The sequence below is a fragment of the Panthera onca genome, chromosome B1, assembly GCF_046562875.1.
Source record: "Panthera onca isolate mPanOnc1 chromosome B1, mPanOnc1 haplotype 2, whole genome shotgun sequence".
Lineage (NCBI taxonomy): Eukaryota > Metazoa > Chordata > Mammalia > Carnivora > Felidae > Panthera > Panthera onca.
Genome location: NC_138342.1, coordinates 83,533,844 through 83,605,932, shown reverse-complemented (window position 1 = coordinate 83,605,932; position 72,089 = coordinate 83,533,844). Strand labels below are relative to the sequence as shown.

General features: G+C 39.8%; 1 protein-coding gene and 1 long non-coding RNA gene across 3 annotated transcripts; one reads left to right on the top strand and one right to left on the bottom strand.

Annotated features, from left to right (window-relative positions):
- Nucleotides 1-12,850: 12,850 nt before the first annotated feature.
- Nucleotides 12,851-16,029, bottom strand: LOC132692272 (uncharacterized). 2 transcript variants are annotated; one of them, XR_009616271.3, is made up of 2 exons: nt 14,774-16,029; nt 12,851-13,381 (listed from the first exon to the last, which is right to left on the bottom strand). It is a non-coding gene; the product is annotated as an uncharacterized LOC132692272 (long non-coding RNA). The 2 variants fall into 2 exon arrangements; XR_009616270.2 differs by having other exon boundaries at nt 15,656-16,029.
- A 37,069-nt stretch (nt 16,030-53,098) lies between these two features.
- On the top strand, nt 53,099-58,837 carry DDIT4L (DNA damage inducible transcript 4 like). The gene is made up of 3 exons (XM_060654560.3): nt 53,099-54,327; nt 54,633-54,772; nt 56,618-58,837. Exons 2-3 carry the CDS (start codon nt 54,682-54,684, stop codon nt 57,106-57,108), a joined length of 582 nt encoding a protein of 193 aa, XP_060510543.1. The 5' UTR covers nt 53,099-54,327; nt 54,633-54,681; the 3' UTR covers nt 57,109-58,837.
- The last annotated feature ends 13,252 nt before the right edge of the window (nt 58,838-72,089 follow it).

The following is a 72,089-nucleotide window of genomic DNA, read 5'->3' as shown; positions in this document are numbered from 1 at the left end:
TGACGATTACCAAAGTTAGCAGACAACCTGCAAAATCAGATATTAGTATCATCAATGCCATAGGAATTTGATAACTGTATCACGAGGAACGATGCCAGGCCCAGAGCAAGCACTGTTAACTGCTAATGGCTCCGTTGTTGTTAGTATTAATTCAAATAAGAGAACTAGCGTTTCAAAGTAAACTTTCCTGCTGTGTTTAAGGCAATGTGGTCACATCCATGCCCGTACCTTCGAATATCGCCTTCATGCTAGATAAAATCCAAATCCACGTGAGAACCCCAACTTCTCTCTTAATGTATATGCTCACATCGTAACTCCCTGATACCTCACTAACATCTCAAGCCCTAGTAAGTTAAAATCAAAATCACATTTTTAAAATTCAGTTCTTTTCCTCATAAACACAGGCATCTATCTGGTTAGGGATCATGGAGATATTCATAGTAGTTGGAGAAGGATGGGGAGGAGTGAAAAGTAGGGAAAGAGAAAAAAGATTGAGAGAAGAAAAGGAGGAAAAGGAAGACAAATGTGAAGCAGGGAAAAGAGAAATGATAAATTCCTTGACAATGTCTAAAATCTTCAAACCAAACCAGTGTCCTAACCCAGTAAAATATAACGTCTTTTGCTACTTTTCACTGGGAATAGTCAAACTTTCTCAACTGACTGACCGATCCACTTATTCATCTATTCAGCAAATATTTTTGACAAACGCTTATGAGGATAGTCATGGAGGTATCGCCAGAAAGCAAGTCACTACTAGCTTCTCTAAGAAGAAGAGAGAAGTTGTCCCCCAAAATCACCAAAGTTCAAACTACAGAGTGACATTCCCGGATTTCTTGGTGGTTCACAAGGTAAGTGGAGATGCTATTGAGCAACTTACACTTTGAGTTTCTTCTTGAAGAACTCTGAACAGACGGGCACCCAACGAATGTTTATTGAAAACAGCAATGACTGCAGTGCGGTGGCTCAGTCCTTCCACAAACTCTCCTTTTTCCACTTCTTTGTATTCACGATGTAGATTGCATGTACATCCTGTCCTTCTGAGAGCACTTTTGAGCTCTGCTAAATAAATTACATCCCTTAGGAAAACAAACTCAGAGTAACACCTTCATTTTCCCTTCCCTCTCCTCACTCTAACATCAATGGAACCTGTTCGAAGTTTGAGATTATCACAACAGCTTACAGCTTACATTGTTTGATTACTTAATTAGAGGCATGTCACACTTTTCCTCAGTTGGGAAAAAATGTAATCCAAAACATAAGGCAATAACCTTCCTTTAAAATAAACCCTAGAAACCAAACAAAAACAGAGTAAAATCAAGTTATGTTTCATACGCATAGTTTATGTATTGGATTTTGAAAGAATCTGACCACTAACAGTGCAAGGAACTGAACTATCTTACTATGTTAGGTGCAGGGTAGCATAATGTATTGGATTATGTAAGAGTGAAGATTTGGAAATCAAGATTGTCTACTTTCAAATCCCAGCTCTACCTCTCTTGCCATGTGACCTTGAAAATACGTAACCTTCTTTGCTTTGGCTTTATCATCTTTAAAGTGAGAACAAAATTGGGGCACCTGGGTGGCTCAGTTGGTTGAGCTTCCAACTTCAGCTCAGGTCATGATCTCACGGTTTGTGAGTTCGAGCCTGGCGTCGGGCTCTGTGCTGACAGCTCAGAGCCTGGAGCCTGCTTCCGATTCTGTCTCCTTCTCTCTCTCTGCCCCTCCCTACTTGTGCTCTGTCTCTCAAAAATTACTAAATGTTAAAAAAATTTTTTAATGGGAACAAAATAGTTATCTTGTAGGAGTATTTAAAGTGGTCTGCACATCACAAGTTCTCATTAAATATTAGTTATATGGACAGAATTCCTCTTCCCACAAAGCTCACAGCCAGTGAGCTTTCAATCCAGTAGGATTGAAAAGTGTGCCATGTATGGTCCTAAGCAGCACTGTCGGTGAATGCGTGCTGTACCCTGGGAGCCAACAAGAGCGAATGAGTAATTCTACACAGAGCACTCGAAAACAGTTTCAGAGAAGAGGTGATATTTGATTCTTCTACTCAGGCTGTGTCCATTATTCAGATGGAATGACCCAGACACATGATTTCATATGAATAATACTTATTTAATGTTCACACAATGTCTTATAATATTTAGTTACTGTATGATTATAAACATATGATCAATTCCATCAAAATGGCTACAACTTCTGGTTTTAAGGACAGAAATCTGATGTGCCTTGGATAGTTTCTCGTCCCTCTAGTGGGTCTTACTCCTCCCTGCCCCTTCTTTCCCTCTTCTCTCTGTTCTTGTGTCCCTTTTTTCCCTCCTACCCTTTTCCTCCTCCACAGGAAACTTACCAGCCTAGAACCTTCAGCATGGCTCTAGGGTTGTATTCAAGATGTTTCTCACAAGACAAGTATGATAAGCTATTGCAGTAGATAGTTGTCATTGCTTGTCTGGCTTCTGTGTTTCTTCCTGGGAAGACAGGAGATAGAATGGGAAGTGAAATATTTCCAATGGGCCAAGTTTTATGAAAGTCTTTCCTACCACTGTGCCAGTCAAATCTGGCCTTTCTCATCACTTGAGAATTCTAGGGGTGGTAGGCTGAAAATATGCCCCCCAAAAGATATCCATGCCTAATCCTCAAATCTCTGACCCTGAAACATATTACCTTACGTGATACTTAATGTAGGTTTAAGGGGGCGGTGTCCTTGCCGATGACTAAATCAAGGATTTTGAAATGGGGAGGTTATCCTGGATTATCTGGGTAGGCCCTAAATGTAATCACATGTATCTTTGTAAAAGAGAGCTAAAGGGAGACTTTACACACACAGAGGAGTGTGACCCCAGCAGAGATTAGTGATAGAGCCACAAGCCAAAGAGAGACAGCAGCCACCAGAAGCCACCCTGAGCCTCCACAAGAAGTATGGCCCGACTGAAACCTTCATTTCAGCCCAGTGAAACTGATTTCAATTTGTGGCATTCAGAGTTGTGAGAGAATAAAGTTCTGTTTCAAACCACCCACCAGGTTTATGCTAATTTGTTAGAGCAGCCACAGGAAACTAATACACTGGGTTTGTAAGTGGCTCTTGCCCTGTCCCATAACATGTTTTTAAACCTCCAGGCTTTCACCTTTGGAGGTTGCCAGTGCTCATAAAAAAAATGGGCATTTAGCAAAAATGTTTTTGCTGACTTTTAATCCTGAATTGCTTGCCCTTACCAACTTTATGTGGTGCAGATATTCCTACTTCTAGCATTACCATTCCTTCTCCTATTTGCAGCACCCCATCTGTACATCTGTATAATCCCTGTTGGGTGTCATTTGGATTTCCCCTCGCCTATTTTGACTTTGGCCTTAGTATGTAGTTAGCCCAGCCCCTCATGCCCAACATATGCGGGGTGCATGCAACCCTAGGAGCAGGACCAGGCTTCTTTCGGATACTTTTGAATGATCTCCTGTCACCTGCTTTTTCTGATCTGGCTTAAAATCGAAACATGTTTAGATGTCAGTGTCTCTAGATCTTAACTTCCGAATCATTTTCAATTCTTCTGAAAATTTCCTTGGGCTTCAGTATCTCCAAATAGAATCACGGCTTGTGAATTTCCAAATTAAATAAGGCCTATGGCCCGTCGAAAGTTTATATGGCATCATATTTTCCTAACCTTCTAACTTGAAACAAAGTGAATGAAAAACCGAAGCCTTTGTGCAATCTGTAAAGCACCTATGGTAAGCTATCCAGAATAACAATCAGCGAACCCAGCTGCAAGAATTGTATGGAATTGGGGTGCCTGGGTGGCTCAGTCCGTTAAGCGACCGACTTTGGCTCAGGTCACGATCTCACAGTTCATGGGTTCGAGCCCTGTGTCAGGCTCTGTGCTGACAGCTCAGAGTCTGGAGCCTGCTTCGGATTCTGTGTCTCCCCCTCTCTCTCTGCCCCTCCCCCACTCACGCTCTCTCTCTCTCTCTCTCTCTCTCTCAAAAATAAATAAACGTTAATTTTTTTAAATTGTATGGAATTACCTGGTTCTTTAAGGACTAGGTGGGCTCAGAGTAGCCACTTCGTAACTTGTTGAATGAAGGGATCAACCAATGAATAGCTAAATTTTAACCAAATGATTTACATCACTGGAGTAAGTTTTTATCATCCAGATTGGGTTTTTATTAAAATTTACCGTGAAAAATGACCCTTGTGATTTCTGCAAGGGACCACTTGAGTTCTTCAAAGATCAATATCAAGAATGAAAGGAGACCTTTTATCTCTCACTAAAATTCTAAAGGCAGGTGTTAAAAGCAGAGAGGAAAAACGCTTTGTGCAAGAAAAGGTAGGACGGCTCTGAAAGGTTCAAACCATCTAATCCCATCCCCCTCTCCCCTTTACCCCACCACACATAAGTACAGTGTAGCTAAGAGGTGCTGTTGGCCTTTAATAGTCTGGGTCCTAGTAACAAATGGACCACACTGAAGAAATAACCACCTGGTTCTGTCTATATTCAGTGAACTGAAGGTAACTATTCTGCTGGTTTGGAATTTGCAGAACAACCAGCTGTTTGATTATACTCTTCATTAGCAGACAGTGAATCTAGAGTCGTATAAACACATCCTGAGGCCACATCCAATGAGGTCATTACCTAAGGCAAGATGGCCATCCAGAGGTGAAAACAGTAATAAATCAGGCTTAGGATTTGGATCGAATTTCCGAATTAATTTTTTTATTGAAATTTAATAACTCCATACAGATGAGAAAACACCAGAGGGAAAAAAAATGTTCTAACTATTAAAATTATTTTGGAAAACAAAGGTGAGGAATTAAATAGGCAGGAGGAAAATTCCTTACTTAGTGGACTGTTACTCCACATTTCACTGTAAATCAAGATGGAAAAGCATGGTATGTTACCCACAGCAATAAATGCTAGCTAATTGCCATTTCCCCCAACAGTAAGGTCCTCTCAGTAAATACCAACTGTCCAAAGTTAAGTTCTTTTCTTTTTTTTTTTAACGTTTATTTTTGAGACAGACAGAGAGAGAGAGAGAGAGAGAGAGAGAGACAGGGAGAGGCAGAGTGAGAGGCGGACAGAAGACCGAAGCAGGTCTGTGCCAATAGCTTAGAGCTCACTGCAGGGCTCAAACTCACGAACCATGAGATCATGACCTGAGCCAAAGTCGGACCCTTAACCAACTGAGCCACCCAGACACCCCAAAAGTTAAGTTCTTTTGAATGAGCATTTGTTTTGCTACCAACGGCACACTAATTATAAAGAACCCAAAGTGTAGTGGCTCAGTACAGCCCTCCGTATAGACATGTCCTTATACGTGTTCGACACCAGAATTATGAAGCTCTAGGCCAGGGTGACAGGCTCGCAGCCTCCGAACGTAAATTCTGTGGTCTTCACGATCCCAGCTTCTAAGAAGAAATAGTCACCTACTTCTTATCTCCCTTGCATTCTAAGTACAAATTCTGGCCTTCCTTAAAGTGAATTTCCAAAGCTGATAGTGGTGTTGGAAGGACGCAAAGCCCGGCAATGGACATGTTGTCAACCGGCTTCTAACACAGCAAGACTTCAGAGCAAAGAAAAAACCCTCCATCTGGTGTTTTCCTTCACGTTCCAAAACCTGCAGATCTGAGGGTCATATGTGCAAATATTGCCTTTGACTACTTTCCATCAAAGTCCCTAATTTTTCTCTCCAGTCACAGTGGTTCTGTGTCGTTCCCTTAACAGAATTAATATTAACAACATCCAAAATGCCTGAGGACGTCTTCAGTGATCATTTTAATTGGGCTCCCTCCTCTTAGAGATGAATTACTAGTCTCAGGTCATCTAGTGAGTTTGTTGGTGGCACAGTCATAACCAGAGCTGGGATGCCCTTGAGTGATTCTGACCATCCCTCCCAGGTCTTTCAAAAAGCATAATTTGTCCTTACCCATGTGCCAGAAGCATAAGAGCCACTGAGGGAATGAACACTCCATCTCCGGAATCCGTCCAGCCCAGGTCAGCTGGCAGTCTCCCTCAGCCTCTTTAACATGGCATTTCTCCTTCCCTCGCCTCCCCTGTTTCCTAAAAATGCTCTCTCGTCAGATCTTTTGCATCTCTTCCAGAATGTGATTTCTCAATTTTTCCCTTTCTGGTCCATCACATACAGTGCCTCAGTGTTCCGCAGCCACCCCCCCACCAGCGCCTCAACAGGCTCTGAACCCAAAGAAAGAGCTTCTTCAACACAGGAGCCTTCCCCTGCGACCTCCATCTTGTCTTACTTTCTCTTGGTTTTTTGTGAAAATATTTGCAACTGAATACAGCCAAGTATGAGGCCTTAGTTTTACCACACAGTTTCAACAAAAATATTGGGCACACTTGAGATGTTGATATCAGAAATTTCAAACTACTAGCCACTGTGTTCAATACCCTAGACTTTGCAGATACTTCACCTGTAAAAGAGGAATGTTGTTCGCTTCTTGCTTCTTGCGTTTGAATTAAATGCCAGTGAGGTCACGATATAAGTCAGAGAGGGCTTTTAGAAACGAACACCACTGCATCAATGATACCATTGCTGAAGGGAGCGGGGGAAATTACACAAAATCCAATAAAAAATAACACAGAAGGACTGTCATGTCTCTAAAGAAGAATTCCTCAGGGGAAGAATAACCACACAAACAACCCAGGTTTAATTAAAGTTCATTCTTTGTCAGCATTGCGTCTGTAAAGTTTTCACTTCAAATACAGCAGAATGACCCAAAATGTCTTTTCTCATTTTCATGTAATTTTCTCTCAGCTATTCTGTCGATAAGCAAACTGGGTCTTCAATCTGTTTACCCTCCCACAGTCTGACCAAGTGAAGGCTAAAAAAAAAAAACCCACAGCATGTTTTTATCACTTCCACCCCTACCATTTTACTGCTTTGTGCAATGAACCTCATACTGGTTCTTGTCTTGATAAATGTCCCTCTCCATCCTACACATCAACCTTTAAAACAATTTAGTCATTCTGTTCTGTAGGTGTCCTAAATTATCCGCACTCTGTTCATTTCTAAGTGATTCCCAAGCACATCTCTGCTCTTCGCCAAACTAACAACTCAAGCTATTTCTTTTACAAATATACACAAATGGTTTTGCCATATGTGACAGGCCACTCTGCCTGGCCCTGGAAGGAACAACCATGTTGATCTAGAGATCTAGAATAGAAAATTATAACGTGTGAGTTAGATAGCCTTTATTTAGTGACTACAGTAAATATTATTAATAACAGAATAATTTAAATGGCTCTAGGAATTTTTTTATCTATAAAGGTTATTATAAATTACAATATGCTTTTAGTTGTACTCAGTTAAAACACCATCTATTATAGAGGATTCCTCAAACAAAATATTAAAACCATATTAAAAACACAGAACAGTGTGGCAAATGAACAGTTGCCATTTATTTCGCCTCTGCTACGTATAAAAACCAACCGATGTAAATGTCGACTTTTTCCTGGACATTCGTCCTGTAAAGCAAGTGTTATTGGCTGCAGTTTATAAGATTTAGGTAGATTAAGAGGTGGCCAAAGGCCACAAAGCTGGTAAATGACAGGGTGGAGATGTGAATTATATACTCTCAGATGCTAAAACTCAGACTCCTTTAACTAAGCTCCTTACTTCCTAAAGGTACCTAGCATCTTTGAATGAAAGAGAAGGAAGTTTGGGCAAAGAAATGACATTAGAATGTCTACTTCTTCCTAATAAACAGCATGTAACCCTATGTCAAAACCCTGCAAACTTAAATCTCACACATTTTACAAATTCAAACATGATGTACTCTATGTGTTCGATCCTGCTTTCTTAATTCAAAGATGCGTAAATATTTAGTGGATATTTCTGCCAAACTCAAATGTAGGTTGTTGCATGGCTTAAAAAAGTCATTCTCCTTCGACTACAGTAACTATAAACGATTGATACGGATCTCAACCCATTTAGTCTAGTGGAGGAAATTAGTATATCTCAACTAAAGCCCAAGATGTTTCAATTCTACAGAGCCCGTTTTCTTGACTGTATGTAGGTATTTTGGGCTGAGAAAGATGTACATATTTATCAAGTTTATAGAACAAATGCTTGTTCTATAAAACACGCATGGGGCATTTTGGGGGATGCGCTGGATGAATGGATGGAAGGAAAATCAGGTAATGAAAATGTGAAGCTAACCCGTGTGGAGAGTTGACACTTTATGTATAATACCAATTTCTATGAGGTAGACCGAAGAAAGTCTTGTCTAATAGACAGTTTCTAACCTAATAGACCATGAAGAAGAGCTGAATTGTTTCTCTTGGGAGCTCGGTGCTTTTCGTTGACTTATCTGGCACTCTGAGCATTTAGACCACTGAATTTAAAAGACTAATTTTGTCTTCAGTCTCAGAGAGATAACTATGGTGGCATTTTTTTTTTCTCCTCAAATTCTCACTCTGCATTTAGAAGCATAAATGTTACCATAAATGTTCTTACAATAATGCCTCATCAGGAGAAAACAAAAACATGTTTATGCAGCCACTTTCTCTGGATCTTAAAAAACAAAAGGTGGTTTGACACTAAAGGGACACTGAACATCTTTAGTAAGAATTGGAATTTCTCTCATGAAATTACTTACCATTTTCTTAATTGGCTGCATTTACCCTAATATGTCAAGCCCTGTATTTGAATGTTTCCTGTGACTCTTCGGAGGGACACTCTAGTAACGAGACCTATGTGTGTTGCTTTATATTTGGTGAGAGAATTGTTCTTGCTCTAATTATATTGTAAAGGCAACGGCTTCATTAACCAAAGTGGCAGAAATAACAAAAGCATCTAATACTTATTCCACCTGGACATTCCACAAAGCTGAATGACTGTTTTCTATTCAAAAACGCCTCTCTGGTGCATTTATTAAAATGAGCTTTCAACAGAACCATTGACTGAAGAGAGAAGGTAGCTTCAGTGGTGCTAAAGCCTGATTTCCTCTGAGCGCCGAATAGCCTCGTATTTCAGTACAGAGAGAGCAGGGGAAGAGCATTTTGAAATCAGGAAGTATAGCAGTGTCTATGGATTTAGTAATAGCCACAAATGACTCACATCAGTTCAGACTCAGAGAGCACTTACTGTGTGCTAGGCTATTGTCAATGCTAGTGATACAAACAAGGGGAAGGAAAAAAAACTTCGAAGAGTCCATGAGGCTCCTGGATGCAATAAACATGAATAACACTTTAAGGATACAGTGGTAATAAATAAATAAACTAGGAAAGGTTATAGCTTCACCATGGTTATATGGCTTTAATTCCTCATTTGACTGACAAAGAAACTATAATCCAAATTCATACCTTTAATGAGGAGAACAGGTAAAATCTGTTCATTGTAAGGCAAAGTCAAGCAAGTAGAGATGGACAATCGCTGGTTGCTAGCCTATTCTTGAGGAACCACCCACTAGTCCCCACAGAGGCATAAATAGGAGAGGAGAGTTAAATAGCTAGCCATGAATTTGAGTTCTTAGCATCAGAATCCATTTTGCACCCTTTTTCAGCTCCATCATTGGAAAAACTACCCATAAGGCATGGTTCTTTCTTTTCTTTGTTTCTCTCTCTCTTTCTCTTTTTTTTACCTTTCTTTCTTTCTTTCCTTCCTTTCTTTCTTCCTTTCTTCCTTCCTTCCTTCCTTCTTTCTGATAGAAATATTTGTTAACATTTATTGATTTCTAGATGCTTGCGTGCATATAGTTCTGAGCACTTCATGGATATTTAATATTTAAACCTCATAGAAATTCTACAAATACTTTTTCTTTTTTTCAACTTTATTGATGTCTAATTGACAAATAAAGGTGTATGCAACATGATGCATTGTGAAAGGATTCTCTCCATTGAGTTAATCCACATCCATCACCTCCCATATTTACTTTTTTTCTTTTTTCTTTTGTGTGTGTGTGTGTGTGTGTGTGTGTGTGAGAGAGAGAGAGAGAGAGAGAGAGAGAGAGAGAGAGAATACTTAGTTCCTACTCTCAACAAATTTCAAGTATACAATACAGTATTATCAACTAGAGTCACCAAGTTATAATGGGATCCTCAGATCTTATGCATCTTACAACTGAAAGTTTGTACCTCTTTACCAACCTCTCTCCATTTTTCCCACCCACCCCAATCTCTGGCACTCATCCTTCTATTCTGTTTCTATGAGTTCAACTTTTCAAACTTTTTTGGATTCCACATATAAATGACACCATGTGGTGTTGGTCCTTCTCTGTCTGGCTTATTTCACTCAGCATAATACTCTCCAGTTTCTTCCATGTTGTTGCAAATGACAAGATTTCCTTCTTTTTAAGGGCTGAGTTATAGTCCATTGTATACATATGCCCTATTTTCTTTATCCATTCATCCATCAACTGATACTTGATGTTCCCATCGCTTCTCGGCCTTTTGGCTAAGATCAAGTGCAGGTTGTTTCCATAACTTCATTATTATAAATAATGCTTCAATAAACATGGGACTACATATATCTATCAAAATGCTGATTTTATTTCTTTTGGATTCATACTCAGAAGTAAGATTCCTGTATCATATGTAGTTCTATTTTTAACTGCTTGAGGAAACCCCATATTGTTTTCTGTAATGGTATACCAGTTTACATTCCCACTAACAGTATACAGGGTTCCCTTTTCTCCACATCCTCACCAGCTTTTGTTATGCCTTGGCTTTTTGATAATAGATATCCTAACCGATGTGAGGTGGCATCTCATTGTGTTTTTGTTTTTTGTTGTTGTTTTCGTTTTTTTTTTTTTTTTTTTGATGTTTACTTATTTATTTGGAGAGAGAGCTCATGTGAATCAGGGGAGGGGTACAGAGAGAGACAGAGAGAGAGGGAAGGAGAAACTCTCAAGCAGGCTCCACACTATCAGCGCAGAGCCCAACTCAGGGCTAGAACCCACCAACCATGAGATCATGACCTGAGCTGAAATCAAGACTGACTGAGCCACCTAAACACCCCTCATCGTGGTTTTGATTTGCATTTACCTGATAATTAGCAATGTCAAACACCTTTCCCTGTACCTCTTGGCTATTTGTATGTCTTCTATGGGAAAATGTTTATTCAGGTCCTTTGCCCTTTTTTAAATTGGGTTATTTGTGAGGGAATTTGCTATTGAGCTGTATGAGATTTCATGTATTTTGGATGCTAATACCATATCAGATATGTGATTTGCAAATATTTTCTCCCATTTCACAGGTTGAATTTTCGTTTTGTTAATGGTTTTCTTTGCTGTGCAGAAGCTTTTTAATTTGATTTAGTCCCACTTGTTTTCCAAAAAAATCATTGCCAATACCAATGTCAAGCAGCTTACCTTCTATGTTTTCTTCTAGGACATTTACCTTTTCAGATCTTATGTTCATGTATTTAATACATTTTAATTAGATTTTTTGTGTATGGTGTAAGGCAGGGGACAGTTTCATTCTTTTTCATGTGAATAACCAATTTTTGCAACACTGTTAATTGACGACTATCCTTTCCCTATTGCATAGTCTTGACTCCTTTGTCATAAATAAATTAACCATATACACAGGGGTTTATTTCTGTGCTCTCTATTCTGTTCCACTGATCCGTGTGTCTGTTTTTATGGCAACACTACACTGTTTTGATTGCTATAGTTTTGTAATACAGTTTGAAATCAAGAAGTATGATGCCTTCAGCTTTGTTCTTTCTTATTTTGGCAATTTGGGGTCTTTTGTGGTTGTGTATGAATTTCAGATTGTTTTTTTCTATTTTGGTGAAAAAGCCATTTTGAGTTTTAATAGGGGTTGCATTGAATCTTTAAATGTATGAACATTTTAACAATGTTAATTCTTCCAGTCCATGAACACAGAATACCTTTCCATTTATTTTTGGCTTCTTCGATTTATTTCAACGATGTTTTATAGTTTTCCATGTAGAGATGTTTCACCCTCGTGATTACATTTTTCCCTTTGTATTTTATTCTTTTTGATGGCATAGAAAATGGGATTATTTTCTTAATTTCTCTTTCTAGTAATTTGTTATTAGTGTATAGAAATGCAACTGATTTTTAGGGCTTTCCTTGTTTGCTGTAGTCCCGTGGGACTTGTGAACACAAACTCCACTGGCTTTCAGAGTTAGGGGACCTAATATGAGGGCCTGTCCCTTAGGCAGCAGCCTTAAAAGTTGGGGCACTAAATGTATAGTCCAAGCCTTTTATACCTCAAGGAGAAGATAGGAGTTGGGGGTTCCCTCCCAACTGTATGGTGTTGTGCTGGGGGTGAGGTTTATGGCATGTCTCAGCCTTTCCTATTTCAATGTGGGTCTTTCCCCAGTTGTCTGATGTGTAGGAGTGACTCAGCTGGTTTTTGGATTTCTCTCAAAAGAAGTTGCTTCATGTGTAGCTGTATATTTGGTGCGTCAGTGGGAGGAGGAAAATTCAGAAACCTCCTATGTTGTCATCCTGACACTATGAATATCTAAGGTAGATACTATTATTATCCCCATGTTATAGAGGAGAAAACTAAGGCTCAGAAAAATTATATAAATTGCCTATGGCCACTCATACAGTAAGTAAGCCAGAATTTGAATCCAAGCATTCTAATCCAGAATCCTTCATGATAACCCCTACCCTAGTGGTTCTCAACTTGGGGTGATTTTATCCCCAAAGGATATTTGGCGATGTTGGAAGATAATTCTCACTGTCACGACTAGAGGGAGAGAACACTACAGTAGAAGTCAGTAGAAGCCAGGGATATTGCTAAACGTCGTGTCATGCATAAAACATTCCTTCACAAGAAAGAATTATTCAGCCCAAAATGTCAACAGAGTGGAAGTTGAAAAACCAGAGAGATAGAGCACAAACAGGGGAAGGGGCAGAGAGAGAAGGAGATGGAATCCGAAGCAGGCTCCAGGCTCTGAGCTGTCAGCACAGAGCCCGACTCAAGGCTGGAATCCAAAAACCATGAGATCATGACCTGAGCTGAAGTCAGAGGCTTAACCAACTGAGCCACCCAGGCGCCCCAAATCTGCATTTTAATAAGAGTCTCAGGTGACTCCTCTGCACGTTGACATTTGAGAGGCAGTGAACTATACTTTTAGCTCTACCACGCTAAGTCTTAAGTAAAACAAATCCCGTACACTTGTCTGTTCTCCATGCACAGACACAAAGAAGCAATGTGAGAAAGGTAGTGGTGGGCAGTGGGGAAGAACATGGACAGCTCCAGCAGTGATGTAATATTAGGGACTGGAATTCTCTTCAGCAGATGGTTCTTAATAGATGACTTCCCCATGATGATGAGAGCTTGCAAACAATTGTGCCAGCATACCAAAAAGATGAGTGGTCCAGAAAAAAGAAACGCATAGCTTCTGGACTGTGCTTTTCCTTGGTGTGTGCCAACGTTACAGAACGGATCTACGTAAAAACAAAAACATCCCATTAAAGTCATTAACAGCTAACTTGTTTAAAATTGTTGAAAATAATAGAAGGAAAAGAGACTGAATTTTTTTTTTAATTTTTAATTGCTAATTTTGGTGTCACGTAAACTTAGTTTCAAAACCAATCGAACCCTCACTGCCACTTCTGGGCATACAAAATGCATTGACGTGTCCTACAACCATCAAAGATCCCATTGGCATTTGATGTTACACAGAGATCTTGTCTGATTAAAGCACTGTAAGCACAGATCCAGGTGCTCTCAGATTCAAATTCCCGTTCTGTGATGCATGTTAAACCGTTCACTAGAAACCACAGTCCCTTTATTTATAATAGGGATTTGCTTAATATTGACTTTGTATTTCTATATTGTTTTTTATTATCCACACTTTTGTGTTTTTTTTTTAATTTTTTTTAATGTTTATTTATTTTTGAGAGAGAGAGGGAGAGGGAGAGAGAGAGAAAGAGAGAGAGAGCACAAGTGGGGGAAGGCAGCGAGAGAAGGAGACACAGAATCCAAAGCAGGCTCCAGGCTCCAAGCTGTCAGCACAGAGCCCCATACGGGACTGGAACCCACGAACTGCGAGATCATGACCTGAGCCTAAGTCAGACGCTTAACCAACTGAGCCACCCAGATGCCCCTCCACACTTTTGTGCCCCCCAGCTGCCCCCCAAAAGTGTGATCAGCTGAAGCAGAAATGCACTCATGCTTTAAGGCTCCCAAATAACCCGTATCTGGAGACAAAAGATAGAAAACCATCTATGTTTTCCATACACACTATGTAAAATTAACACTTCTGATTTTAAACATCTCTTATAAAAATATCCTTAGCAAAAGAAATATATACACTTTATTTTTCTTATGCTTACACACCCTGTCTACGATAGGCATCAAAAACAAGAAAAATATATAAACACACACACATGCACACACACACACGCCTACGTTTATGGTCAATTATATTGCAGAATATATGCATCAACACCTAAAGTTAAAGAACCTCCTCTTTACCCTAAAGATATGTATCTAAACTTGGTTTTCAGTGAAACTATTTGTTCTATGATTGTGTGTCCTCCAGGATCCACCTGAGTTTATCCCGCAATCTTCAATCTTAGTCTATCCAACACGTTTGGCCAAAAAATGCCTGTTCCACCTTTCCTCATGCAAGTGATAAGTATCTGCTTCCGTCGTGCACTGCTTGAAGCTTTGCTTCTGGAAGAAGAGCCTTGCAGCTCTCCTTTTATCTAACTCATCCTGGGGATAACCCCCTAGGAAGGGCCTGGATGGCTTGAGTGAGCTATGGAAAACTAAAATCCTATGCTCTGTTAACTGAGTGTAGCTTCAACCTTATTGTTGGAAGTGAGCCTTACCCGACATTTGATATTAATCATCGACACTAGACAAATAGCTCAGGGAGAAGAATTGTCATCTGTGGCCAACCAAGTCTCACTGGACACAACCCACTGCTCAGTGTTACTTTAACTTGTTGTGCTGAGATGTCACAGCTGTCAGCCAGCTCACACATCTTTCCAAAGACTTGCTAGGTCTAGTGTTCTCCTTGTCCATAAATGCAACATATGTTAGCAACATTCATTGACAGATTTCAGCAGTCTTTTTCCCCTCGTCGAGCTGTTAGTTTAGTTGTCAAACACGAGAATCTCTCTTTAGTCCTTAAAGAATTCAGAGCCACAATCAGAGCTAGGGGGAAATAGCAAAGGAGACTGACAGCATGCCCATCAAGATTTTCCAGCAGCTGCTGAGCTGTTTACATACACTGCCTGCCCTCCCTCTGTCTTTCCAGCCAGTGGAATACTGAAGAAATGTACCTGGACTTTATAGATACAGACAACTGAAAGACACCGATACAGATGAAGTAGAGGTCAAATGAAAGTTAATTTTAAGTTGTCTAGTTAATTGGGGTTAGTCATTTTTTATCGTTCATACATAGCCTCTTCAGGGACCCCCACGTTATGTCTGGGCTCTGCCCAAGAGGCCAGAAAGGTTGGGTAGTGAGCAGAGGCTCCATAAAGCACAAGGACCATGGAGCTGGAGGCATTCCCAAAAGGCCTTCGTCAAATTACTAAAGACATGTAGGAAAATGCAAGCAATAGTAAATAAAACTATGCTGATGGGAAGGCATAAAAGAGGAAAGTTGGAGAGGTTAGTATTCTAGAAAATGGTGAGAATGGAGTGAGGAATTTGGGGCAGGGCAAAACGAGGTTGTCAAGCATTTAAAGCCAAGCGTGCTGGACCTGAAGCTGAATATTCTTCTTAAGTGGTTCCTGAGGCATCTCTTTGAAACAATATCTTCAAACAACTTAGATATATATGGTGTTCAAAACGAATTCCAGCTTTTCAGGACTCCAGCAGGAATATATCCAAGAGGGACAATTTTTATTTTACATAGAAGATTGTAAGCTCCTTGCTAAAGAGGCATTTCTCTATTTATGAGAAAATGAGGTCATGCTTGGGGTCTGGTGAAGCCAAGGTCTGTCATGCACCCAGAGCAGTCCTGAGCTCTGTCAAACTTGACCCTCAGGCTTTGCTCCAGGCTTCCCACTGCAGTTGCATCAATTCTTACTCTTTTCTAAAAACGTCACTGATCTTGAACATGGCCATATGAGATCCCACCTGTGGGATCAAGAACAGGAGAAAGATTTAAAACTTTTCTCTCCAACTCAAGCAAGCCAGAAATGCTGACTTCATTCGGAATATCAGCTCACGTCCTGGCATATGGCAGATTTATTCACAAAGTAAAAAACTGGGAGTTTTTAAATATTCTTTTCATTAAAATTTAAGTTAAAAGAAGATGAGTTTAATGAAAAGCAATTGTTTATATAAGCTACCATTTTATTTTATTTACTTGGCAGGTAAAACCAAGGGATGAAAATCTTGACTCTCCATCATTTGTAAAGAAAACCGTCCTTGGGGCACCTGGGTGGCTCAGTGGGTTAAGCGGCCGACTTCGGCTCAGGTCGTGATCTCGCGGTCCGTGAGTTCGAGCCCCGCATCGGGCTCTGTGCTGACAGCTTGGAGCCTGGAGCCTGTTTCAGATTCTGTGTCTCCCTCTCTCTGACCCTCTCCTGTTCATGCTCTGTCTCTCCCTGTCTCAAAAATAAATAAAACGTTAAAAAAAAATTTAAAGAAAACCGTCCTTGATCCCTGTAGCTGACAAAAAATTGGACGTGAATTACATTATGCTAGGTCCTTCGAGGAGTATAGTAACTTAATAAATCTTTGTGGGAGCCCTTGCCTCATGTTCTTTGTATAGAATGTTGTACCCTCATCTACTATTAACACCTACCTGAAATAGAAGGAGTAAAGTTGATCTCTGGGTGAATGATTGCGTTGGTCCAAATTCCCTAGGATCCTGTATCTGGCCACTCCCCGAGGCCACATGCCCTGAGCCTGTTCATATCTGGCAGGCTAATCGAGTATGTTTCCTTCACGCAGGGCATTGCTGCAAACCCTCAAGGACAGCATGCCCATTGCGATTTCACCCTTACCTCTAAAATGTATCTCTCATGGGAGTACGAAAGGTAGCATGACTGATGGTGATTAAGAGGCCACATGGCTTGATGGAAAAAGAGCAGGACTTGGAATCAGAAGGCAAGTGTTCTTGTTCCAGTTCTAACCCTTATTAGCGACATGACTTCAGGCAAATCTCTTCAAATCCTTGTCCTCAGTTTCTCATCTGTAAATGTGGGGAAGGATAACATTCCATTGCAGATTGTTTTTAAATAAAATAATATGTGAAAGCACTTTGTAAATAATGAAACAATATACACAGGTAAGAAATTAAGTGTAATTAGTGTTCAAAACTTAATATTTTGTGATCACAGAATGTCAACTAATGAGCTTACTCCCATAGAGTTACATGAACTTATTTTCCAAAAGAGGTCAATTAAACAAAGACCCTGGTTTCCTTGGTCAAAGTGCTTGAGCAGAATGTTTATTCTTGCAGCATGGTTGTAATTGTCTTGAAACTCCAGCATACACTTGAGCCAAGTAATACTGTCAAGACTTTGCATCTACATTGATTTATCCATATTCACATGTTTCTCATGGCCTAGCTAGAAGAATGAATAATGAGAAAAATAAATGTTGCTCCCTTGACAGTTTCTGGTTTCAGAAGCCGCTTTCAGCCACATTTCATCGTGAGCAATGAATCTCAGGAAAAGAAACTTCACCTCAACCTTCCCTCAGAAAACAGATGGGGAAAATTGATAGTAAGTCTCAAATATTACCTTGGCTGAAGCTTATGTGGGAAGACTCCCAGGTAAGGAGTCAGAAAACCAATGCTCTGGACCCAGCTATGGTGGAAACGCATGTTACATCAACTTGACATCTAACTTTTATGGAATCTGCTTCTCCATCTACTAAATGGAGGAAAGAGGGGATTAGAATTCAATTGTTCTCAACTTTTTTGCGTGTCATAGTTGTCTTTAAATATGAAAAATCACAGCCACCATACGAGGAACTATTAACATTGTCTCCACCTTATTATTAGGTCACTGAAGCTTAGCCTATGTAAGTAACACAAAATAAAATTTGCATGCCCGTTCAGGGAGTTCAAGGACCCACACAGATGATCTATAGAAGACTTCAGGTGAAGAGTCCCAGAATTAGAGCATATAATATTTCTGTCTGTGCTTCACTTTTCTAAAAGTGTGAGTACATACTCTATTTTGGTCACACACAAAAGCATGGTCTGGTAAGGCCCATTTCCTTCTAATAGCATATGGAAAGTGACCTGCCAGTGGGTATGCAACACTACTACCCAGTGAGATAACAACACACCATCATCTTTTCAAGTAAAGCCAATATCTCTAAGTAATAAAAATGAATTCACTTTGTCCTGGTACGACCCAGAGAAGCTATTGTCAGTAGACCCTGAATTTGCCCTTAGGCCACTCTCTTCCTAAATGCAAACTAGATTGGATAGTATTGTCAGGGGCCAGAGATTCCTACCATTTGAGTTCTCTGCTATAGATAGAGAATACAACTTTTTCAAATACAAATCAAGATCAATCAAACATTAGACTGGAATAAACACATTTTCAGACATCCAACTCTCCAAAGAGGTTGCTTCCCTGAACCTCTTTTTTTTTTTTTTTTTTTTAAGGAGATTGTTGGAGTTTGTGTTCCATCAAAACAAAGAATTAAATCCAAAAGATCAAGACATGAAATGCAATCTAGCTGTAACACTAGAGTACATCTCTTTGAATGACAGCAGAGTCCCAGGACTGTAGCTTAGGAGGAAGGAAAGGTGTGTAGAAATGGACTGAAAGTTATTTTACAGAGCTGTTAGAGGATATAGGAAACCTTAACCAGAAACTTGAAGAAAGATGAGCAAAAGACAAAAAAAAAAAAAAAAAAAAGAGCCAATAAATTCACAATAAATACTAAAGTTTGCACCAGAAGTACCCTTAGCAGTGAATATTTACAAGGACAAAATAATGAAAACCCTGACAATGGACTTTACCATAATGCTATTTTACAAGTTTTCAGAAAGAACAAATATGTCTGTGTATGAAGGGTATAAGAAAGCAAAATCTTTATCTTCTACAGTCAACAAGTAGCATCTAAAACATAAAATCGGATAAAGTAGTAGAGTAGTAGCAGAAACACGCTATTAGAAATTACAGGTAATTGCTGGAAGGAAGAGCTGAAAGAGTTGAAAATGATCACACCTTGGGAGTGGGAAATGAGATGGTGAGAAGATAAAGCAAACCTTGTAATATCATTTGACTTTTAAAGTTGCGTACAATAAATACTTTGATGAAAATAAAAAGTAAACATTGACAGAATAATAAAGGAGACTATGAAATAGACAAGTCATATCCACCCCACTCTGGGAGGAGTTACGCTGCCTCTGCTCCTCCCTTCAGATTCTGAGGACATTCCACCTGTACCAGAGATCATCATTGCATAACCCTTTTCACGTCCCCATGGAACATTCCAGACAGTTTTGGAACTAAAAGTGCTTCAGGGTCTCTGATTATTAGTCTTGAGCTATGATTAAGAAGTAGCATGGGAGGAAAAAAAAAAAAAAAAAAGGAAAAAGAAGTAACATGGTGAAAGGGCGGGCCTACGCCGGCCGACTCCATGTTGTTCTGTGTTCTCCACCTTGAGTGACTACGTCCCCGACATGACCCCTTTTCCGGGAAAATCACAGAAACCTCAGACCGCGCCTCCTCCCCTTGAGTAACCTCCCGCTCACCCGTTCAAACTTCCTGATCAAAACACGCCCAGCGACCTGCATAACAGGACTCCGACCCTTCCCCAGCCAATCGGCTGAGGCCACAGCCATTACCTCACCAACTGCCCCTAGACCCCTATAAAACCTTTGTGCTTTTGAAACTCGCTCTCTCTCCCTGGTATCTCACTGCTGCGTCGGTGCAGGTAGGGGATTGAGCTCGAGCTAGCTCGAATAAAGGTTCTTTTGCTTTTGCATCGGACTCGGCTCCCTAGTGGTCTTTGGGGATCACGAATTCTGGGCATAACAATGGAAGTTTTTGGGGAAACGATACCATCGTTGTGTTTCAAGTAATTGTTTTGAGTAAATACTCTTGAGTAAAGATCAGTTGTGGGAAGCCCAGCTTTTGTCTTCTCAGGTTCAACATGGTCAGTGCTTTCAAAAGCCATCATTCATTACACTGCTATGTTGCCTGGTAAGCAGTTTGAACAACTTCTGAATTTATGCGTTCTAAACTAAAAGCAAAATGGCATACAAATTAGGAAATACTCAAGGCTTGAATGTATTCTTTTCACCTTTGCCAATGTGATGGGTTATTTCCACCTCAGAAAGGATAATGAAGAGCAAGCGTTCAGAGTGGGTCTCTTAGAGGAAACACAGTTTTTGTCCACTCTGTCCATCTAGCAGCTACAAAATTACGAGACTTGGGCGTGTAATCAATGAAACCAGAGTAACAGACTTTCTTTTAGAAGGAATCGTTCAGCTTTCTCCAACCACAGACAACAACCACGTGGCAAACATCCCCTAAGTTCACTAAGAACACTCAGGAAACTGAACTAGACAGTGCATATAGTTTACTCTCATTATTACCAGGAAAACAACTCTAAGTACAAATCCTATTAAAATGCATGAGTTTTCAGATCAATGTTCTCTAGCCCACAAAGTGTGTTTAGACACATATTTCACTGTTGAAAGGCATTTTTAAAGATACCCCACCACACATCTAATGTACATTTCCGACTCTCTCTCTGCCAATTAGGCAACACATCTAGAGACAGGAATCTCATTTTTCCAAAAGGAACCCTATTCTGTACACATCTGAGAGTTAGCAAAATCTTTCTTTGATCTATGTCTCAGTGACAAGAATCCTTTTATTTCCTGTGGAGTCATTAAAAAAAAAAAAAATCTAACCTCTCTTCCACATTACAGCCCTTTAAATGCTTGATGACAGCTTCTATTCCCTCCACGAGTTTCCTTTTCTCTCCACTCTTCCCTGACATGCCCCTTAACAGTTTTTCAGCGTTTTCTCCTATGTCCTGATTCCTCTCGTTGGGCAGGATGCAGTGAGGGGTAATGCCCCTTTGAGCAAGAGTATCAAAGTCATAAAAACCAGGGTTTTACTCTTATCTCCAACCTTGATGTATGACTCTCATCAAGCAAAGTCTCTGAGCTTGTCTCCTAATCTATAAAAAATGGCAATAACAATACTTATCTCTTAATGATATAATATGGGTAAAGACTACTGATGGTGAAGAAAATGCTAGAGGCGCCTGGGTGGCTCAGTCAGTTAAGCGTCCAACTTCAGCTCAGGTCATGGTCTCATGGTTCATGAGTTTGAGCCTCACATCGGGCTCCGTGTCGACAGCTTGGAGCCTGGAGTCTGCTTCGGATTCTGTGTGTGTGTCTCTCTCTCTCTGTCTCTCTCTCTCTCAAATAAATAACATTAAAAGAAAAAAACATTTTTTTAAAGAAAATGCTACATTGATGCTGTGGTAGTCCAGCATGAATGTGTGGTGCTTTGTCTATTCCCTGTAAAAGATGTGCTCCAGTCTCAAGATACTATTCTGAGCACGATGTGACCACCACTGAGCAGTATCATAATCTTAGACCACTGGGCAGAGCTTTCATGATTGGCATGTTTCTGTCACTTATTTACTGACCCCTCCATCTTACAGAAGATATTAATTTCTACTAAGACAATGGAACCACATCATCCTCTGCAACTATCCTGCTCTGACACTGGGCAAAAATACAAATAAAGGAAACACTGAAATTTACTTTTAATTCCAAAGGATCTCTCTTTATAGCCCAAAAGAGAAGATGACAGTCTCCCTGTCATAAAAGTAGAAGGAAAAAGGAATAATGAAAACTGTCAGACTCTCTTTTCTGGTCCATTTCCAGCAATTTAGAACACATTAAATGCCAAAACAACCCTGAAAATAAGAATTTGGATTTCCAAGATGGAGGACTTACCGATTACACAGCAATGTGGACAAAAACTGGACTCTACATTCATTTGATGTCAGTATTCAGATCTCAGAAGAAATCCGTTAAAGGAAGAACTCCTGCCAATCTTTGGAAAAATAACCAATTTGAATTGAATTCAGTTTAATTTTTTTAAAAAGTGTCCGTAATAGCAGGTGACCAACAACCAAATGAATGAACGTGTCCACAGGTTCTTTTTTGCATTCTTTGGGTGTAACCTCTCCGGGGAGAGAAATTCACAAGGTATCTGAGTTGGTGGAATAAGAAACCACAGTAAAAGACAGCAAGGCTGAAAGCATGACTATTTGATTAAGACAGATATTAAAATTGCATAAATTATGTGAAATGAATGCATTGTGTTTTTTTAACATAGAATGGAGACTACTGAATTTTAAATATAATAGTTTTTGTTTGTTTTGAGGGGAGGGGGGAGAAAAATTAGAAAACAGAGAGGCAGAAGGAACATGAAAATCTCCCATAATTCTACCACCAGAGATAATCACTATTTAAAAAATTCTGAGTACATAAGGCATTTTTTACAACATTTTCAAAAGGGGTATTTTGAAAAATTGTGTTTCATAAGGCTAGCCTATTTCCAACCATCACTGACAAAGTTCAGAAATAGTAGAACGTTATCTCTGGAATCTGGGAGCCAGAACACTAAACATGCATTCTTATACCTTTCTATTTAATTTCTCCTAATAACTGCATCATGCCAATCATCCAGAAAAAAAGGAGGAGGGGGGGGCGGGGGAGAAGAGGAGAAAAAGACATTTTTTTCTAGGTGTTTCCAGACACAACTAGAGTAAGTATGCTTTATAGAAATCAGGCAAACCATTTTAGCCCGTTCTTTGCGTTTACACAGAAGCATCGTAATGTCAACCCGAGAGTAAAATTCTAATTACTGAGTAGTGTGTGGGTTCTGGAGAAAGAAAAAAGGGATGTGTCCAATGAAACCAGTTTGTTGCAAAGGAAGCTTCCTGGTAAACAAATTTTTTACATGATGAAAGCAAAGATGTACACTCAATGAAAAATACAATTAAAATGTAATAGAACTAAAGCAATGCCAGAAAAGCTAAACTTTCAGAGTCAAAAGAGGTAAATGTAATAAAAGATACCTTTTAAGTTAGATTTAAACCAAGTAGAATTGGAAAGGTAAAATATCCCTGATTGTAGAAGGTGGTGTTAACAGATGTTTAAATAAAGATAGAAGTCTTTCTTTGGCACTCATCTTCCCCAAGAAAAGAGAGTGCGGTCTTTATATTAGAAAGCATAAATGATCATTCACATTCTCTCCAACTCAAACAGGAGGGATTCTAAGGATGTTTCACTTTTCAGCAGATTGCTGGCGTTTGGGGTAAATACCACCAGACGTGTGATTTCAAATCCAAAAAAAACTTCCTGGAAGTTTTGTAACTAAGAGGCAACTTTTCACAGAATGGTGTATTTGACATCAAAAGATGGAAAACATTATATTAGTGTTAACTTTAAACAGTGCAAAGAGCAATTTTATTTAAGTAGAAAAACAATGTTATTCAGGAAGAGCAGAGGGATTGCAATTTGGGACAAGCAAGCTATGGCAAACCATAGACACGTCTGAAGAGACAAAGGGCAGGGCAGCTTTTATTAGGTTTCAGGGGGAAATTGGGGAGGGCTGTTCTGAGCAAAAGTTGATTGGAGAACAAGTTTGAGGTTGTGGCAGTTCCTCATTGGCTGCCAGCTGTGGTTAGTGCTTTGTTGCTGGGGCAGGCAGGGATCTTCCTTCCTTTTCTTAAAAGCAGGAGATAAAACTCGTATGTGATAAATGTTCTCCCTTACCAAAATAATTCCCACCTTCTTTCTTTCTGCTGGTTTCGCAGGCTGCAGCGAGTGGTATGTGCCTGAGAGCGCCCCCTTCAGGGCTTCCAACTCCATTTTAAATAGTTTTCCTTTATTTCCAAATTAGAAGTATGGATATGTGTACCCATAATATGACAAATGTAAGCAAAGAATTACATTGCAACCTACAACTGAAAATAATACCTTATATCAGAAGGCCAATATTAAGGAGTATAACCTTGAGCATTTCAACAGCAGTCATTTTTGTTTTTTAAGTATCTACAATCACAGATTGCTTAAACAGGTATCATTGACTTCATTTCACAACATTTGTTTCAGAGTAAAGAAAATTCAGATCATGTTCTGAGTTACATTCCAAAGGATGAGCCAAACTTCTTCTTCACTCAAAAAAAAAAAAAAAAAGATTTTCCATATTGGTCAATGTGCCATGATCACTGCCCTACAGTTTCCTTAGCATTCAATGATGAGCAAGCATTAATTTCTGAGCAATACCAGGATAAGTATCAAGATCATTTAATTAATATCAAGGGGAAACGACTCAATGTTTTAACAGAGTAATAACTTACTCTCTAACTCTTACTCTATAATTTACTCTGTTATATTTGTGCATCACAAAATTGCTTTTAAATCGATTATTTCGTACTCAATTCTCAGACCTGTAATTGTAATATGGCATCCACATTCTTTTCTCATCAATCAAGTAAAAATCACCCAAAAAACCCCACAACTTTTAAATAAGTAATTAAAGAATTAAATATATGGTATATATCTGTCTCTGTATATGTCTATACACACTGCAGAGTTGTTTGCCATTTTGTTTGTTTTGGTTTGTTTGCTTGTTTATTTATTTATTTGTTTATTTATTTAGAGGAGGATGTTAGGTCACAGGATTTTTTCAAAGAAATGTGCTTTTACCTTGAAAGGCTAGAAGGCTGTGCAGGAGCCCAACCCAAGTGAAACTTACACTGGCCACAAACATCAGCTGCCTATGACGGCAGGGAAGGAGCATCAGGTCAACAAGATACATCTAGACCCTGAATCTCCCCCACCCCCACAAGGCCACATAAATCACACCCCTGCTCCAAGCACCTTAAGAAACAAAGCAAGGAGAGAGAGAGGCTACTGGACAACTGGACATCCTTATCCCAGGAAGACAAACTATTTTCCAAATGGACTGCTTAAATTACTATATCTGATTAAGCCTTAAACCACAGGGGCCCTTTAGATTTTTATTTGCTAACTAGTAAATAGAGATTTTAGAGGAAGTTCAATCAGTTAGGGATGCAATAAAGAAATGGCGTTTTTGTTGTATGTTGTAATTGTAAGATGTGTAACACTTACAAATCTGCTACTCCTGGTCCTGCCCACTCCCAAAAATTCTGATTCAAACTGTCAGCAGGTGCCAACCCGACAGTGGATCTTCATACTGAGATTTTCTGGATGCATCCTAAGAACTGCTGAAAAAGAGTGAATCCATACCCTGCAAAAGGAACCACAGAGCTCACATAGGTATGAACCTATATAAACGTCCGCAAAGATGCAACTTTAGACAGCCACACTTCATTCTCTCCTCCAAAGAAGCAGGGAAAACACTGAGTTCGGGCTCTTGGCCTCGTCACCATTCTGGTCGAGTCTTGCTTCGTCCTCCTGTTGCCTGGGCATCTCCTCTGCATGTACCAAGTTTTCTTGCTTCATGTCCTAAGTGTTGCTTTCTTTTATCAGGGCCCTTTGTCACTGTCTCTGCTAACATACCTTCCACTGAAATGTATCTTAAACATTCCCTACACATTTTCCCCTGGATTTATGCTTACAATTACATTTTTGACAGTAGTAGTTTTTGCATTTATTACTTGCTGCTTTGGGTGAGTTGCTCAGTTATTTACTATTTCTCATTACTCTTCCTCTCCTAAACTTTTATAGTTGCATGAGTGCATTGCCTTTGGTTAGTTAAATTAGAGTTTAGAACTTTACAAAGTTATACTTCATGAGATCATGGGAAAATTTTGCTTGGAGACATTTCACAGTCTAATAATTAAGATTTGTATTCTTCTGTGAAATCAAGTGATAATATCTCTCAAATGCAGTCAAAATTTCATTTAAAAAAAAGGAGCACTGTCTTTTCTGTTCTTATATAAGCATATTTCTGCAATACCAAGAATTAAATGAAGAAAATAAATATTTCATTTCCACGAGATGGACACTGAAACCAATAAACAATTCATTATAGAGATCAAACTCATCTGTGTTTTCTTGTCTCATGACCTGGATGGGACTTCCTTTAATCAGGGCCCATAACGGCAAGCCTCTGCTGGCTGGACCTAGACGCAGGAGAGAAAGAGCCCAGACCTTCCACTCCCGTGCAGTGTCTGCTCCTGCGGGATCCGAGGTGAAAGAAAGAGACACAGACAGAAAGGATGCAATTTGCCCCCATGAGTGCGTGTTCCCAAAGATACTATTTCCATGTGCTCAAAAAAAAAAAAAATTGACCTCTTATTTTGTACAAGGTACTGGCCTGTGTACTCTAGAGTTTTCACCTTCCAAGGGTTCCCAGGCTAGTAGGGGAGATAGGATGTGCAGAAATTTCCTAGTAATAAGGAAGAGGAACAGTACCAACAATAATGCCAGAGAAGTTCAGAGGAACAAAGAGGCTCCCAGCGAGGTGTTTGAGAAAGGATTCGCATGGAAGATGGCTTTGAAGTTTAGCCCTGAAGGACGGGTATAATTTCCCAAAGTAGACATGAGGATTGTGACTTTTACAGGTGGAGAGTGAAATAAAAATATATACAGAGAAGACACTAAATCTGTTCACAGCACAGAAGTTACCAAAACATCAGAAGTAGGAACAGGAGAGCAGTGGGAAGTGTGGCCACACAGCGAAGGAAGAGAGAGTGCTAGAGAAGAGGAGGAAGGGAAGGAGATTGTTGGTCACAGAAGACTCAGCCCTGCTCGGGACTCCCAAGGTGCTGTCACCTTTTGAAAATGTCAGAACCATTTTCAAAAACAGCACAACTATGGAGGATAGGTTTGCTCAACAAACAACATAGTAGGCTATTTAAGAACATAATCCCCCAGAACAGGAAAAACTGACTGTGTCAGGGGGCACTGCTTTTCTGCTTTTTTAGGTTAAGCTGGCTGATTAAAGAATCTGTTCCTTGGGGCGCCTGGGTGGCTCAGCTGGTTAAGCAGCAGACTTCAGTTCAGGTCATGATTTCACAGTTCCTGGGTTCAGGCCCCCCGTCGGGCTCTGTGCTGACAGCTCAGAGCCTGGAGCCTGCTTCAGATTCTGTGTGTGCGTGTGTGTGTGTGTCTGCCCCTCCCCTGCTCACTCGGTCTCTCAAAAAAAGAATAAATGTTAAATAAAAAATTTAAAAAAAAAAAGAATCTGTGCCTCATTAGAAGTAAAAATGTAATCAAGATCAGACAAAACTTACATGAAATGTTTGATTCCGCTGAATTTTCCCCAAAATTCAAACTGGCTGGATAAAAACTAAAACAATGCAAGACTGTTAGCAAAGTCAAATTTTTCTAAGATCTCTGTATATTTCAGCTGTGATTTTGCAGGAAGACTGTAAGCTAGAATAAGAAGCTATTTGCTTATATCCCATCGAAACTAGAGAACAAAGATATTCTGTAACCAATTAGACTTCGGAAAAAATTATTCCAAAAAATTTTGAAATAAGGGTGTGGTTAATTACATTTAGAAATAAGACTGTGGTTAATGTGAAAGCAAAAGAAAACCTTCAGGGGGAAAAAAAAAAAGTATAGATAGTTTTTGTCTATCAAGACTGCCCGCAATACCACGATCTTAGTTTATGCCTCTGAAAGGACAACTCCCATGAGACAGTTGTCGGGCACCTATAGCCCTGCCCCAATAAGACCTCAGTGTCCAAAGACAAAGTGCAGAATCAAAGAGACCAAAAGGGAGAAAGGGGCAGCATAACATGACTAAACTCTGCAAATTTTCCTGATTGTTCTGTGCTATGTGGCTATATGGTGAGACTGAACCACCCACTTTCCTCAATAAATGCAGTGGATTTGTTTTCATCTTGTTAATGTTTATATATTTTTGAGAGAGAGAGAGCGAGAGAGTGCACATGTGCAAGCTGGGGACGGGCAGAAAGAGAGGGGGACAGAGGATCCAAAATGGGCTCTGCGCTAACAGAGAGAAAGCCCAACTCAGGGCCCAAACTCACAAACCGTGAGATCATGACCTGAGCCAAAGTCGGATGCTTAACCGACTGAGCCACCCAGGAGCCACAATAAATGTAGTTTAGACGGTTGTTTAGAAAGAAAAAATCACGAGGTCAATGCACATTAAAACGATGACCTACATTTTTCTCTTAATGATTTAGTAAGTGCTTGACTAGAAACAGGGAGGAAAAAAGACTTTAAGGAGAAAAGACGAGGTAGAAGCTTCTCCAACTTCAGTAAATTGGCACCAAGAGAAAATGTCCATCTTATCTGGGTCAAATGCAAACTTACTGCACAGTCACTGTAAGTACAGATAAGGAAAATGAATGTTTTTAAGTCATGGTACAAACAGCAATAACAACATCAACAAAAAAGAAGAAAAGAAACATTTACATCTCTACCTACCTTTAGGTAAACAGGAAAACAAACTTATTTCATAGGTGCGGTCATCATTAGGGACACATGCTGGCCTAAACATAGCATAGGGTGACAGATCTAGAAGAGGAGTAAATCTTTTTCTGTGACTTTAAGTAAGGATAGTACCATAAAATGCAGAGTCCTTTAATAATTATACTGCCCTCCCCCCCAAAAAAAATCACAAATTTGGGCCTGGGAGATCTGTTCCTTTAAAAGACAACACACAGGGGTGCCTGGGTGGCTCAGTCGGTTGAGCGTCCGACTTCAGCCCAGGTCATGATCTCGCGGTCCGTGGGTTCGTGCCCCGCATTGGGCTCTGTGCTGACAGCTTGGAGCCCGGAGCCTGTTTCGGATTCTGTGTCTCCCTCTCTCTCTGACCCTCCCCTGTTCGTGCTCTGTCTCTCTGTCTCAAAAATAAACATTAAAAAAAATTTAAAATAAATAAAAAAATAAAAATAAATAAATAAATAAATAAAAGACAACAACACACAGCCGATCGAGTCAGCCATCATTTTTTGAGGTGTTTATTGAACACCTATCAGTTCTCAGATATTGTTTGGACCCTTGTTTGAGTTAAGACACATTCCTTCTCCCTGAAACTCTCCACCCAAAAGTAAGGGGAGGGATAGGCACAGGTAAGCTGAAAAACTAAAATACATTACAGCAAGTGTTATTTAAAAAAAAAAAAAGTGGAAAAAGTACTGGGAAGGTCTCGATACCAGGAAATCTAATTCTGCTTCTTCCCCGCTCCCCCTCTTCCTTAAATCAAAATCTTTAAAACTCTTCTCTCATCCATCACACCCCAAGGTAGGCTTAAATGTTCTCCTGGATACACTGAAGAACATCAAACAACACGAGCAGTGTATCTTTTCATTCAAAGAAGGAAGCTACCCATCTGCAGGTGAGCCCAGACTACTTTTTAAACAGAAATTCCAGAACGTGATTTCTTTGCTACCATTGTTTCAGCATCTCATAGGGTGAGCAAGCAGGTCCCGTTTTTCCGAAGCTTCTTTTCCAAGATGCAGGTCTTCAAAGAGCTTTCGTCCTTTCCTTCGCTGGACCATCGGTAGATTACCTAACCTCTCTGAACTTCAGTTTTCTATCTGTAAAATGGCCACGATAATAATCCTTACCCCACATAGTTGCTGCTAGAATTAAGTAAGGTGGCAATGCTGAAAAAAAAAAAAAAACAAGTAGAGTGCCTGGAACCTTTAATAAATGTTCAATAACTATTCACTCTGATTAACTCAATTCCTAAAGATTGTACCTATTATAATGTGCCTGACCTCCCAAAAGGCTAAAGGCTTATTTATAGTTATGAATTCCATAATGGACTCCATTGGATTTATGAGCACATTATTTCAATTGGTATTTAGTGTTTTGAACGCTACATTGCCAAAATTGGCTTTTAAATGTGCCAAATTTCAAGTAATTGTCTACTGCACCATAGTTAATTGGCCTTTTAAGTTAATACATAATTTCCTCTTTAAATGGTTATTGTAAAGCTTAACAATGAAAAGATAGACCCACAGCTGCAGGACAGAACAGTAATGTTACCGGTAATGCACGACATCCAGGAAGAATAAGAGAGACGAATTTGAAGGGAATGTTTCCCAAAGGGGAAGATTCACTGAAAATGCAGCTTTACCGACCATGATTTTGGTAAGAGTCAGATAAGCATGAGCACATTCGAACGGGGAGGTTCAGTCTGGTGACGCCTTTCTATCGGATAAGGATCTTCAAATGAAACACTTAAGTATAGATTAGAAATATAAAGAAAATCTAGCCCTTCCAAAATAGTGCCATGAGCTTGCTGATAGACCGCCTCACAGTTTAGAACTGAGAAGAGTGTGAGGAAACCTTGTTGTCCCAGGTTCTACAGCCTGAAAACATCTGGCTCTTAACAGCTTTAAGCAATTCCTTTCCAACAATGTGCTGGCAATCACAGAATGTACACTTAACCTACGGCTTCCAAAACACTTTTTTGCAGTCTCCCATCTCTACTGCTCTGCCCTTACTCTTTCTAATCCTGGGAAGCTTCCCTCACCTCCCCTTTCTGCCATCTTCATCCGCTAAGACTCAGACAGATGCCATTTCTCCCTGGAGCGTCCTCAGGGCCTTCAGTTGTGACTTCTTTTTCTTGGTCCCGGGTATTTTTATGACATTGGATTTCTCTCTCGATTACACCTAAGTGCACTAGGAAGAAATTCAAAACGTGTCCACCTCTTCTAGGCCTGAGCTTTTTAGGTTTCAGGACTCTGCCATATCTGTGTACATAGCGCACCGCCTTTTATAGATATTCAAAAATCTCTCGGAAGCGAGTGAATAAATGAAGTCTGCGTGGCTTAAAGTTATGATGTGCGCGATTTATGCTTGCATACATAGCGAGAGCGAAAGCAGATACCGTGCAGGCCAAATAGCCATCTTTTCTGGAAAACCTCGTTCATTCACTTTCAGTAACACCGCAGAGGCCTCGAAAAATTATTGAACCACAACCCAACTCCTGAGCTTCTAGACGACCCACATTTTTCACTTAAGACTACTGAACCAATTCACCAACCTGATGGGCAAAACTGTTCTAAAAACCTGCTCCTGGAGGCAAGCTGCCTTAGAAGAAAATTTGCTGGGTGCACTCAGGATTATTGGATTTATCACTGCATTTGGAGCTCTCTTTACCAAAGGTTAGCATTTAGGAGGAAAACAAGAATGCATGTGACCACTGCCTCCCCGCTTCACCTCGGCACAGGGTCACTTTCCCGGGGAGATCTTCCCTCCCTGCACCAGCTAACAGGGCACACCGCCTGCTCCGCTTTCACTGCCTTACCTTCGTTTTCTTCTCTTTTTAAACAAAGTGCTTAAAATGTCCCAACATCTTATATCCCTTATTCATCTATGATGTTCATTGTTTCTCGTCTGCTTTCCTTGCTAGTAGGTGAGCTAGAAGTCTTTGTTTCATTCACTGACTGTACTGATGTGTCTGAAGGCTCTATAAAATGCCTTGTACACAATAGGCCCTCAATATATTTGTTGAAGGAATGAATAAATTCGTGATTTAAGGAGTGCTCTCTCTCTTCTTTTTTAAATGTTTATTTTTGACAGAGAGAGACAGAGTATGAGCAGGGGAGGGGCAGAGAGAGAGGGAGACACAGAATCTGAAGCAGGCTCCAGGCTCTGAGCTGTCACCATAGAGCCTGACGCCAGGCTCCAACTCACAGACCGTGAGATCATGACCTGAGCCGAAGTCCGATGCTCAACCAAGCGAGCCACCCAGGCCCCCCTTAGGGAGTGCTCTCTTAACAAGTATTTCTCTGCTTAATGTGATAGGAAAGGGCCAAAAGTACACCCGCTGAAGATGTAACATAGGAAGATTAGAGAGAGTTAACATGCCAAGAAAAAAAAATTATACATACTTATGTTTACACAGAAGAGCCTCAGGTCAGGAATGGTGGGGGAAGACCCGACGCAAAACCTCAGCTTTGCCCACGGTGCCGGAGAGGGCTGGCAGTGCAGTGCATTACCAGAAAAATAACAACCTATGACTCGTTGACCATGCACACGTGTGCAAAGCGCTCTCTGCCTGACATTACTTTTCCATCTAGTACTTTCCAGCTTGGTTTACAGCAGGTTCTCAGTCGCGGCATTGCGCCCATTTTGAGTTTGGTGAACCTCTGTGGTGGGGGTTGTCCTGTACATCAGGGCACAGTCAGCAGCATTCCTGGCTTTACTCGCAACACATCAGCACTAACGTCGAGTTGTAGCAACCAACTATGACTCCGGGAATGGCCCGATGTCACCCACTGCCAAATGAAGGTGAGGCAAAATCTCCCCCTGTTGAAAAGCACTGGTTTAGAGCCTGTCTGGCATGAGTGTGTTGCAGTCCTAACCTCTCTGGCCTCCCTTCCTCTTCTCTCCTCCCTCCATATTTCATGTCTGTATTTGCACTTCTCTGCCCTCCCCCACAATGTCCCAGCTCCATCCTGGAGGCTTTTCTCAAGGTCACAACGGCCGCCATTCCCAGCTTTGCCTGAAAACCTGGTACATGATCTTTCCTGGCCACTGCAAAAGTAAGTTTAGGTCAATCAGATTCTTCATAACAAAGGACCTACCAGAAAAAAAAAGAAAGTAAAAGAAAGAAAGAAAGAAAGAAAGAAAGAAAGAAAAGAAGGAAAGAAAGGAGGAAAGAAAGGAACACAAGTTCATCTTGCTAATATAGAGTAATTTGCGAGCACTGTTAGACAAAGTGTGTGTCTTTATACCTGCACCTGCAAGGAGAAGAATGACAGAAGAAAAAGGAACAGAGAACTTCCTTTGCTACAGAATGTCTCTTACATCCTGTTTACCTCAGAAGTGGGGAACCAGGGTTCCTCAATGATAAGCACCCAAAAACTACACAATCCTTTCAATAATAGACTTAAATCAGACAGATTTTCACCTCTGATATCTTTAAAAGACTAAAATCTATACGCTCAGCTATTGATAAGGGAATGAGATGCTCTATCTTACTTGTTCTAATGTTTCTCTATTGATTCTTTAGCATTGAAATCCTTGTCAGGGTCTAGCAGAGGCAAGGACGGGTAGAAAAAGGTATTAAGAAATAGTACAGTGTTCAATCTTGATTCTTGCCTAAAAGAATTTTTTTTAAGGCTGCTTTAGCCTTTAAATAGTTTTGCAAGTCACATTACATGACAACACCATCTAGAAAAATACACTGTGAGCCCAAGGCACCAGCACGGAATCAAAACATCCACTATAAATATCATGGTGAATCAGATTGCACTAGGGAGAAATAAACTCCCAAGGAGCATGTTTGAGATTTTCCAGGAAGCCCTAATTCTTTCAGGGCATTATAGGGATCATTTAACGTGGAAACACTTAGATCTCTGAGCACTCAGCCACATAGACACACACCCACGGCACAATTAAATTGGGAGCTCATTTTCCTGAATTCACAGCAAGGATATAAAAAACAGAGACAGGAGGTTGACTTAAATTGGATGCCATTTCCCTCACACTTTTAAAAATCTTGCACTTCTTTTTTTCCCCTTACAACCAGCTTTCCATACCCCCAGACTACCTACTTACTTATGGATTTTTTTTCTTTTTTTTTTTTTTTTTGGCTTTGAACATACTATAAGTAAAAGGATACTCCTTTGGGCCACACCCTCCAGAAGACCAGATGAAGTTGCTTTTCATTGCAATCGGGCCCTGAGAATGCTTGGCTTAATTCCCATTATAACTTCTGGTCTCAGACTAAGGTGGCCAGGGTAGGAAGAATGTAGAGGAAACAGAATGGGAAAGAAAGATCAGAAGTACTTCAGCATCAGCATTTCAGAGCACCCATTGGATGCTGGGGGGGTAAGAAGAACAATGCTTAATTTATGGGGAAAATAAGACAAACAAACTAGACATAGTAACTTTCCTTTTAAATAAATGAATGCATGCTAAATATAAACAGGCTGAAAATATTTTCTAAAAGGCAGATGTGAGGTCAAGTGGGTAACTTTGTAGCAATGTAGTCACACACACATTTTCTTACCGGAAGGTGAATCTGAGTTAGGTTTCAAAGGAAATTAGAGGGGTGTATGGGTGGCTCAGTTGGCTGAGCATCAGACTTCAGCTCAGGTCATGATCTCACAGTTGGTGGGTTCCAGCCCCACTTTGGGCTCTGTGCTGACAGCTCTGAGCCTGGAGCCTGCTTCAGATTCTGTGTCTCCCTCTCTGTCTCTCTCTGTCACTGTCTCTCTCCTTCTGTTCTTCCCCCACTCATACTCTTTCTCTGTCTCAAAAACAAACATAAAAAAAATTTTTTTAAGGAAATGAGAGATACAGCTTAGGAGGAGGAATGGGACAGAGTGGTAGTAAAAGAATTATTTTTATAGCATGACATATAAAGTCCCCATGTTTATAATAATTATTTAAAACTATCAATCTTTATTGAAATAAAATGTATCAATTACATTAAAACTGTTCTGATTCCCATTCTGCCAGTAAGCATTCTCTCTGACCTTATAAATACTTCCCTTCCCTGTATCTCTTTGTCGGCTTTTTAAGTAAGAAAATGGGAATCGATTAAATCTTGAAGTCTACTAAAATGAATAGAAAAAATCTCTCTAGTCTCTGGGGCTCTTTCCACCTTAATGACTTATCTGGGATACATGTGAAGGCAATATTTTTTTCTTTTATTCTTTATTTTGAAAACACTCAGATTGCTTAAAGTACAGTTTCTTTAAAATGTCTCAAAGAAGAGGAGTGCCTGGTTGGGTCAGTTGGTGGAGTGTCCAACTTCGGCTCAGGTCATGACCTCACGGTTCATGGGTTCAAGCCCTGCGTCGGGCTCTGTGCTGACAGCTCAGAGCTTGGAGCCTGCTTCGGATTCTGTGTCTCCCTCTCTCTCTGCTCCTCCCCTGCTCGTGCTCTGTCTCTGTCTCTCTCTCTCTCTCTCTTTCTCTCTCTCTCTCTCTCAAAAATAAATAAACATTAAAATGTCTCAAAGAAGAAAAGAAATATAAACATATCTGCAAAATGAGTTCTAGATGTTTGTGGAGTAGGCAGTTATTAAAAGAATGTGAAATAAATGGCTTATAAAGGCCCTCCCTCCCCATTTGTTTGTTGAAATGTTTTAATTTTCTACCTTTTTAACCAGACTAAAACATTATGCTATCCAAGAGAGATAAAAGATATAAGCAATCTGGGGTGCCTGAGTGGCTCAACCAGTTAAGCTTCTGACTTCAGATCAGGTCATGATCTCCCAATTTGTGAGTTCGAGCCCTGCATCAGGCTCTCTGCTGACAGCTCGGAGCCTAGAGCCTGCTTCGGATTCTGTGTCTCCCTCTCTGTCTCTGTCCCTCCCCTGCTCACACTCTGTCTCTCTCTGTCTCTTAAAAATGAATAAACATTAAAAAAATATTTATACACACACACACACACACACACACACACACACACACACACACATAAGCAATCTAATGTATTAACAGGAAGTACAGAATATCTGATATGTAGTACCACTCATTAATGCCTAGAAATAAGAGCACTTAGAAACTGGAACTAAGCCAGGTGGTCTTTGAAGGAGTATTGACATAAATGGGAAAAGCCTAGAATATGAGGCACTGCTAGGAGAGTAAACTTGTCCCCAGTGAGGAAGCCAGGACTTTCAGGATAAGTATCTTAAAATTCCAGAAGAAGCTGCCTTACCCACAGTGGGAACAAGTAAAAGGTGTTCAGGTTGCATAGAGAGGAAGGGTAGTACTCACTGAAAATAAAATTCACCTACTTTGGTTTACCAAGGGCTTTCCCTGTTCAGATGCAAAATATTTGTTTAAGAACATGGCCATTGGCAAAGAGACTGACTAGCCAGTTCTTTTTATCCCAAAATGAACACACACCAACCCACAGTGTTGGCAAACTCTTCCATATCTCATGGAACTGAAGGTACGCATGAGGAGGCCAGTTGTGCTGTGTCAAACCAAAGCTACCCTGTTCAAAAAAGAGACAAAGTCCAACGGGGCCGACCTACTTTTACCACATCAACTTCTAGAAAAACTCTAATTATCAAATACTGGATTTCTTCCAGAAATGAGGCAATTGGTGACTTAGTCGCTGAGTCAGCTAGTCCCGTTAAACTGTCAATCATTGATTTTTTTTTCTTTTCACTTCTAATGTTTTTAAATGGCAACTCTTGTATATAAGAGAATGAATGTGTCAGCTCAATTAGTATCATGCAGTCTAGATTCTAACGGCCCCTTCACAAATTCTGGAACTAAATGAAAGCCTAACGCATAAAAGGAAGTTCCCTTCTTTTTCTCTTTGTCTACTGAATTCACTTTATAGAATTCCATAAAGTACAGTCTCTCCTTTTTTCCAGATTTAAGGGGGTTGACAATAAGAGAGTACTGAAGGAGATTTTCCTTAAGCCTAAATCAGCAAGCCAAAAATTAGAATTTGTTGCATTTCTAGTACAAAGGTCAAGTCTCCTGAGCAGGGACTCAAGCCAACACAAAGACAAGAATTCCACTTCCTTCCAGAGAGAGGCCTACTGTGATAATTCTTTGAAGTAATGCAAAGAAGATTTGTCCCGCGAAAAATCTCCACCTGAGCATGTTTATTTTTCAAGGCAGATATACAAAGCCTAGTTCATTTTCTAAGATGTGTATTTTATAAGCAATGTGTAATCTAAAATGTTATTAATGAGAGGAAATAGATTCATACAACTCTAATAATCACGTAAGTCATGGAGATATGTAAAATCTCTGACCCACTGCTGCCAAAAAAAACAAAACAACAAACAAAAATAGAATTTATACCATTCCCCTGGCCATTAGGCATCCCCAATTTCACTCACAAAAATGTTCAGCTATGGATGCAATGTTATGGGGTCTCATTCGCATGGGAAAACATGTGAATGTAGAAATCAATTCAGAACAAGATCTTCCTAAAAAAAAAGAGTTGTAATTCTTTGTCTACGTGTCCTTTCGGTGTTTCCAAAGAGGACCCAACTGATCCACCATTGAAGAGACATGTGTTTATTCTATTTTCTATAGGAGAAAATAGAGTGGTCATGTATTGGCAGTGAGGAATTCTATTTCCTGGGCTTCTTTTGATGTAAGATGACTAGCTAGGGTTAAGAACATAACCAGCTGTAGCAACCTACTCATGCCTGAGTTAAATGAAGGCTTCCTAAGACCACCACACTTCATGCCAATTGATTACCCACCTTGACATATTCAACAGTGTCACTTACATGCCCAAAATGTAAACACACAAGAGCACAAGTGCTAAAAACAACTCTTCTTCCTCTGCCACTCATAAAGAACTAGAATGCCGCAGCTATGCACTAAAAAATGTTTTCATCTGAGTTAATTTATTTTTTTAAAAAATTAAAACATTCAAGGGGCGCCTGGGTGGCTCAGTCGGTTGGGCATCCGACTTCGGCTCAGGTCACGATCTCGCGGTCCGTGGGTTCGAGCCCCGCGTCGGGCTCTGGGCTGACGGCTCAGAGCCTGGAGCCTGCTTCCGATTCTGTGTCTCCCTCTCTCTGCCCCTCCCCCATTCATGCTCTGTCTCTCTCTGTCTCAAAAATAAATTAAAAAAACGTTAAAAAAAAAATTAAAACATTCACAAAATGTGACGATCCGTATTTGGTAACAAATTGTTTGTGATGTACCCTTACAATAGAATAGGACACTCCATTGTGTCTGGCAGCATATACATGAACAATCTTTCATGAATTATTCTGACCCAAAGACAAAAGTAAAATAAATCTATTTCAGGAGCCAAAACCATGGACAATGAACACAGTTTGTCAGGAAGCTGTAAATTCACGTAAGAAAGCTTTCTTTCATTATTTTACTCTGGGGTAGAAAAACTCTCCTCAAGCAAAACAAGCCTCCACCAATATGTAGTCTTTATCATATTGAAGCCATATCAGCTGAGTCAGGACAATATTCTCCACTACACCAAGTAAGATAAAAGAGCTCAAAAAATACTTCGAGGTAGGAATTTAAATTGTGGGAGAAAATGTCTACATTTACGTGACATTCGGTTTGTTCCTTTACATGGTTTGCAAAACCCCTCAGAACCTCATCCTTACCTTTACCTTTTCCTCTGTCATTTCTTGGCACGGCTCCTTCTCTCACTTCCCCCACCAACAACCTCCCTCTATTGGCATTACACACTCCAGTTACTCTGAACTTCTTTTCTGCAAATAGTCATACACAGAGTAAATCTCTTCCAATCCTGGCTCTCCCACTTACTACCTGTGTTACCTGAGGCAAGTTCCTAAACTGTCCATATCCCAGAATCCTCATCCTTCTTCCTAAATTGGAAACGACAATACCCAATTCATAAGGTTTTGTAAAAACCAGGTGAAACTGTTCCTATGGAACAACTTAGGAAGTGCCCAGTAAGTATTGGTTGTTATTAACAGTACTAATTCCGCTGCCTAAAATGCTCATTCTACTCCTCACCTTGTTTCATATACCCAGTCCCTAGGTATCTTTCAAATGTCAATGTAAACAAGATATCTTCCTAGCATACCCCCTTCCCTGACGAGGTCAATACTCCTCTCATTTGTACTAGCATCTCTCGTTAAAGGACTTAACATTACCTCCTGTTGTTTCCTGTATACTGCCTGTGTTCTCCCACTGAACCATAAGCTCCATGAAGACAACTTCTACCTCATGCCGTTCTCCACTTTATTCCCAACCCTACCACACACTTGGTACATATTAGACGCTCAAAATAGATCTGTGGAAAGAAAGAATTACTAAATGAAAGTTGACTAGCCAGGGAAAAATCACTTCTGCTTGAATTCAGATTTCATTTTTGAACACGTTTGTGGATTCTTTTATAACATGTCTAATTAGCTAACCATACGCTTCACTACTCTTCTATACTCCTAAACCACTGCTGCTGCCGGCAGAGAGAGAATTAGAGCCGTTGTTTCACTGGGAACAAGGTGAAAGTGTATTTAAAATGGAGGCCACTGGAGGGGCGCCTGGGTGGCACAGTTAAACCTTCAACTCTTGATTTCGGCTCGGGTCATGATCTCATGGTTCATGGGATCGAGCCCCACACTGGGTTCTGTGCTGACAGCACAGAGCTTATTTGGGATTCTCTCTCTCCCTCTCTCTCTGCCCCTCCCCCATTCACACTCCCTCTGTCTCTCTCTCTCTCTCTCAAAATAAAAATGAACAGGGGCACCTGGGTGGCTCAGTCGGTTGAACGTCCGACTTTGGGTCAGGTCATGATCTCACGGTCCGTGAGTTCGAGCCCCCCATCGGGCTCTGTGCTGACCGCTCAGAGCCTGGAGCCTGTTTCGGATTCTGTGTCTCCCTCTCTCTCTGACCCTCCCCCGTTAGTGCTCTGTCTCTCTCTGTCTCAAAAATAAATAAACATTAAAAAAAATAAAAATAAAAATAAATAAAATAAGCATTGTTAAAACATAAAAAGTAAAATGGAAGCCACTAGAATTGCAAATGCCTCTCCAAATATTTCTCTTTGTAAGCCTCAACAGGTAAGGCTGCTTCTGTGCCCCAGAAAGTGGACTGCGTGCCCTGTGGCCTCCTGATCTGACCACCTTGCTGTTTGTTTCACCAAAATATATTCAGTTGGTCTTACTTAAAAAAAAAAAAAAAAGGAAAGAAAAGAAAATTAGCCAGTATCTAAAGTATTATAAAACATATATGACTTTGAGTTCTTTACCTAAATGTATTATATACTTAATCTTTAAAAGCTAAATAACTGAAATATAAATTCTACTAAATTCTCTTTTTCTTATGCTGAGACTAACTATGAGTTCTAACAGTTCACAAAATTTTGGTTGTCAGTTCACGTTAGAAAACACAAAAGCATTTTTAGCATGATCAAGTTAATTTATGGAAATTCTAACTCCATGTTATAAATCATTATGTTGGCAATTATCTACTTCTGTTACAATATTATGTTTTTAAATACCCATTAAGATTGTGTCTGAAGTGTTTTCCTGTTCATTGTAGGAAGTTTACATGAATACAGAGCAAGCAATTATAGGTCTAATGCTCATAATTAGAATGATGAATGATGAATAAGGACATTCATCAAGTCCTAAGGATTCATCTGTCTATTCAGCCAATTATTTATTAAATACCTATTAGGTGGTAGACACTGGGCTAAGCGTGGACATATAATGGTAAACAGTGCAGACTGGGAATGGGAATGCCTCTTGGAACACAATGCAGACATTAAGGAAATAAACCTCAAAGAAATGCATAATGATAAATTTGATAAAATCTATAAAGACAATAAAGACACTAAGAGTGTTAATAACAGAAGGAATCTAATTTAGATTAGGGTGTTAGGAAAGTATCCTCCAAGAATGTAATATCTAAAATGAAAGTAAAATAGATTTAACATCAATTGTACACAAACTCTTCCAGAAAATACAAGCACTACATTAATCATTTAACAAGGCCGTTACCCTGATACCCAAATCAGACAAAACTATTACAAGAAGGAAAGAAAACACCAGAGAGTGTCCCTCATAAAACAGAAGCAAAAGCCCTCAGCAAAATATTAGCAAACTCAATCCAACGATATAAAAACAGTAATACATCATAAGAAAAGGTAAGCCTCGTTCAACATTCTATAATAAAAGATGTAATTCACCACATCAACAGAATAAAGCAGAAAACTGTGTAACCATCTCAAAAGATGTTGAAATAAATATTTGACCAAATTTAACATCCTTTTAGCAAACAGGGAACAGTAAAGAATTTGTTCGGTGTGATAGAGAGCATCTCTAAAATACCTACAGCTAACCTCACAGTTAATGATGAAAGGCTGAATGCTTTCTCCCTGCCAGGCTGAATGCTTTCCCATCCTGCCAAGGCACACTCACATTCAGCATCACTTGAGAATCTTGTCAGTGCAATAAAGGAAAAAATAATAATAATATAACGACATACAGATTGGGAAAAAAAAAAAGACACACAGATTGGAATGAATGAAATAAACCTGCCCTTATATTTACAGACTGTGGAGAAAATCTCAAAGAATTTATTAAAATCTAGTCACACTAATAAGTGAGTTTAGCAAGAGTGAAGGGAACTGGTCAATATATTTTTTGATAAATTATATTTCTGTATTTCTATATAGTATTTCTGTAGTTCTGTTGCATTTCTGTATGTTAGCAATGAACACTTGGAAACTGAAGTTTTGAAATAGCATTGAAAGAGTGAAATACTTAGCTATAAATCTAACAAAATTTATGCAATTTCTGGGGCTCCTGGATGGCTCAGTCGGTTAAGCGTCTGACTTCAGCTCAGGTCATGATCCCGTGGTCTGTGAGATCGAGCCCACATTGGGCTCTGTGCTATTAGTTCAGAGCCTGGAGCTTGCTTCGGACTCTGTCTCCCTCTCTCTGCCCCTCCCCAACTCACTCTCTGTCTCTATCAAAAAATGAATAAACAGTAAAAAAAAAAAAATGTACCCAGTTTCTGGGTGTTGAAAACTATAAACCCCTATTGAAAGAAATCAAAGAAGACCTGAATGAAAGAGTCATGTTTATTGTTGGAAAACTCAAGAAAGTTGTGATACAAATTTCTCCAAATTTGATGCATTTCCAATAAAATCTCAAGACATTTTCTTTCAAAATAAATAAGCAGATTGCAAATCCATATGAAAATGCAAAGGAACTAGAAACCCAAAATAATTTAGCAAGAGAACAAATTTAGAAGACTCACACAACCTGATTTTAAGGCTTGTGAAACTGATGAAAAGATACATATATAGATTCATAGGATACAATAAATACCAGAAGTAGAGTGGTTTGTGTATGGCCAATTGATTTTCCATAAAGATACAAAGGCATTTCAATGGAGAAAGTATGATTTTCCAATCTGTATGAAAAAAAAGCTTCAACCCACACCTTATACCATATACAAAAAGGAGCTCAAAATAGATCATCTATGAGCACATAAAACTATAAAACTTCTAGAAAAAAACATGAGAAAAGCCTTTGTCATCTTGGTTTAGGCAGAAATTTCTTAGGTATGACACCAAAAATGTGGCCCATAAAAATATTGATAAATTGGACAATATCATAAATAAATTTTTTTCTTCAAAAGACACTGTTAAAAGAATAAGAACAAAATCACAGCAGGGGAAAAAATATTGGCAAAACACATATGTGATACATAACTTGTATCCAGAACTTATAAAGAACACTCAAGCCTCAAATAATCCAATAAAAATACATAGGCAAAGGTTTCTATATACATTTCACCAAAGAAGAGATACAAGTAGTAAAGAAGCTCACAGAAAGATGTTGAACATCATGGGTCATTGGGGAAATAAAAATCGAAACCACAATGGGATATCATTACATTCCTATTAGAAGGGCAAAATTAAAAAAAAAGTGGATGAGGATGACAGTAGCAAGTTCTAACAAGGATATGGCACATCTGAAACACTCATATATTGATAGTGGGAATGCAGAATGAAACCATTTGGGGAGGAAACAGTTTGGCCTTTTCCTGTAAAATTAAACATACACTTATCATATGATTCACCAAGTCCACTGTTAGGCATCTATCTAAAAGAAATGATAATATAGGTTCATACACAAATATGTGAGCAAATATGTATACTAGGTTTATTAATAATCATCAAAAACTGGACACAATCCAAATATCCTTCAACTAGCAAGTGAATAAACAAATCTTACATCTGTACAATGGAATAGTACTCAGAAGTAAAAAGGAAAGAATGCCCCCAACAACTTGAGATAAATCTCAAATGCATTTTGCTAAGTAAAAGAAATGAGACTCAAAAGTCTATATAGTGTGATCCAATTTGTATAACACTCTGGAAGAGATCATTGATTGCCATGAGCTGGGGCTGAGGCAAGAGGTTGATTACAAATACACACAATGTAATATTTTGTGGTGGTTGAACTGCTGTATATATAGATTGTGGTGGTGGTAGTTACATGACTGTAGAAATCATTCAAAATTTGTAGACCTCTACACTGAAAAGACTAGATATTAATATATTTAGAGTATACTTCAATAAATCTGATCCCAAAATTGATAGTTGCTACTTACTGTGTACACTTTTAAGAACTTTCAAATCCTCATACATACGCAAAAGATCTATTATTTTTCCTTTTTTAAGATGAAGTGACAGAGATCAAGAATCATGTTGTCCTGCACTCTCAACAATAGCCGAAGTATGGAAAGAGCCCAAATGTCTATTGACGGATGAATGGATAAAGGTGTGCTATATATATACAATGGAGTATTCCTCGGCAATCAAAAAGAATGAAATTTTGCCATTTGCAGCAACGTGGTTGGAACTAGAGTGTATTATGCTGAGCGAAGCCAGTCAGAGAAAGACAAGTATCATATGACTTCACTCATATGTTGAATTTAAGATACAAAACAGATGAACATAAGGGAAGGGAAGCAAAAATAATATAAAAACAGGGAGGGGGACAAAACATAAGAGACTCTTAAATACAGAGAACAAACCGAGGGTTGCTGCAGGGGTTGTGGGTGGAGGGAGGGGCTAAATGGGTAAGGGGCATTAAGGAGGACACTTGTTGGGATGAGCACTGGGTGTTATACGTAGGGGATGAATCACTGGATTCTATTCCTGAAATCATTATTGATTAGCCTTGATTAGCATTGTTGATTAGCATCACTGTATGCTAACTTGGATGTAAAAAAATAAATAAACAAATAAATTTTAAAAAGTTTTTAAAAAGGAATCGTGTTGTCCTATATTTCTTAAGGTGAGCCATACTGCAAGCCACGTAGAACCTTTTAAATTTTCTAGGAGCCATGTTAAAAAAAAAATCATAAAAAGAAGCAGATATAATTAATTTTACTAATATGTATTATTTAACCCAATGTATAAAAATCTTACCATTTCAACATGTAACTAATATAGTAGTTACTAATGAGACATTTTATAGTCTTTAAAGTCAATTCAATCTTTGAAATCTGGTGTGTATTTTATACAATCTCACTTTGGACTAGTCACATTTTAACACTCGTCACACATGTGTAGGGGCTCTGGAATTGAACAGAGCAGACCAAGAACTTCCCTAAAATTGCATTTGAATCCATGCTCTCATCTGTACTCAATAGTATGATGTATTTGCCTGGCATCTAACTGAATATTCTGCTGAGAGCTATAACAGAGTCATGATTTTGCAGTGAAAAGAGAGAAATGCTATTTAACTATCTGAACATTGAAATCAAGTTATAGGCAACTTGTAAGTTTTATATTGAAGGATATTGTTCTCTGCTCTGATGGATATTCTCTCTTTAATACCCAAGAAACATAAGGGTTTTTGGCTTCAATAAACATAGCAATGGCCCCATATAACAAAACAAATCTGATTGACAATGTAGTATAAATAGTGATGAAATTAAAATATATGTATGTATATATTTTAATATATGTATATATATATATTTTTTCCTGAGATGGCCCTTCAGTGAAGTCATAATGGTCATTGTAGCTACAGCCCCAGTGCTATCCCTCAAAAATCAGCAATCAGGAAGCATATATCTCTAGTTTTTCCTAAGAATTATCATTAGTACTTTCCATTTATGGCTTCTTCCTTTTTAAAATTAGGGTAATAATATCTTTCTTGCCTAGAGTAAGAGAAATTATAACTCCTAAACAATGGGATTCTAGAGTAGGTTAAAACCATATAAAAAGGCATAGTATATGTTTAAGTATTGATGAATAAGCGAATACATGTTGGAGAGACTAGGAGAAAACAGGAGTTCTTATACTTTACTGATGGGTGCCCCAAACTGTACAATCTCTATGGGGATATTTTATGAAGATCTTTCAAACTATATTTTGCACATTTATCCTTTGTTTCATGAGTCCCTCTTCTGACAATTTATCTTATAGGTAAACTTGACCACACCTTGACCAATTACAGCACTGCATGTAATTGCAAAAATTTGTAAATAATCAAAACGTCCCTCTGTGAGGTACTGGTTAAATGAAAGCAGAACACTACATAACAGCAAAGAGAGAGACAGAGAGAGAAATGTATTCATACGGAAAAATCTCTAAGCCATGTTGTCAGTGCAAAAGGCAATGTGCAGAACATAAATATAATATTTCCCTTTAGGGTAAAAAAAAGAGAAAGAAAATGGAGGTATATGTTAGTATGTGCTTTCAGCTTCATAAAGAAATTCTAGAAAAATACTTAAAAACTAATAAAGTGGTTACTTCTTGTGGGTGGGGGGCAAAGAATGGAATGAGTGAGAGTCAACAGTAGGAATTTGATTTTTCACTTTGTAATTTTTTTGATGTTTATTCATTTTTGAGAGAGAGAAAGAGAGAGAGCATGAGCAGGGAGGGGCAGAGAGAGAGGGAGACAGAATCTGAAATAGGCTACAGGCTCTGAGCTGTCAGCACAGAGCCGTATGCGGGGCTCAAATTCACAAACCATGAGATCATGACCTGAGCAGAAGTCTGGTGCTTAACCGACTGAGCCACCCAGGCGCCCCTTACTTTGTAATTTTTTAAATTGGCTATTTGTAAACTCAAAGTCAATTCTACTTTATTAACTTTATCATTTTATTTCATTTTAAGTTTTCTGGACTTGCTTCAGTAACATTTCCCTTTAGATTACTTAAGAGTAAGATAAAGGTGTAAGGATCACTATTTTAAAACTAATTTTTTTCAGTTTTTTTAATGTTTATTTATTTTTGAGAAAGAGAGAGAGAGTGAGAGAGAGTGGATAGGGGAGGGGCAGAGAGAGAGGGAGACACAGAATCCAAAGCAGGCTCTAGGCTCTGAGCCTGCTCGACACGGGGCTCGAACTCAAACCCTGAGATCATGACCTGAGCTGAAGTCAGATGCTTAACTGACTGAGCCACCCAGGCAGCCCTAAAACTAATTTTTATAGTTAAATTTGTTGGATTCCGCTTACGTAATTGCCTAACAGGGCTACACCTTTATTATGGCAATCTATAAACAGCTCCCTGATTTAGAAAATACAAAAATACTCCTGATATATAGAGCTTTCATAGTAGCTGTTTAAAAACAGAACACATTAAAAATACTTTTTTTAGAAGTACTTCATATATAGATTGCTTGGTAGGCAGCAATATTTCAATAATAGTGAAGCTAAAAAATGCACTAGATATGGGACTCTTAAGTTGGATATAAATGCTAAAAGTAGGGCTTCCAAGAAAACTGCTTCAAGATGTGTAAATTGAACAAAAAGAAAAAAATAGGTATATTTTTTAGAATTAGAACTATAGCCATTGTTGCCAGATAGATAGAAACAATATCAGTGTAAGTTAACATACTGGTTGTGCAATAAAGCAAAACTACTACTTTGCTGTTTGCTAGTTTCACTTAATATCTAATATTTCTCCTTTATTCCACCAAGAAATAGCTACTACTACTCCTACTCCATAGACCCAATGCTCATGTCAAGGATTTGAAATCCTATGCAAGGTTGAGACTCTGAGAGTAGGGGTAGAGATGAGACAGTCATCTCTAGTCATTGGTCACCCTCTAGTCCTTGGTCACCCACAGGTTAAAACCAAGATGTTCATCACTCATGCCCTCGGTATTAGCATCAGATCTGGGTTGTTTCCTTCTGCTCTACATGATCCTCAGGGCACAGCAGAAATCGTTCTCAAGTGTGGGAACCCTGTGCACTTCCTCTCTAGTGTCTTGCTATCTCCCAGACACTGACAAAAAGTTAGGGCCTACGCTCTACTGCTCTTAAATCCATAGTAGATAACTCCAGTCTGAAGCCGGAGATCAAGCCAGTATAAAAGCTATATGTGGAGCCAAGCCTCCTAATTCTCTAGCTAGTACCACCTTTATTATTCATTGTGAGCAATAGAACACCTACTACCACCCTAAAGAACCCAACATGGAACTTGATGAATGCTTATAATATGCAGTAGAATGTGCATTCACATGAGCAAACTCACAAGCTGTGTGTTTTTAGGACGGCCACGTTCAACTGAGCTCTTCACGTGGAGGACTCATGTTGCCAGACGCTTCACATTCACTGTTCCATTGAACCTTCCATATTCTAAGTGAGGAAGCTGAAATTCAAAGGATTTAAGTGAATTGCACAATGTCTACTTGTCAAAGCCAGAATCTGAATCTGGTTGCGTAGGAGCCTAAAGTCGAATCATTAAGGTTCCTGCTCTGCTACGCACACAGAGGCGGGTACTTCTTTTTGTGTTTAGTATATGCACATCTAGACCCACTGCAAAGGTAATTATGCATCACTATACATTAATTTTTAAGTACCACTTATTGCTCAGCTTAGATATGATGCATCAATAATATCACACAACTGAATGCACTTCAGCGTGCTTACAGCCCTACTGACATCTCCCGAAAGACTGCTTCAGCAATTTATGATTTACAGCCTCCACCATAATATATATATCATCCATAAAAATAGTTCTCAATTGCCCGCACGATACTTCAAAAAGCCAAGTCAATGTTTTAAAGTATATTTTATGATATAATCATAGCAGAAGAGATGAATACTTGCATAACTATATTTACCCTCTCCAGTAAATTCGGAAGTAATAAGACATGTATCTTTCTGTATTATGCCCTTCCTTCCAAATTTGTTGTTTCCAAACACAACATTCCACAGAGTGATCATTTTAAATACATTTCACAAAGTAAGCCCATTCCATATGTTACATAATTGGCTTCCATTTCAACAAGGTTGAAACAATTTACAGTTTGATAGTGTCTCAAGTTTATTAAACAGGATTTTATTTTTAGGTAATACCGTCTACTTGGAAAATCGGACTGTTTTCACATAGCTGTGCATGATTTTTTGAGCCAGGCCCAAGGGCTAAAAACCACACAGGACTGACTAGATTCCTTAGGGCCACTATGTCTGACTGCAGCTATGGACAATCAGCAAACACTTGCCCAGCTAGAAATCCACCTTTCGTCAAGGCCATGCTTTGCATAAAGTAGGAACTCAATACATTTTTTTAAATTAATTGGCCTAGAATAACTTTTACAAATGCTTAGATGCTCTTACTGGTTCTCTCCCTTTTTTAATGCATGCTTCTCAAATTTTAATTGCATACAATATGAATCACCTAGGGATCTTTTCAAAACACCGATTCTGTTTCAGTTGGGTTAAGCACTGACTGATGTTCTGCATTTCTTACAAGCTCCTGAAAGATGTTCGTGCTCCTGGTCCATGAAACACACTGAGAAGCAAGGCCATAAACCTTTCTTCAAAATATGATAGTGCTTATACCATTATGCCACCATAGCTGCCTGTAGCGCCCCCTAAGTCATCACAATAATTGTGACCTCATATTGATTTGCCTACATTCCTTTCTAAACTATAATCTCTCTGGGGAACAGGGACTCTTTTGTATTCTCAGTGCCTAACAGAAAATTAACACTCAATAAAAACCTACTGAATGTGAACTGGCCAATGAATGAATATGTACAAAAGATACACTTTTAAAAACACCCTTGAACACATATACTAATTTAATCTCCCCTGATGACCCTGCATATAGTACAGTTATTATCATTCCCATTTTATTTTTTTTTTAATGTTTATTTATTTTTGAGACAGAGAGAGACAGAGCATGAATGGGGGAGGGGCAGAGAGAGAGGGAGACACAGAATCGGAAGCAGGCTCCAGGCTCTGAGCCATCAGCCCAGAGCCCGACACGGGGCTCAAACTCACGAACCGTGAGATCGTGACCTGAGCTGAAGTCGGATGCTCAACCGACTGAGCCACCCAGGCACCCCTATCATTCCCATTTTAAAGGTAGAAATGGAGACACAGAAATGTTAAGTACCTTATCAAAGTTTATACACTAATTAGTGTCATTGTTGGGATATGAAGGTAGGCAGTCAGGCCCCATGGTCCATATGTCTAACCACTACACCATGAAGATAAAAAAAAACAGAATCTCTGCCTGTCAAGCTTTTTAACACCAATGTTCTTTATATCTGCAGAATGGCGGTCAGACCCATTCTAAAGACTACTCTGCATATTTATCTATCTAGTACACATGTGGGCATTCTTGGATTTAATTCTTGTGCAACCCCACAGGTTTATGTCATGAAGCAATGTGTAACTTTTCTGGGACACAAATGTGAATGACAAAAGCTGTGCAAAGCTTGGCCACCAGACTAAGACACTTGGCTGGTCGCGGAGGGGGACCAATGAAGGACCAGCATCTACACAAAAACATAGCTTTATTTTCCTTTCTTATCGTTGTGCACATAAGAATTCCAGAGGAATGGTATGCCATGGTGGTATTCCCAGACCTGGAACTTGAAAAGGTTTTAAGGGGTATTCCTAGAAAAGTGTCAAGGATCTTCTCCATGTTCCTACCTGACATTCTCTTACATGGGCTCCCGAATTACAAATCTTTGTGTGATTAAGGAAAAGCAGGGACTGCGTGTATTTAAACCTATCAGCTTGTCTTATTTAAAGAGAGATAATACATAACATTGTTTATGAAAAGGAAAAAAATCATACAACTATTTTAAGAGATAAGTCACTATGGTAACCATTTCTCTGCTTGAATTTAGAAAGGCAATGCCTTCTGCTACTGGAAGATTCTCTCGGCTTTTAGCAGCAGATATTATGTATTATTTCCTATTGGGCCTTTTTTTGTCTTATACTAAATAAGTCTTCACATTACCTTACTTAATGGAAAATCTCTTGTTATTCTATAGACTATCTCATTGTATATTTCATCATGAAACTGAAATTTTATTGGCTGGAGCACCCTCAAAGACAATGAAATATCTCATCCACAATGTTAACAGAGGATCATACATATCTTGAAAATTTGAAAATCAATGATTTCAAATCCCTATTTTTTTTTCCAGAAAACCATTTCCTAGATAAGAAAGTTAGTACATAATAACCCTGTATTTTGCACCAAGACAACTTTGTACCTGTATTATTTTCTTATATATCATTGAGAGATCTCCTTCCTGCTCCCCCATATAGTTATGCATGTACCATAATTTTAAAAAAGTCTTTCCCGGGCTTCCTGGGTGGCTCAGTCGGTTAAGCATCTGACTTCAGCTCAGGTCATGATCTCATAGTTTGTGAGTTTGAGCCCGGCTTCAGGCTCTGTACTGACAGCTCAGAGCCTGCAGCCTGCTTCGGATTCTGTGTCTTCCTCTCTCTCTGTCCCTCCCCAGCTCATGCTGTCTCTCTGTGTCTCTCAAAAATGAATAAAAATATTTTTTTTTAAAGTCTTTCCCAATCAGTGGCAAGTATTTTCCATATTTCCTGCAAACAGGAAAGACAATAAATTTTGTTCTGTTTTAACAATACTTCTCGATTCCCATTTAGCCCCACCAGTGCTTGCTGCATTAAACAGAGAACTACAATTTCAGAACAATAATTGCAATAATAATAGCTATCACTCATTAAGCACTTGCTATGTACCAGACCCTGTTCTAAAACTTCTTATGAGTACTAGATTCACAATTTTGGCATAACCAAGGAAAGCCAGAGATAGTGTGCACTTAAAGATCTCAGATTTCTTCATAAAAATGAGATAATATTTAGCATTGATGATAAGGGTTTCTCTTTCAATCTCACAACAAAGTCTTAAGAGCTTGCTAAGGGACTTCTATGTCCTATAAATCCTCCCTGAATCCATCATACAGTTTAAGAAACCCAGTCATTTTTCCTCTGATGCCATAGTTTATGAAATGATATAAGCAGTGTACTGGATGTAAATATATTAATAAGAGCTCAAGAAAAATGGCTCATACTGGATAAAGAGAAAAAAATGGCCGGTAAAACATGTAATAAATATTCAACACTCCACATCATGAATGCACAAGACACCAGTATTCCCTAGAATACTATATTAAAGCACCATATTTGTTTTTCTTTTGCAGTATCCCTGATAATCTGAATTTATACTTGATGTAAGCAATAATATTATGAATACTATATTTATTTTATTTTATTTTATTTTTTTTTTTTTAATGTTTATTTATTTTTGAGACAGAGAGAGACAGAGCATGAACGGGGGAGGGTCAGAGAGAGGGAGACACAGAATCTGAAACAGGCTCCAGGCTCTGAGCTGTCAGCACAGAGCCTGACGCGGGGCTCGAACTCACGGACCGCGAGATCATGACCTGAGCCGAAGTCGGCCGCCCAACCAACTGAGCCACCCAGGCGCCCCTATGAATACTATATTTAGACAGGAGAGGGGATGGAACTTCAATATTTGTACATACATCAGATGAATATACTGTTGCCACATGTGACCACTATTTTTGTTTTTTGTAAGAAGGTAGATGAGTAGATCATAGTAATAAAAAAACATGCTTAAGTTAAAGGCCTTACTTATGGGGGGGGGGGGGCACCTGGGTGGCTCAGTCGGTTAAGCACCTGACTTCAGCTCAGGTCATTATCTCATGGTCTGGGTTCAGGCCCCACATCGGGCTCTGTACTGACAGCTCAGCTGTACATCCAGCTCTGTACTGGAGCCTGCTTCAGATTCTCTCTCTCTCTCTCTCTCTCTCTCTCTCTGCCTCTCCCCAGCTTGTGCTCTCTCTCAGCAACAAATAAATAAGCAAACTTAAAAAAAATTTTTTTGAGGGGCGCCTGGGTGGCTCAGTCGGTTAAGCAGCCGATTTCGGCTCAGGTCATGATCTCGCGGTCAGTGAGTTCGAGCCCCGTGTCGGGCTCTGTGCTGACAGCTTAGAGCCTGGAGCCTGCTTCAGATTCTGTGTCTCCCTCTCTCTGACCCTCCCCCGTTCATGCTCTGTCTCTCTCTGTCTCAAAAATAAATAAATGTTAAAAAAAAAAAAAATTAAAAAAAATTTTTTGAAAGCCTTACTTATGATTTTGGTAGTTTGTTATATTACACTGGTTTACGAAAGGCAATCAAATTATTTAACCAATTAGATCTTCTCTTCATATTCAACTATTATTTCCAGTAAGCACCCTCACAAACTATTTTTACAGTTTAGAGAGGCTATAACAAAATAGCAATGAAATGTACTTCATCACTACCTCATCCACCTGAGGTACACCCATGTGATGAACCTTCAGTTAGCATTAACTATATCCACAAAACTTAAAAATTAATAGACTAAGTGTGTCATCTCTTGACAAGACTATAATGGCCCTTAGTTTTTCCAAATTCCGTTCTATGATTCATTTTTAAAAATCAAGTCTTTTATATAACCCTACAAAGATGCAAACTGGTGACAGAATTAATGTTTTACCCTTTAAGTCAATGATAAGGGACAATCTCCACTAATTCTCCCAAGTATGTATTCCACATCAGTCATTCCTTATGCCCTGTAATTCCCAAAAGCTAGGCCCATTCAGCCAGAAAGAATATCATTCAGTCTTTTGTACATAGGTAAATTATTTTTTGCAGTAAAATCCCGAAGGGCTTTGCAAAATTTCAGTTAGTGGGGTGAGCCAAGAGTAACCGTGATGTTCTAGAAAGCCCAATAATCTTTCTGGCCTTTGGGAGTACTTAATTTATGAGTTTTGCCTAAATACCCTAAGGGAAATGAAATGGGTGATTTCTTTATTTCATTGGTGTAGGTTCAGACCACTCATTATATTAATCCGAATAACTCTCCTTGGAGGCAGGTAAGAGGCAGCTTCATTAATATTGCCACCGAGATAAGGAAAGGAGGTTCTGCCTTTTGTCCTCTCCTCCACCCCGCAGATTGCTGGGCACCTGCGGGGGGCTGGGGATGGGAGCGGAGGAACCCATCTAATGGTCCTGAACATACTAGCCACTGAAACTGCTTTTTAATGGGCTTAAATGGGTTTGTTTGTTACCCACTTTTCTGTTATTGAAATAGATGTGGAAATCTGCTTTCAAAGACCAGCCTATCAGCATCTCCTTCCTTGGCTGGCCTGACCTTCAGGCAGTGCAGCTGCCAGAGTCGAGTTAAAAATGGACTGTCAAGCTGGCTTTAATTTCTGCTGCTCTGCCTCCCAGTGTCCTCCCACTGATCTGTTTATCACACCCTCCTTACCCCTTCTGTTGTTGTTTTTCTTACTGAGAGTTTTTAGCCTGGACAGCTGAATCTGCTTTTCAAGGCCCTAACCTACAGATCCTCGTACACATAATCCCAGACCTGGAGCTAACACCAGAACCTCCTACTGGTAGAAAGTCTTCCCTCTAGGCATCCCCTCCCTCGCCTCTCCTGACCCACCACCCTCTTTGGGAGTGACCACTCGGAACAGATCACCTCCTGCTGCACATCAAAGCAGGGCAAGGGTGGCTTAGTGACTTTGAAAGAAAACATAATGTCTAGCCTCCTGCTCATGGGTTGTGCGAGCAGGTTGACTCTGCGCGACTCCTGTGTCTCTCGGTGCGCTCGGTTCAGGAAATGAGCAGCAAGCCACACACGGATTATTCCTACCTAGCAGGTTCTAAAACTCCGTTATCTCCATCGCCCAAGCCCCTTCAAGGCTGCCCGACCGGGTTTCTCCCCCTAACAGGGCTCGCCAGATATGTCTGCCTCTGGGAATGACAATCGCTCCTGACGATCAGGAGGGTGGAAGAAGCCGCTCAAGTCCCACTAATGGTTTTGCTTTTAGTTCTGTTGGCAAACTCCCCTTCATTCAAGCTCCCGGCGCTCTGGAGCCAGGTCTAATTATTAGAGTCCCAGGTTCACCCTTCTCGCGGAGAAAACGCATTAGTCATGGATGAAACCGCAGGAAGGGTGCCGGGAGCTCAGCGGAAGATGAAGCCCTTCCGAAAATGCTGGAGAGCCTCCGAAGCGGAAGAGGCAAACTAGATCTGACCGCGGCCCGAAGGGGAGGATGTAGAAACCTGGGACCTACACCGAGTACAGTTGACTTGGTTGGAGGCCTCAGCTAAGTGCATAAATGACGCTCGCTGAACATCCAAGCAGACATAAGCAAAGTGTTCAGTATAAGACAGCAAAGCCTCGAGCCACGGCAATGGACGGAAAGGGCGGAAAGCCTCCAGCCGACCGGGACAGAATCTGAACAGGGCACAGGCAGCACGAGAGTGTGCGCGCGCGCTGGGGGTGGGGTCGCGCCAAAGAATCCGAGTTAGTGGTGGAAGGGGAGTGGTCAGTTTTTGGAGAGTCGTGCACCAGGAATTGCGGACTCGGTGACCTGCGGCCCACCCAGGAAACAGCAGGTGTCTACCCAGCTGCAAGCTTATCCTCAACTTCCTAGCGGCTCCCTTTGGGCTGCTGCAAGAGTCAGGGTTGAATTGCGAACCGACCCCGGGAAGGGCGGGGCGCAGGGCCGCAGAGGGGTGGTGCAGGTGGGCGGGCCGCGCCTGGGTGAGAAGGCTGGGCCTATAAAGTGCTCGCGGCCCTAGGGGCTATGCTGCTTGTCGGAGCTGGTGCTACGTGGGCTTGGGGCCGATCGCTGCTCGGGTCTGCAGGTCCCTGAGCCTCCGAGAGAGGAGGAGAGTGCCTGCCTCCGTTTACCCCGCAGCTCAGCCGGCGAGCGCGCCCGCCCCAGGGAACCCCAGGCAGGTGAGCGAGGCTGAGGCCTTGGGGGAGGGAGCAGGGCCGGAGGGCTCTACAGTTCCGGGCGCAGGGGTGAGCCCCGCGGGGCAGGTTGGCTCCAAGTTTTGCTAACTTTGAATTCGTTTTAGGTTGCGGCTGTAGCCGGCCTCTCCACTCCAGGGACTTTGTAAACTGGAGTTGCGGAGGCCGGTCCCTCCCCTTTGGAAAATGACTGGCTCGGCTAGTTTGCTTCGGGGACGCAGGGCATTTTAGAAGCCTCTGCACGTCTTGCCTCCTTTTGCAAATCTGCCCTTGTTGCCTTCTTTTTCCAGCGCCCCGGAAAGGCCGTTCCGCCCCGCGAGGGAAACGGAGCCGTTGACCATGGTTGCAACTGGCAGTTTGAGCAGTAAGAACCCGGGCAGCATTTCAGAGTTGCTGGACCATGGCTTCCACCCGGGGAGCCTGCTGAACGGTGAGTTTCCCAGCTGCTCGCCTCTCTCTACTCCAGAGTCGAAGCCCCTGGATAGAAGAGATGGGCGGGCGGTGGCGCCCCTTTCCTTGATGTCGGAGCACTACAAAATCCATCTGAAAAGACTCCTTCCCAAACTTTCTAGCACCTTCTGTTCATGGTAGTGAGAAACAAAAGCAGCAAAAAATAAAATAACCGAAGGCTGCATGGTCTAGTTTGCGGCCAACAGGCTGTTTGGGATTAAAAGTTATCTAGATTCCTTATGGGGTTGTGAAGTTACGGCGAATTTTAAGTGTACAGTTTTGTGTTTTAACAAATATGTTCACCCTTAGAACCCTGCCATCACCCCTCCCCTCAAATTCTCATGTACCTATTTGCCATCAGTTCTCCACTCTCGCCCTCCCTTGTCCCCAGGGAAACAATGATCTGCTTTTTGTCTCCATAAATTAGTTTCGCCTCTACAGTTTCATGCAAATGGAATCCTGTAATATACACTTTTACAACTGATTCCTTCCCGGCAGCCTAGTGATGTGGAGATCCTTTAACGTTGTGGCTTAGATCAGTATGCGTTCCTTTTGATTGCCGAGTAGTATTCTATTTGTACATACACCCAGTCTTCTGTTTTTAATGCCGAAAGGAAATTTTAAAACAGCGGTGGTGCAGGACACATTTTCATTTGCAGTTTTAAGCAGCAGTCTCTAGGTTAACATACTGCTCTGGCACTAAGGAACTGTGTGGCATAGACAAATTGCCTAAGATCTTTGGGTCTTCCTCATTTAGAAGGCAAAGTGGTTGATGACCTAATTTTATAGGCCAAAACTCTAAAATTCTCTGTCTTCAATATAGGTAAAATACGGAGCCTTCTAATTAGGAGCGTATTCGTTTCATTTAGTTATAAAAAAAAAAATGATCTAACTGAATGCATGATGTGGAGAGAGAAAAAGGCAGGAGTCAATGAAGGTGAAGTATGCCTAGGGAGAGGAGCCCTGCTCACTTGACTCTGTGTGTGTGTGTGTGTGTGTGTGTGTGTGTGGTGTGGCAACCTGCCAAGTGGTAGGATTAATTTGGGAGGTAGTAGGTGACCAAATGCAGAGTATCTCTTTTCCTTTGAGCAAATCTAATTTTATTTTCCTAGGACTGTTTTGTTTTGCTTGGCTACGAAAACTACCCAGCCAGTTATAAATATCCTCGTGAACCTCAAAGGTCTTTCCTTTGAGCAGTTTTTAATCAGAGTGGTTGAAGCTAAAATTGGGATCTGCAGACCATTCCAGTAGAGACTTTGAAAGAAAGACACAAATTCAATATTTAATGTAACTCAGTAAGTTCATCACAAGTTCATCACTAAGGAACAGGAGCAAAACTTCTGTGTTTTACAAGAACAAACACATATAATCTTAGAAAGTAACAGTCCATCAAAACAAAAAAAAAAAATTATAACCATTTATATTCCAGAGGTAATGTGTGTTCTCTGTAAAACAAAATTAGAAAACCCTCAGAGCAAGTGAGGGAGCAAGAAAGAAAAAATCACTGGTGTTCTCAGATAACCATATATGGATTTTTGAGATAATCTGTAAGCTTGTGTGTGTATACGCATGTAAGTGTAAAAAAAAAAAAAAAAAAAAAAAAGGTTATGCCCTATTTATCAAAACCTTTATCCCATGGATGAATTTCCAGTCTCAGAGACGTTCAGTGACTTGCTGGGTTACCCAGCTAGCTAACAGCAAAGTGAAGTCTCCGGACTCCCAAACAAACACTAGCAACAGGTAGACATAGTAGATAGATAGAAGTCACCAACGTTGTTATCTTGGTGTGTTTCTTTGTTTCACCTTGAACTTACGTTTTCTGCAGATTTTGACTACTGGGATTATGTTGTTCCTGAACCCAACCTCAATGAGGTGATATTTGAGGAGACGACTTGCCAGAGTTTGGTTAAAATGCTGGAAAACTGTCTGTCCAAATCAAAGCAAACCAAACTTGGTTGCTCAAGAGTCCTTGTCCCTGAGAAACTGACCCAGAGAATCGCTCAAGATGTCCTGCGGCTTTCCTCCACTGAGCCCTGTGGCCTGCGAGGCTGTGTTATGCACGTGAACTTGGAAATTGAAAACGTATGTAAAAAGCTGGATAAGATTGTGTGTGATTCGAGTGTGGTGCCCACTTTTGAGCTCACACTTGTCTTTAAGCAGGAGAACTGCTCATGGACTAGCTTCAGGGACTTTTTCTTCAGCCGAGGTCGCTTCTCATCTGGCCTCAGGCGGACTCTGATCCTGAGTTCAGGATTCCGCCTCGTTAAGAAAAAGCTTTACTCCTTGATTGGAACAACAGTCATTGAGGAGTGCTGAGGAGGAAACATTTTAAAGGTCCTTCTTACAATTGGATAATAAAACTGCGCAGCTGCCCCCTGAGAGTCATTTGTAGTCACCCTGCCTGCTCTCGAGAAACCCCACACTGAGTCATCTCCCTTCCATGCCTCCACGTTGACAGCAACCCAACTAAAAGGCTGATTGATTTCATGGCCTTTGAGAAAGGACCCGAGAAAGCGTACATTCTCTGCCTGTATCACATGTTTTCACAAAATGGCATGGAGTAAAAGAAGCAATCCACTTTAGTTTTCCGTGTGACCTCGCTTTTTCCAGGTAGTCTTGCTAAAGAGACTGTAAACCAACTGTGCCTAGTTCGATTTTCATATGGCTTTTTTTTTCTATATGTTTCCACAGTGATCCTTTCAGTCACAGAAACTTAATGATGCTTAGCCTGTCAAAACTTCCAGAGGCCCACACCAGTTTCCTGCCCCGACTCAAATATGAAGGGTGCCTAGACTGGAGGGTAGAATGTAGTGGGCGAACTTAATTAAAAGTTAACCCCGTGCAGGAATGAATAAGCAGTGTCACATCAAGAACAGAGCTCCTTCCGTTTCTTTGCATCCTGTCTGTGCTTCTGTTTCCAAGAGGCAGCGAAAGCGTGTATTGGCATTTCAGTCACCACGGTGTTGTTTTAGATATGGTACGCGACAGGCTCCCTTTTTCTAGTGCTCAAGTATTGACCTTTATTTTTCAACTCGAAAAATGGAAAGTGTTGAACTGATTTTTTTGGCATCTAGTTGATTACTCCTCCACTGGTGAATGTGTATGGGGCCGGGAAGTGAGTTCCCAGATCCACTTCCTTTCTCATTTGCTTGATAATGTAGCTTCTTTTCATTATTACGTATGCTTAACTTCAGACGAAGCCTCTCACTGTGTCGGTGTTATCTGGCCCTGGCTTCTCCTGGGAACCGAAGTGTCTCCTTAACCTGAATCTTCAAAGGAGATACGTACATGCTACCACTTTTCATTATCGGGATGAGCCTATTAAGTCCGCTTTGTCTTTGGATATCTGCTTTATAGTATGGACTAGAGAATGAAAATCATGGTCTAGCTAACCAGGTTTCTTCAGCCTTGGATACCCGTCCCTGGAGAACAAGAAAGACCTGTTTTTTTTCTTATTCCAACGTGCTAGATCACTAGCCATCCTTGTTTAATCTTAGAGTGTAGCCTCCCCACTGTGGTATTCAATTCAGCAAGACCCTCACATTTTTGCCCGAAGTCACCTATAAAGAGTTTATTCAGGTCTCCCGCCCAAATTATTAGTACTGCTTTACATAACTGAGGCCAGGCTCCTAGGGACGAATGTCTTCATCCTGGCGTTACTCAAAAGCAGGCGCGGCTGATCCCATAAGTGACCTAAAACTTAACTATTCAAATCAGCAAGCAGTCTAACAAATCAAACTCTTCCTGTTTGGAAAGATACCGCAAAGCTGATCTTTATAGGACTGGGCCAAGATAAGTCAACCTTGTTTGCATGTCTGTTATTGTTTACGGCTGCAAAGGTCACTGTGATTCCTTGCGCATGACTTCTCGGGTGTGGATATAGAACCGCTGTCCTTCTTCCACTAACAGTTGTCATTTGTCATTGACTCTTGTCTTTTGTGCTCATGAAATGGTTGATGGCTTATGGAGATTCTGAAATTAATATTCCTGTTCAAGGAAATTAAAGTTTGTCTATTTTTGACAATAAAGCTTCATATATTTTTAATTCTGTTGTCTTCTTTGTCTTTAATGAGTTGATAACAATAATCGCTTGAAATATATCTGGCAATATTTAAGGGAGGATGACCAAACAATTACTCCTTTTTGGCAAAGGCTCTTTGTACCCTTCATTGTAATAGTCCAATTATATTTATCACATGTGCTTATGTATCAATAGTGATTTGCTTCATGATTTTTCAATTACAATCATTTTTATAGAAAAACACTAATAATTTGAGTTCCTTTGGCAACCACCTTTTTACAAGCCAAAACTGTATCAACTGTGTCTATATCAAATTGTAAGATCAGTGTATATTTTCATTTTCACTAGTTTATTCCATTTGAACATATCTTTCTTTTCAATGTTTATTTTTTGAGAGAGAGATAGAGTGTGAGCAGGGGAGGGGCAGAGAGAGAGAGAGACACACACAGAATCTGAAGCAGGCTCCAGGCTCTGAACTGACAGCACAGAGCCCTGTGTGGGGCTCAAACCCACAAACTGTGAGATCAAGACCTGAGCCGAAGTTGGTCACTTAACCGACTAAGCCACCTAGGCGCCCCATATCTTTCTAATTCTACTACTATCAAGTTGACTTTTTAATCTTTTCACGTATTTTTTCTGTCTCCTTATTTATGGTCATTAGCTCAGATTTCTCAAACCGTTCAGCCCACATTTAATAACAGTAACTAAATATTGGGCTCTGTTCTAGGTGCTTCACACCGATGATCTCACTTACTTCTCCAAGAGCCCTATGAAATGAGATTACGGTAATCTCTATCTTGTAGCTAACTGTCCAGACACAGGTTTAGTAACCTGTCCAAAGTCAGCAAGTTATGCAGGAGAGCTAGAGTACTATATAAAACCAAGCCGACTCATGGGCCAAGTTCACCATGCTGCTACCAAGTGCACAAGGTAGCACAGAGACCTTATCCACATCACCAAAAGCCTGTAAAAACGATGCCAGAAACATCTGCCTCTAAATTTGAAGAGTTATTAATGTGGTTTCTTTTCAGGTAGGAAAAACGAGGAAACTACTGTCAGTATTAACCATTCACTGGAGCTGAGCTATGCTTAAAAAAAAAAAAATCCAAATGTTTAAAATACGTGCATTTCAGTCCTGGCACCTTCATGCCTATCTTGTACAATTGGCCTGGTTATTTTCTCATGTACCTTCAAAAAAAGGTGTAATCTGACCCCTCTCTCTCCCAGTAGAGAATAAACTGTTAGCTACAATGTGTGATGGCCTCTTGAGAGAATGAGATGTCGTATTTTCCTCTTATTAATAGGAAGATAGTATTATAGTAATGGATTCAGTCTCCGGAATCTGTTTCACCAATAATAATTTATATCCTTACGGAGTCAGCTTCATGCTGCCCTATTGACAGATTTCCATTTGCACAGTGGAAGGATGTACAAGTGTAAAAAATCTTAGCGGTCTATTACACTCAGTTCTCAATTAACTACATTGGTTTAAATAAGTGATGATAATAATAAAAGTCCAAGGCAGGTTGGCAGCAGATGAAGAGGGAAAGGTACATGGTGATGTGCTAGGAGGAGCAGATATTCAGAACCCCAGATGCCTGCCATTGAATATAGACTCCCCCTACTCCATGAGATCCTCTGCATCTGCCACAGACAAGAGAAGAAACTGTGAAGGGTTTCATGGGAAATTCGGGGGCCAGGTGTGGAAGTTACGTACACGATTTCTGCCAACCTCTCATACAGAACTCAGTCACATGGCCCTATCAATTCCAAGAAGGGCTGGGAAATGTAGTGGCACAGTGTGCCCAGAAAGAAGTGGGCTTGACAAACTGTTTCTGCCACACAGGAAGAAACGAGTTAGTCTATGAAACAATAAAGAGTCCAGAACCATCCCTAGACATGTAAGGAAAGTTGATTTACAGTATAGTTGGCACTTGAGATCAATGGGTAAATGATGGTGTTTTTCAGTAATTGACGCTATAATAACCGTTTATCTACGTGAAAAAATGGAATTAGATGCATATACATCAAGTACAAAAATAAATTCCAGATTGATGAAAGGATTCAATGTAAAAGGGAAATTTTTAGAAGACAATATGAATTTTATGATTTTGATGTAGGGAAAGATATCTCAATAAGATGCACAGAAATCACTGAAACTTCTATTTATCACATCACACTACAGATAGAAGGAAAACACAAGTCATGTGCTGGAACAAAGTATCTTCTATACATATAACTGAAAAAGAGTAACGAGAACATATTAAGAATCCTTTCAAAGCAATTAGAATAACGCAAACAACCCAATAATATAGGCAAAAGCTTGAATAGGCACTCTACAGAGAAGGAAGCCCATATGGCTGAGAAGTACATGAAAAGAGGCTCAATTTAGCTAGTAATAAGACAAATGCAAATTAAAAACACAAGACACCAATGTACAGACATCATTTTATTTAAAAAAAAAAAAGATGTGGGGCGCCTGGGTGGCTCAGTCGGTTAAGCGTCCGACTTCAGCTCAGGTCATGATCTCGCGGTCCGTGAGTTCGAGCCCCGCGTCGGGCTCTGGGCTGATGGCTCAGAGCCTGGAGCCTGCTTCCGATTCTGTGTCTCCCTCTCTCTCTGCCCCTCCCCCATTCATGCTCTGTCTCTCTCTGTCTCAAAAATAAATAAAAGTCAAAAAAAAAATTAAAAAAAAAAAAAAGATGTAAAAAGTTTAAAATCTGAAAATTCCAAATGTTGATGAGGATATGAAAAAAAAAACCAAAAACCTTACTTCAACATGCTGATCGCTACGTGTATCTCTGCCCTCTGGCATTAGTTTGTAGAGTTGAAGTTTAACATATTTTATGTTTCATCAATTCCCTTTTTAGTTATCATAACTAGACCAGTGTTCTTCAAACTCTTTTGCTTGCTGCACATCTTTAAATTTCTATGAAAACACGCCCCCTTCCATATTATTAAATTGCCATCCAAAAATTTCATCCTAAGTCTAAAAAGTTGCAAATGATGTATCTTCCAATATGCAATAAATACTGATTTTTTTAATGAAATGATTACATTGGGAAATGTTTCCAGTGGGCTGTAAATAGTATGATAATTTAATACACAGTAACATCTACTTAGAAAACACTAAAGTAAGATCTTCAACAGAGTACAATTTTTCAGTGTTACTTTTTCCTTTTTTTTGGTGCTTTCTTAAAGTCTACTTTTTACATCGAATTTTACCTTCATATAATATAATTGTTAATGTTTATTTATTTTTCAAAGAGAGAGAGAGAGAGTGAGAGCGAGGGAGAGGGGCAGAGGGAGTCAGAGAGGATCCCAAGCAGGCTCTGCACTGTCAGTACAGAGCCCGACGCAGGGCTCCAACTCACATACGGTGAGAACATGACCTAAGCTGAAATCAAGAGTCAGACACTTAACCAGCTGGGCCACTGAGGCACTCCACCTTCATATAATATATTTTAAGCTTGAAAGTCTTTTATTAATATTTCTTCTCTACAATAAAATCAAGATTATAAATTAAAATTACATTTTTAAAAATTTCCTGTAATCATTAGACTTTAAATGTTAATGTTTTGATCGAGTTAACTTTACAAATAATAATCATATACAATTATCAAAACAACATTAAGTATGTTTTTGAATTTTATGAATACTACTAAACACAAAAATACTATCATCCCTCAGATGATTCTTTTAAAGTAGTGAATTAATTTATAGATAAATAACTGGTTTTTGCTAGAATTAGAGGATTAGGCATCATTTCTTATGTTTCTATAGATGTAAGCTCTGAAAAAACATATTTATATCAATAAGTACATGGGAATTGAGGAGATTTAATTATTACGATATCAAATTGTAATCAATCTTTGAGCTACTTTCAAGATAAGATGCCAAAATCACACAAATATGAATCACCAAAAAATATTTTCAATGATCAATAAGCAGATAATTCAATTAGATTTTCTTTCCATATTATTGCAATCAAAGGATTAAAAAACACCTGACTTGCAAAAAGACTTGTTACCAAGATGGATTACCTAGTTTGCTTACACTGCCAGAACAAATACCACAGAAGGGGTGGCTTAAAGAGAAATATATTTCCTTGCAATCCTGGAAGCTAACATGTGAGATCAAGGTGTTGGCAGAATCAAGGTGTTTTCTCTGAAGGCACTCTCCCAGGCTAGTGTGTGCCTGTCCTCTTTCTCAATCTTCACATTGTCTTCCCTCTGCACTGTTTATGTCCAAATCTCCTCTTCTTATAAGGACGTATTGCATTGGGAATCACCCTAATGACCTCGTTTAATTTAATCATCTCTTTAAAGACCCTGCCTGCAGGTACAGTCACATGCTGAGGTACTGGGGGTTAGGACTTCCACATACGAATATCAGGGGTATACAAGTTAGCCCATACAACCAGACATTCAAATAGTTCGCTTTCTCAATACTATCCTACGGCAATATTTCAAACTGTCCCTTTGGTACTTTACAAGCTAGGTCATTACACCCCAAAATATAGCATTGTATTAAGATTGGCCAACAGAGAGACGCACGTCTTTTGTGAAATGGAGAAAGAGGGCCGTTACACAGGAAGCGAGCAATCAAGACCTACATCTCAAGTAACTTCTCAGGAAGATCAATTTTTAAGGAAGAGCGCTTATAGAGGAAAGGGCTTGGAAATTGGTTCCCTAAAAATTATGCACGCCTCACATCCCTCAGGGAAACTATTTATGTATTCCTGCACTCATTTCCCAATGTTAAGACTACTCACATCTGCATGCCAGGAGACTGACAATTCAGCATCAGACTGGAAGAACAGCGGGGAAACAACACAAATGCCCACAAATTTAATGAATTGTGATAAGTGAATTGTGCTATAGTCGTAACTGGAATGCTAAACAACGATAAAAATGAATGGAATTTAAATCACGAATGACCTGGAGGAAACTTTAAGATATAATATTGAATGCAAGAGAAATCACAAAAGAATTAAGAGGCTATTTTTCTGTTTATGTAATGATTAAAAACATGAAAAACTAAAATGTTTAGGGATGCCAAAAATGCGGTTTATCTATTTTAAAAAATCCAGGGATTTAGGAAGCACAGATTTGTAAGATGGTGGGGGGATATCTGAAAGGATAAGAAAGTATGCAGGAGGTGGGCACACATATATTGTTGAATCCTGACTCCTTATGCTTTACATGTATTTTATAAATCTTTTTTTGTACCTTCTCAATAGTTAATACAATATTGTAAAGTTTTAAAAGACTATGGGCAATTTAAAAAGTTAAATGAAATTCAAACTATACCTCTACCTAAGAATTTTCTGTACTTACAGAAAGTGTATTTTCACTAGACGAGCTCTAAGAAATCAGAAGATCTAATCATTTATTTGGGTCGCTAATTTTTCCTAGTATAAATATCTTGAACAAACTTCAACAATAATTATAACCAGCTTTCAATTATTCTCACCATGGAAGGAACCCACAGAATAAATAATGAAAAACAACATGCAGTGCAAAAATCATTACCATTTGGCCATGGGCTACATATTATTAATCTTTTGACACATTTACCTTTGCAGAAGATAATATAAAATGATTTTTATTGCCTGATCACACAATATATGAAAAATTATGACAGAGCATGCTAAGAAGTGCAGACTATTTGAAAGAGGCTGCCTAGGAACTTAGCTGGATAATTAAGAATTGATCTTGGGGCGCCTGGGTGGCTCAGTCGGTTAAGCGGCCGACTTCGGCTCAGGTCATGATCTCACGGTCCGTGAGTTCAAGCCCTGCGTCGGGCTCTGTGCTGACAGCTCAGAACCTGGAGCCTGTTTCAGATTCTGTGTCTCCCTCTCTCTCTGACCCTCCCCCGTTCATGCTCTGTCTCTCTCTGTCTCAAAAATAAATAAATGTTAAAAAAAATTAAAAAAAAAAAAAAAAAAAGAATTGATCTTATTTCCAGAACTGATAATTAGGTCAAGTTATTTACATAAACCTATTAGTTAATAACTTGCAAATATAGAAAAAAAAAACTTCTTCAATATACTCAGAACATGCTGAAGAAAATGCAAAGGCAAACAAGTCAAATCTCAAATCAAAAATCAAATTATACCTCAAGTATGATTTTGCTGGGAAAGATGAGGTTGGTTTTCTAAGTGTGTTTCGAGGCAAAACTCCAGACTACAGCCCTTTGGAGCGAGTATAAAAGAGCATTTTGCAATGTCCTATCAGCAATAGCATAAAGATATTGAGTCAACTGTTATTGTGTTTCAGAGAATTGTCCAGGTAGCTACCACATAAATCAAATAGAACTTTCTATAACAGGCACTGTGGAGTATAAAGGAAGTATTAGCAGCAGCACAAACAAGCTTTAACAGGAAGGGAAGAGAGTCTGGTGTCGAGAATTCTACACCTAAGATTTCTCCTGCTTTAGAGGTCATGTGTTAGCCTGCCACCGTTTCATGGGTTCCTGTATAAGACTCAAGACTCTTCGGTGAGAGACAAAGGATTTTATCACTCACACCCCAGAAGCAGCACGGCACCAACATATCTGCATCAGTCACCTCATTCCTCCTGTCCCGAAGGAGCAGTGATGTTGGGCCCAGATACCTAAAAGAAAGGAACTCTGAACCGAGGGAACCCAAGCCTTTTATAACGGGCATGCCTGCCCTTTGCTCCAGAGGGAGACACTCTCTTCCACTGTTGTTCACTACATAAACTTTCTTGAAAAAATAGTCCAGACATGCCACACTTGGAAGACATGCAGAAACATGACCACTTACAGAGGATTGCTTCCCAGAAGCCAGTATTAAGACCTGAGCCTGCCATTTGTTGTTGCAAAAGCAAGCACAGTAAACAAGTGACTTTTCTATCCTGATTAATACATGTGTACCCAACAAAACAGTCTCAAAATGTTAAGTGCAATGTTAAGTGCAAATTCATAAAATTCGAATTGAATAATTCAGAAGCCTAGTGAATGTTATTAATACACTTCTCTCAATAATTGAAAGATGAACATAAAAGAGAATTAATTATTCAGGGGCACTTCAGTGGCTCAGTCAGTTAAGCATCAACTCTTGATCTCAGTTCAGGTTTTGATCTCAGGGCCGTGAGTTCAAGCCCAGTGTTGGGCTACGTGCTGGGCGTGAAGCCTACTTAATAAATAAATTAATCAAAGTAATTAATTAAATACATAAACAAATAAATAAGAATTAAAGAAGTGGAAGATTCAAATGACAACTACATATTGTGTTTAGTAAACCATGCAATGAACTATAAACCTCCAACTTAGTAAATACACATTACTTTCATATATTCTCAAAAATTTACCACAATTTACATATAACACAAAGAAAACCTGAAATTAATGCAGATTGTTCTGCGAAATAGGAAAAACATAAAAATAACCACAAAACAGCCATAAATTTTGGGATATAAACACAAATACACATACTTCTACATAATTCATAGGTCAAATAATAAGAAAAACCTTAGGGTTTAATGATAATGAAACTGTTACATATCAAAGACATCTAGGATGCAGTTAAGACAATCCATAGAAAGATGGGGCACCTGGATGGCTCAGTGGGTTCAGTCTCTGATTCTTGATTTCAGCTCAGGTCATGATCTCACAATTCATGAGTTTGAGCCACAAATCAGGTTCCGCAGTGACAGTGTAGAGCGTGCTTGAGATTCTCCTTCTCTCCCTCTCTCTCTGTCCTTCCCCAGCTCACTCACTCTCCCTCTCTCTCAAAATAAATAAGTAAACTTAAAAAAAAAAAGGGCAACCTATAAAAAGAAATGTATAGCCTTAAATATTTATATGAGGGGAAAAAAACTTGAAAATCAATGCGTGAAATCTCCAAGACATTAGAAGATGAAGTTTTGAAATCCCAAAAACTAAAAGGGGGGAGATGACAAATATAGAAGCAGTAATTAAAGAATTAAGAAACATAAAAAATAGGATGCTGAAAAACTCAAAATCTGATTTTTTGGAAAAGACATTGACAAACGAGGGGAAATGAACAAGCGAAAAACAGAAAGCACCTATAAGGAGTCATAGGCATGTAAATTGGAACCTAAATACAGATCTAAGAAAAATAAAGGAACATATTTTAGCATAACTACATGTCAATATTGTGTTTACTGAAAAAAAAAAAAAAAAAGAGGGGGCGGCTGGGTGGCACAGTTGGTTAAGCCTCCGGCTTTGGCTCAGGTCATGATCTCACAGTCTGTAAGTTTGAGCCCCACATAGGCATCTGTGCTAACAGCTCAGAGCCTGGAGCCTGCTTCGGATTCTCTGTCTCCCTCTCTCTCTGCCCCTCCCCCACTCATTCTCTCTCTCTCTCTCTCTCTCTCTCTCTCAAAAATAAACATTAAAAAAAAAAGAAAAATTAGTATACTATAATACATATTGTTTGTGGATCCATACATATGTAGTAACAGGATGTAAAATACAGGTAAAAAATAAAAACTAATTCAGTATAATAGTTACCCCTAGAGAGAGCATAGGATGAGATCTGAGAATGCAGTATGAGAATCTCTAATGAGTTATTAATCAAAAACTAAAGATAAATACGTTTGCACACTTAAAATCCAGTACACAGATAGGTATTTTCTGATTTGCTTTATTTTTCTGTGTGCTTGAATATTTTATATTTTTTTGAAAAGGATTGATATTCGTGAGAAGGTTTATTCAAGGGAGAGTGTTTCACATAGAATGAGGCAGCAGAAAAAAAAATTGAAATCATTCTGAGAAACTTGAAGGCAGAGACTTAGATTTTTGTCTTTGTCATTATTCAACAACTATTTATTAGAGGTCAATATGGCCCAGAATGGGCCCAGAATGCTTCTTTGGGAATCAATCCCAAGAAATACAGTTTCTACATAGTTGAGCTATTTCATGTTTGTAATTGGTGAGGTGCTATTACAATACAGATTTGGGGGAAGTCAATCAGACAATGTTGAATATAATGATAAAGAAGCAATAGACAGAAGGCAAGAGGTCAGTGAAGAACAAATTGAAATAGCCCAAGTGAGAAGGGAGAAAAATCGAAACTAGAGAAGAAACCATTTATGTTAAATATAATAATGACGATGATGATAATTAGCTCAAGAGCCATTACAAGAGAAAATGAACTGGCTTTGGGGGCTGGATATAAGGAAGAAAAAAAGGACACCAATGAACTTCTGGTATTCAAGTTTTCCTGCTGCTCGTTTAATGTAGAAGGTAATAACATTACCCAGAATGGGTAATGAGAGAACTTATTGAAGCTTCCATAAAACAAGATTACCACAGATCTTACATTTGGCATCATTTCTGTCTTAATAACTGCCTGAGGCGGGGTTCCCTAAAGTAGACTCTGAGGTAGAGATTTGCCAGCAGGAACTTAATGTTTTTCGATCAACACCTCTGGAAGAGAGAAGGAAATAGAACTGAGCAAAGGAAAAACTTGAACAGAAAGTTCATTCTCAAGTACATTCTCAAAACTACTTTCTCAAAAGTACATTCTCAAAAGACCAGAGACCTTACCTGGTCCCTCAGGTAGCTCCAGAGTTTGGATGTCCTTCAGAATTGTGCTCTCTGAAGGAATAGGGTTTGACCTTTATCCTCTCGCCTACTGACCAGGCATTCAAGGTGGGATGCCTAGGACAGGGCTGTGTGACTCTGGACAAGGCTGCACCCTTTAGCTGAAGGTGATTCCTGAGGTGTTGCCTCAGCTGTGAGCAGTCAGCCACCAACACTTCCAACAGCTTGGGTGATGCCAGCCTCGGACATGAAGAGGGATCTGAGTGAACACATCGCAGTATCCACCCCAGCCCCTTGCGTGTGCCGCTCGGGTCCCCTGTGTCATGTCATAGATTCTGGGTCCAGCCCTTACAGGATTCTGATTGATCTCTTTTCCTGGGGAGGCTGACAGAGGAAAGTTGATGGGACAAACTCCAACCATGCTAGTGTGGGTGGTGTCAAAGCCACACCTGAGCATTACTCCTTCCTTACTACCATTCTAGATTCCCCGCTTCCTCTGTGATCACCTCTCCTCGTCAGGTGACTTCCTAGTGGAGTGACCCAGACCCTCACTGCTGAGAGGTCTGAGCACCTGGTCACCACATCGCTAGGCCATGGTTGCCACACTTGTCCACTTCCGGCGGTTCCCACAATAGTAGTTCCTACTCCATAGGCCAAAGCACCGATATCTTGGGGCGCCTGGGTGGCTCAGTCGGTTAAGCATCCGACTTCAGCTCAGGTCACGATCTCGCGGTCCGTGAGTTCGAGCCCCGCGTCGGGCTCTGGGCTGATGGCTCAGAGCCCGGAGCCTGCTTCTGATTCTGTGTCTCTCTCTCTCTCTGCCCCTCCCCCATTCATGCCCCCATTCATGCTCTGTCTCTCTCTGTCTCAAAAATAAAAAAAAAAATAAAAAAAAAAAAGCACCGATATCTTGTACCAACTACCAGATATGTCCATTGGAATTGTACCTTTGGGAACTGAGGAAGTGACCAGCAGGTGCAAACGTGAGCCCAGTGGCTGTGCTTCGAGGAGGACCTGGGCCAGGGCTCCGTCTATTATTTGGAGGTCACAATGACACTCAGGTGCCAGATCATCAGTGTTCACTCAGACCCCATGTCTGACACATCTTGAAATTATGTGTCTCTCATTTTCTGTGGTCCAGCCATCCAAGTAAATGGTTGTAAGTCACTTTGGGAAAGAACTGGGGGTATCCTTCTTGTACGTGTTTGTCATGGGATTGCTGGAGTTTTATCTCTGGGGGTTTCGATCTCTCCTTCAGTAAATGGGTTCTAGGTTAGACATTGGCTTAGCTCTGAAAATTGAGTGGAGGAATGTGACTTTTTACTGGAGTTCTGCCACCAAGAACCATGGGCTTGGGTGAAAACAATGCCTGGAGAAGGGGTCGGTTGAAAGCTGTCGACACCAACACTGCCAGCAGCTGGGGAATGAGCGCCCCAGACCTGGATGGTGCACTGAGGTATGGTATCCTTTACAACAACCAGTACTTTTAAGGTGAATATGGGAAGACAGAACTGAGAAATAAGTTTTATTGAAATGCTGAAAAAGAGAAAAATCTAAGAATGTTTTAAATTCTAAATGATCAGAATTCCTGTTGGCCTCAACTCTGCCTCAGTCTCAAAGGATAACCTGCAATATAGTGTTCTTAGGCTCATGTGGAATAACTCTCATACAGCCACAAGTCTAACTAATATATCATGTATCCGTAATTAAGCAAAGGAAGTGTGTACCAGCGAAGGGTTTTGCTAGGGTCTCATGTATTTGCTGCAGGTGGAGAGCACAGCTGGAAAATTCTGACCTGACTCACTTGAAATTGGCATAAGAATAACTCCCCAAATGGCAGGAGCAGCTCTCTAAACTTTTGCGTGCCCTAGACTTCTTCACATGTGATCCTAGGTATGATGAAAAACAACCAGACCATGAGAAAACTCTTTTTTTATAATCCTTTCTCCAAATGTGAAAGGGCCCAGTTGAAGACAAGGCCCAAAATAACATATTATTGTGTACAGGACCAAACCAGATGGCCTCTTCCAGTTCCTATGGGGGCGAAGAGTACTTTGCCGCTGGAGTTAACAGAAATACTAATGTGAAATATAGGAGCTCAATTTCAAGGCTGCTCTTGATTCAGAGCTCTGAGAAGTATTGCTTTACTTCTTCATGACGATCAACCCAAACTGCTGGGCGTGCAAATGCTTCCATCTATCAACATTTGAATCATTGGAAAGACTAGAGTGTGTCGTAGTTTAAAACAACTAATTCTCATTGCTCCCAGACTGGTATATGTCGTGTTTCCCTTTAACAAGTAGAGAAAGTGACAGTAAATCCAGGTGAATGTTGATATAAACTAGGGAATTCCAGCCTCAGAGGTGTAAATAGAAGAGCAATGAACAAGGTCGTTTTGGAAGAAAAGCGTTTCTGGAATTCAAAGATTGCCATTATGAGTTGGTTTATATTTATTATGCTGAGTTTACTGAGTGTTACAACAAATTACACAGTTTATAATAAACCTTTTATGACAGGCTTACAATGTGTCTTTTCTATACTTCAGCTCAAGCAGGGAAAATAAACAAAATCAAGTTCCCTCTTTTAAAAATTCAGGACTAGGCCGAGCAAGCAAACAAAAAGTATTAAAACAAAGATACAAATGAGCAGAAATGACCTCTAAACATGAGATGTCTATTTAATCGCATTTAAAGCTTCTATTGACAAGACATCCCCCCCGCCCCCGCCCTGCCAGGACCTTTGTTTATCCTACCCTTCATCTCAGAACCCCATCTTCACAAGATTTGCACTTACTATTTATAAAGCAGCTTAAAATTCACTTATCCTGTGTGTATCATTTAAAGAGAAAGCTTTTATTGTGTCATAGTTGATAACTAATATATTATACAAGGAAGATATGAGGTCCCTTATGCAGACTGCTTGGGTTCATCATTGGTGCGAGTGAATGAAATGAAGTCTGAGAAGATTTGCCTTAAAAGGAAGACTGCAAATAAAATCAGACAGCCTGGAGGACCCTGTGGACCTGGACAACTTTAATCATAAAGGTAGTAGAGTTGTAATTAATTGCTTTTAACAGGAGGGTCTTTAACTGAGGGTAATACCATGTTCATGTGAAAAACAAAAACAAGAAACCATTCTTACTATTCCCTGGCATAGTAGGGCAGCTTCCCTATCTGGTATAACATAAGAATCACCTGGGTAGCATGTTAACAGAGTGCCAGAACCATCCCTGGAGATTCCTAATCAGATCTGAGTAGGTTCTGAAATCTGGGGTTAACAAGTCTCTCTGGGATTTGATGTGACTGGGCAAGTGAGGACACTATCCATGCTTCTGCTGCAGCCCAGTGTAGCATTTATCAGAAACCATCTTTTCTGCTGAACTGTACTCCAAAAATAACAAGAGTTCATAGAAAAAAACAGGATTAGAGGAGGGCATGCAAAACAACATGTGATGTAAGCACAGCACTCACAAAGCCAGTAACAATTCTAATTAAACAAATAAACAAAAAGCTGCAAAAGTGAAAAAATAAAAGAAATAAAGAAATAAAACAAAAATACTACAGTAAATACATGATTCTACCTTCAAAAAAGTGAAAGCTAGCTTAATGCAAGGGTGTGTGAGGAAGGATTAGACTGTTCGGTCACAGGACAAAAATCACAAAACTACATGGGAAAATCAATTCATATGCACTTCTAAGACAGAGATTGTGGCCAAACTGATGCCAGAAGGAGCCCAGGA

Excerpts from the sequence above, each read along its gene's own strand:
- DDIT4L (XM_060654560.3), top strand. The coding sequence starts at position 54,682 with ATGGTTGCAACTGGCAGTTTGAGCAGTAAGAACCCGGGCAGCATTTCA. Across the intron at positions 54,773-56,617 it reads CCCGGGGAGCCTGCTGAACG|ATTTTGACTACTGGGATTAT; the intron begins GTGAGTTTCCCA and ends CGTTTTCTGCAG.